A 72089-nucleotide genomic window follows, 5' to 3' on the forward strand; every position below is an offset into this window, starting at 1 on the left:
TAGGGACACCAAGATGAATGAGATGATGGCTTTGCCTGAAAAGAGTATACACAGAATTCAGCAGTTTCAACAATGAGTCCTAAAACAATTTTTAATGAGTCCTTCGACTCTACAACAGATAGGAATCTCCAGACAGGAAAGCCCTTTACTGGACCACATTCTTTTCATACTGCCAGATGCTTCATGCCTCCTCACCTCCATACCAAGAGCTCCAAAGACCAAACATGACTTGCCACATCTTTCCTTCAGGTGCAGTCTTCATTTGTTCTAGCTCAACTTTCAGTAGCGAAATTGCATCCATCTTTGCCATTTAGTGCTCTGCCAGCATTGTGCTAACTGACCACTCTCTCCCAAAGGAAGAAATTGCCTCTGCTTTCTTAGAAAATAGAGACCAGCAAGGCATGCTCTAAGTCATCTTAGGATGATTTGACTAATGAAAGCAATGCAACTTAAGAAATTGCTGTTTGCTATTTCTGGTGAAGCCAGCCCCTGGTGGTAAGCACCAGGGTGGATGCAGACAGGAATTTCCCATGAAGCTCATGAGGCTTAAGCTTCAGGATCCCTCACCTGCCTGGCCTTGGGAGGAGTCCTAGCAATGTCCCATGGTCACTGTATTTTTCTCTGCGAGAAGGACTACCCAAATTGAGTATGCTTCTGCTCCCACAAACCTATGTCTTTATTTAGGTATATTTAAAAACAAATCAATAAGAGAGAGTCTCTGTCCTCTGAGATTCATGTTAGCAAGTGAAAAAGATAGCATAAGTGCAACAAAATAAGCAGACCCCAAATATAAAGCAGCCCTCCTATTTTCCCACTGATAATTTTTTTGGTGAATTTTAACCTATACATGCTTAGAGATGTAGTTGGAATAATCAGTATTTACTTTCTTAACTTACTTACAACAGATATTTAAATTCATGTTACCTAATATAGTGATCCAGAAATATTACTTTTTCTACACTCAAATTTCATGGAACAATTTGATTGAAACTTTTCACATGCAACTTTGACGTCAATGTCTTAATCATCCCTAGAGCCCCTTTTTGAATCATCTAGCAAAGTTTTCTTGCATACCATATTCACTGCTGACTAAGTTGTTTCAACTACAACACCGTTTGATTCTGTGCATAAATCTGTCACTGGGAATTTTGTCCTATGCCACTAGAACCCATAATGGAAGAAAGTGCTTTTCATTTGTCCTATAGATGTGTATTTGACATTCCTGCAACTTATGACCATGTATCTTTTTAATGACATTAAAGATAATATTTTTATAATGATACCTGCCGTTTGCAATTGTGAAGACTTTCTCCTGAGGAATACTCATTAGCCCTGTTTTGAATCCCTGCTTCTGCCGACGACCTTTATAGATATCAAACACTAGTGCTAAGGTTATTTCCGGTTATCAGTGATTCTCAGACCTAGCTGTACATAAGAATCACCTGGAGAGCATTTAAAAAACACAAATGCCTGCATCCACTTCCAGAGATTCTGATTTAATGGTCTGGGATGCAGCCTGCATGCTGAAATTTTTTAGAAGTTCTCTAGGCAAATGTGTGGCCAAAGTTGAGCTCCACTATGTTCCCCAAGCAATTCCTTATTATTCAAAATAAAATAATTGGGAGAAGGACAGATCTTAACATAGAGACTTCATAAGGACTCAAATATGAAGTGACTACTTTTTTTCTAAATGATAATTTAAAGAAATATAAATGTCACTTATATAGACATATGTATAATATAGACATAAAATCTCACACAAGCAAAAAGGAACTACATTTTTAATATGGCGAATATTTCCTCTTTTAAAAGTTATACTTGTGGGGTGCCTGGGTGGCTCATTCGGTTAAGTGTCCGCCTTTGGCTCAGATCATGATCCCAGGGTCCTGGGATTGAGCCCCTCATAGGGCTCTCTGCTCAGCAGGGAGCTTGCTTCTCTCTCTCCCTCTGCCTGCCGCTCCCCCTGCTTGTGCTCTCTCTCTCTCTCTCTCTGTCAAATAGATAAATAAAATCTTTAAAAAAATAAAAGTTATACTTGCTAATTAAATAAAATTTAGAAAAGGTCAGACTATCTGTCTCATTTGAGGATTCAAAGAAGGAAGACACTCGGGTATGACATCAGTTGGGAGAAACTGACATCAGAGGATTTGCCTGGACAAAGAGTGAGGAATCATTTAAGTACAGAGATTAAAAGGAAAGGCAGGTGTAACAAGCAAAGGAAATGAAAATATAATACTCAAAGTCCCAAAAATATAGTGCCTTTGAGGTGGCAATTAGAATTTCTTTTTAAAAACAAAGACAAATGTTTGCTTGATGAACAAAGGTATGTGTCTGGCTTCTAGAGATAACCAGCACGTCAGGAGTATTTGTTTGGTAGCTCTTGTCACGGAAGTATAGACTAACATCTAGAAATGATTGTCCAGTCATCGACAGTGTTATTTACTACTTTACCCAGGACACAAATTCAATTTTCTACCTGGACACTTGTGGGTTAATGGGTAATGTTTTCCTTTGGCCACTGGGTATTTGGTATTCTTCTTTCCTGCCCCTTGTTTGGGTTTGTAAGACCAGTCAACAGCAAATGATCCAAAAAGCAAAAGCTGATCACCCTAAATATCTAAATTGAGAACGTCATATTAAGCTTAGTCACTACTCCTAATATGACAGATGTTTCTGGCTGAAATTCACTTAGAAAGAAGAAAAAATAGAAAACAAATGCTCTGTAAGACCTGTGTATTGATTTTCTTTGTAAAAGAGATAGGAAAAGTATAAGGATGAAAGTGGGCGTGGTACATGAAGAAACCTCAGTTGGCTTCGTCAGCAAAGAAAAGAGGTAAAGAGCAGACAGAATTCAATCTCTGAAGACATGAAAGCCTGAAACACAAAGTCATGTACATTTTTTAAGCACTTTACATTTTTCAAAGTCTTTATGTAATCCTGTATGATATTCTTATTAGTTTATGAGATGATCAGACAAGTATGGTTATTCCCATTTCCAGGAAGAAATATAGGTCAGAGAAGTTGAGTGACTTTTCCAAGGTCACAGAACAGGAGGAGACCCAAATCTCTCAACTCTCAGTGCTGTTTTTTTCTACCACCCATAAGAGATCCCTACAATTCATGTTTTACTTCTACCAGTAGCACTAATTTAATGGAGTCCCAGAAAGGTCACCATAGGAATGGATTATTTTAAACAAACTAAGCAGTTTTTCTTTATTTTTAAAAGTGTATATACTTATTAAAGAAATTTTAGAAAATGCAGAAGACAAACACAAATAGTTCACTATCATCTATTAATATTATTTTCACTTAATATTTTTTGTATATTCTTCAGTCTTATTTTTTCTATTTACAATTGCTATTTTTAATATGAAATGCTACATGATTTCACTTTTAAGATAGCATAAACATTTCTCCTTGCTTTTATGCAGACTTTATGAATATTTAATGACTCTATATTAGTAGTTCTCATTTATGAGATGTTCGCCATATTCCAAGCATGATGCCAGTCTTAGATATCGCAATGACCCTATTAGGCAAGAGTTTTTATAACTACTTTCCAAACAAAGAAACATAAGCAGGAGAACAACCTATAGGTTGTAAACTAGAAGGGGTAATTACAGAATTTACCCACCAGGGGTCTGTTAACCCTACTCTGCTACACAATGTATAATCAAATAGATGTTCTGTGGTTTATTCAAACATTCCCAGCGAGATGAACATTTAGATTGTTTCTAATATTGCCAATTATAAATAATACTGAGATAAATGTTTTAGGGCCAGTAATACTATCTCAGTGTTATTTATACTAATAGTAGGCAAATACTAATACTAACCAAATATTTCCTTACGATAAATTATAGAAATGGAATTCCTAGATCAAAGAACATAAACCTTTGAATGTGGTTTAATTGTCACCCCCCAAACACATTATTTTCTTACAAGAGAAAATAATACCCATTTATGTTCCCAGCTGAGAGTTCCATCTTTCAGTGCTTTTGCCTACATCAAAGTTTAGGTTAATATCCCCTTACTTTCCCCCCCCCCGTTAAATTACATGTGAAACATATTAACTAATTTTTTATAGCTGCATTGAGATATAACTGATATACAAAAAACTGTATATATCTAATGTATACAATTTGATGAGTTTGGACATACGCATACACCCATGATACCATCACCACAATAAAGGAAGTAAACATATCCATCACCTCCAAAAGTTTTCTTATGTACCTTTGCTTTTTGTATGTGTATAGTAAGAACACTTACCATGAGATCTACTCTCTTAAATTTTTAAGTGCACAACACCGTATCGCTCACTACAGGCACAATGTTGTACAACAGATCTGTAGAACTTATTCATCTTGTATCACTTTATACTCATTGACTAACAATTCTTCATTTCCCACTCCCTCCATTCCCAGGTAACCCACCATTCTATTTTCTGCTTCTGTGAGTTTGACTATTTTATATACCTCTCATAAGTGGAATCTTGCCGCATTTGTCTTTATGTGACAAATTTAACTTAGCATAATCTCTCCCAGGTCTATCCATATGGTCACAATGATAGGATTTCCTTCTTTTTTAAGGCTAAATAATATTTTATTGTAACTATATACCACATTTTCTTTGTCTATTCATCTGCCGATGGACATTTGGTTTCCATATCTTGGCTATTGTGAATAATGCTGCAATGGAATTTGGAGTGCAGATATCTCTTCAAAATCCTGATTTTGGTTCTTTTGGATATCTACCCAGAAGAAGATAATCCCACGCAAAAGGATGAAATTAGACCCTCATCTTACACCATACCCAAAAATCAACCAGAAATGGATTAAAGAATTTAAACATAAGATCCCAAACTATAAAATTCCTGGAAGAAAACAGGGCAAGCTTCCTGCCATTGATCTTGACAATTATTTCACAGATATGACAACAAAAGTACAGGTGACAAAAGCAAAAATAGACAAGCGGGACTACATCAAACTAAAAGCCTTCTGCGCAGCAAAGGAAACAATCAACAGAGTAAAAAAGCAACCTATGGAATGGGAGAAAATGTCTATAAACCACATATCTGATAAGGAGTTGATTTGAAAATATGTAAGGAACTCCTACAACTACATAGCAAAAATAAATAAATTAATTAACTAACTCAATTTAAAAGCAGGCAAAGGACTGAAATAGACATTTATCCAGAGAAGCCACACAAATGGTCAACGGCTATGTGAAAAGATGCTCAACATCACTAATTATTAGGGAAATACAGATCAAAACCATAATGAGAGATCACCTCATAATTGCTAGGATGGCTATTGTTGGGGAGAGGGAAAAAAATCACTTTTTATTTTACCCTTTTAAATTTTCAACTGGGACCCCTGTAACAAAGGACAGATTAACAAGAGAAAAGCAAACAAATTATTTAATATGCATTTTACATGAAACAGGAAGCTTCATAAGGAAATGAAGACCCAAAGAAATGGTTAAACCTGAGTTTCTATACTAGGTTTGATGAAGAGTTGTGGAAATAGGACAAAAGCAAGCTAAGTATAGTAAACTGAAGGGAATTTAACAAGGCCTGTTCATTCAGATTCCTCTCTGTCCTTTTGCCCTTGACAGAGATAAGGATGCTTCCTTTCTCTAGGATTAGGGAGGGCACCTCTCACAAGAGGCTTTTATGAACTGCTTCAGGGGAAGGTCCGAGAAAGTCCTTCCTACACATACCATTTCTCAAATTCTATCAGGCTGAAATCCTCAATATGCCAAGGTACCCTATTTAGGGGTAGTGTGTCTTCAAGCTCCCTATTATTATTATTATTATAAGGATAAGTGTTGGTGAGTTTGTGGAGAAGATAAATTGGTGCAGCCACTGTGGAAAACAGCATGAGGATCCCTTAAAAAATTAAAAATAGACCTACCATATGATCCAGCCATCCCACTTCTGGGTATTAGCTATTTATTTTAAAAGAAAATATTCTGGTACATTTTGGAAGACCTACGTTGTCAGCATCAGCACTTGCCTCTTCCTCCCACGTATACTTTTATCTTTTACTTAAGATTTTTCTACTTTTCTTATCGCTATGAACAAAAATTGTTCACTAGTCCACTATGTGTAAGGCTTTATGTCTGATGATATTCGGGGACAATTAGGTATATAGTGCAGCCACCCGTGTGGAAGAGCTTAACCTTTAGTTAACACATAGGAAGAAAATTGACAAAATACTTGCCTAAAGGACTCCTAGTGTTGGGAGGAGGGAGAGATCAAAGGTTCCTCAGCTCCTCCCTTCTGCGCTCCCTCTGACAAGTGCAAATTTTCTCCCCTCCCCCCATCTCCTACCAAACTGCTGAGTCACGTTGCTGAATAATCATGAGGCAGATACCCAAATTCCAGCCTATGTATTTATTTTAATTTGGCAGGGGCTGAGTATGGGAAGGGTGGTTGGGAGTCCTGCTTATGCATATGTATTTATTTTAATTTGGCAGGGGCTGAGTGTGGGAAGGGTGGTTGGGCGTTCTGCTTATCATGTAAGTAAAGATTCCGGAAAACTCCTTAGTATAATAGACACTATGCACTATAAGTGGTTATTAGAACAAACTCAGAAACTTTCTCTAGTGAAGAGTAGCCCCTAAGAAGTGCAGATTATGACAAATTCAATTGCAAATTAGGAAGTGTCTATCACAACAGGAGAGAAAAAGGGCTGCTGGGGGAGGGCTTTCCTGACTGTGGCATTACTGAAAGCAAGGACAGTAAGTGGGGCTATTATGATGATTTGGCATCTCAGAACAGCCTCAGGAAGATAAATATCCTTGCTTTTACAAGGGCAGGTTTGGTACACAAGAATCTGCAGCTGGAAAGGGAATTACCTAAACCTGGAGTGATGTCAGTTATCTTGCCATCATTTGGGTGGTGACAGGGTGAAGGAGGAGGAGCAAGTGGCTGAGAGTAGAATGGGGAGACTCAAGACAGGGTCTGTCGCTGTACCGGATGGGTGACAGAGCACGCGTGGAGCTGGCTCAGGAGTCAGGGATGGTGGCCAGAGGCCAAAGGGAGAGGACACGCAGCATTCTAGCCAGAGTGGGGAAGAGGAGACAGGAGGGCAAACCCTTGTAAGGGCAGGGACCCCAGGTGCCCAGCACAGTACCTGGCACAGGGCACGCCTGCCGTAATTCCTCTACCCCTCATCCTTTGGTTTACAAAGTTTTACTCACCTTTCAAGCATCTGGTTGCATGTCTTAAGTCTGTCTTCCTCAAAGAAGCCTTTCTTGACACCGTGGAATACAGATTTGCTACCCTTCCTAAGCCCTTCTAGGATGCTGTATGTCCAGTACATCACAGCACATATCACAATATTGTCACGTTTTCATTGTCTTTCATCCTCTCCGCATTATAAGCTCATGATGGCATGAGCGTCTTGTATACGGCTATATCCCCAGGACTTAGCATAATGCCTGACACATAAAGGCTTAAGAAATATTTGTTAAGGGGCGCCTGGGTGGCTCAGTCAGTTGGGCGTCTGCCTTTAGCTAGGGTCGTGATCCCGGGCTCCTGGAATCGAGTCCCGTGTCCGTCTCCCTAATCAGCAGGGAGTCTGCTTGTCCCTCTCCCTCTGCTGCTCCCCTGCCTGTGCTTTCTCTCACTCTCTCTCCCACTCTCTGTCAAATAAATTAATTTAAAAAAAAAGAAAAATATTTGTTGAATAAGGAGTGGGAACTAGGAGGTGGCCCACCAAGGTGAGATGTTTTAGAACAGACATCCATATAAAAATGCCTTTGCCTTCAGCTAAGTTTCACCATGACTGATTTTTTTCACAACTGTTCTGTTTTCCAGGGAAAATGTAATGTTGAGCAAAAATGGTTTTGTAAGAGTGTCCATTCTGGCTTATTTGATTATATAATTAAAAGCCAATTATTTTCCATTGTTTATGGCTAAAGGCTAGATTCTAGTCAGTGATATGAGCAATATTATATAGAGAGCTCGGGATAATGTAAAACTTTGGTGAAAAGCTAATTATGGGCCAATAAATTCACATCACTGAAGAGTTGAAATTTTCAGGACTTTATTTAAAGACATCGAGTCCCACATCGGGCTCCCTGCTCAGCAGGGAGTCTGCTTCTCCCTCTGACCCTCTTCCCTCTCGTGCTCTCTATCTCTCATTCTCTCTCTCAAATAAATAAATAAAATCTTAAAAAAAAAACAATAAGAAGGGCTCTCCTATATCTTCACAAAATTTAATGAATCAGGCTTGAGTTAATGATCTACATATTAGCCAAGGTCTGAACGTGAGATGCAACATCTTTTATCCCTTAAGGTAATTGTATACTCAAGAAATGTCCCTAATCAGCTAATGGACTGGTCTCTGGCATTGACATTTCCAAGGATAAATTCTAAAAGGGAAATAAGAAGTTTGCTGGGAAGGAGGAATGTGCAGTTATACGATATAAGAAAAATATCTAGGTCAAGCTCTTTGTAAGCCTAAAATGTAATCTTGTATGTTTGGATTTTTGTTTTAGTTTTTATTTAATTTATTATTGTTAATCACACAATTAAGTCATACATTCTTCTTTTTTAAGATTTTATTTATTTATTTGAGAGAGAGAGAGAGAGAGCCCAAGCGGGAGGAGGGGCAGAGGGAGAAGCAGGCTCCCCACTGAGCAGGAAGCCTGACACGGGGCTGGATCCCAGGACCCTGAGACCATGATCTGAGCTGAAGGCAGACGCTTAACTGACTGAGCCACCCAGGTGACCCCAATTCATACATTCTTATAAAAATTCAAACAAATAATTCTATCAAAAGATCCCCTTTGCCACACCAAACTCACAGCCTTCTTCAGATATAATTTTATACAGTTTGGTGTATATACGTCCAGATCTTATTATGTACATTTACATGTATTTATGTTCATATTTAGAATTATATGTTTTTGTTTTGTTTGCTTGTTTTTACATTGTGTATTATCTTACAAATTGCTTTTATTTCAGGTGACAGTATGTCTTAGAGATCTGTAACAGGACATATAAATCTACCCCATTCTTTTTCATTGCTGCATGATATTCCATAGAGTAGATGAAATACTTCATTTAACTGTACCCCGATGGACAGTCAGTCATGTTCAGTTTGTCACTGTAATAAACAACATTGTGATGTGTATGTTGCATTGTAGACACATGGGAATATTTTTCTAGGAAAATACTACTTTAAAATGGGTTGTCAAATAAGAGGATATAAATACTAAATCTTGATAAACATTGTGAAATTTTTCTCCAGAAGAGGCTGTATCAGTCAATGTCAGTACCAACCGCAAGATGTAAAAGTCCTCATTATTTTCTTCGGCCCCACAGCCTTTCACTACTTCTTCCTCCTTGTCTTCCAAGTTTATGGGAGCAAAACTGATATTCCATTGATGTTTCATTTGTATTTCTCTGATTGTAAGTGAAGTTTCATATCTCTTCGTGTAGTTCTAGCTATTTGAATTTCTTTTTCTGTGAATTGCCCGCTTGTATTTTTGCCTTTTTCTTACTTATTAATAGAAAGTCCTTATATATTTAAAAAATATTTACCTGCTGGGCTGAAAGAAAATATTTGCAACATAAATGTTATTATATTTCAACTTAATGTGCTTTGTTAGATCATTTGTGCCCAGGCCAGGCTCGTCTCTGAGGAGCCCTCTCCTGTCCACTGCACAGACCCCAGGCCTGGGGACTGCCAGGCTGAGCCTTCACTGTAGAACCAGAGACTAGGGGAGACCATGTAAGGAGGTCCAGGGTGGTAGGAGGAGTGATAGGCAGCACAGCCAGGCTGCCTGGGGTAGGAAGGTGTCTGAGTGGCCAGCCCCTCACCAGGGGCCTGCAAAAGACACCCTCCTACATTGCCCACAGCCACCACTCAGAAAGCCCCAGCCACTGGAAGGACCTGGCTGCATAGGCCAGGCCAGCAAGGAGGCCACAGAGAAGCTGTAGGAAGGGTGGCTCAGCGCTGAGCCACGGTATCTAGTCAGCAGCCATGATGATGGTGCCCCTGGGGCTGTCTAGGCTGGTAACCCGGCCCCACCAGCACGGCCAGGTGCACAGGCACGGGGCTGCAGCCACCAGCTGCACTGGGCCCGCAGAGGCCTGCGAGCTGGACAGCTATTAGCCCAACAGCTAGGGTGAGCAGGGCGGAGGTGTGCAGGAACTGCACAGTGCCCAGGTGGGCCTCCTGCAGCAGGCTCAGGAGCAGGCCAGGTAGGGCCATGGATCAGCAGTCAGTGTGCCTGCCAAGGGTCCAACAGCGGCTCCGGGGCCAGCACAAGATTGGGGCCAGCCCCCACCAGCCACAGGCTGCTCAGCAGTGGCATCAGGAAGGAGGAGGTTAGAGGCAGCGCCAGGGACCGCAGAGCATGCCCCACACCCCCCTGAATGCCAGGTGAAGGGGGGGGGGCGGCGAACTTTTTTTTTTAGGTTCCACCCTTATCCATTTATTTTAGTTTGGAAAGATGACACTTTGCATGAATCATACCTTAAACAATGTTATGTTTTTGTAATTTTAATAAGAATTCTTATCTTTAAATATGGAAGTTTAAATTTAACTCAGTAGTAGTCATATTAAAAGTGTCATAATACCTTTAAATGCTTCCTCTAATTTCATCTGGCAAATCCTGGGAGAAATTTCTCTGCAGAATTGCTATGCCCTGATAAATGTTTCTGTTTTCCAATATTAGTAAGAATTATGAAGCAAAAATTGGCTAACATTGACTCAGAATTAAAAAATCATTTTTTCAAAAGATTTTTTTTAAGGACTGTTGGGCAGAATATTCTAAGAAATAGCCATCTCCCCAGCTGATTAATTCACTAGAGAGATGTATTCAGGTTTATGAACCAAAAGTTAAGAATTCCTATAAAAATAGCCCACCAGATCCCTGGTGAGGCTGGAGAGCCCAGAGCCCACTTGGCTTGCACAGGCACATGACCCCAGCAGACCAGAAGGTGAGACATACCCTCCCCGGCCACCCACTGATTACTCTGCAGGTGATATAGACCCAGGTCCCTTCCCCTAGAGTTAATTTTGTATATGTTTTCGATAAGGATCTAATTTTCTTTTTCCTCAGATAGCTAGCCAATTGTCCCAAGTTCTTTCCTTCGTTATATGAAGTGCTTTCTCTAGAATATATTTACCTCTGGATTCTGTTGAGCCCCACTGATCCCTTTTTACCTACTTCCGTTCCAATATGATGTCCTGTTCGTTACTACAGCTTTACAGGGTATTTTGGTGTCTCAGAAGCCATATCTCCATCACTGTTTTCTTTTTCTTAAAAAAACTGACTTACTCTTGTACATTTTCTACTACACAAGGATTTTAGAATTAATTTGTCAAATTCCAGAGAAATTTGACTGGGAATGCAACTAAATTTTTAGATTAATTTATGAAGAATTTATTGAGTTTTCCTAAACACAAACATGGAATATTTCTATTTTTATCATGTCTTCTTTTCTGTCTCTCAGTAAGCTTTATACTTTTCTTTATGTTTGTATCAGAAAATGATATTTTATAACTATCACTGGTGTACAGAAATAGATGATAGAGAGATGAAATCCATCAAACTTGCTGAATTTTCTTGAGTGCTAATAGAAAATTCAAAGATTACCTGACAAACTACTTAGATTTTTGGATAAATCCCAAGTACTATCAGCTGTATTTCGTTCTGTCTAGTGGCTATTACTTATTTTCCATGTCTTAGTGCACTGTCTAGTATCTTCATTAAAATGTTGACTAGTACTGATCATAACAGCCATACTTCTCTTGTTCCTGATTTTAGTAAGAATGCTTCTAATATTTCAACATTAAGTGATATGTGTGTTTGAGGTACATAAGTTTTCATGTAATTTGTACCCCACAAGTAAAAGCAAACGTGTGTGTGTGTGTGGGTGGGTGGGTGTGTGTGCGCATGCGCGCAGGCTTTAGTCTCACAGAAAGTATTGGAAAATAATTAATTTTATAAAGTTTCCTATCCTGCAGTCACATCATTTTAAGGAGCTGCCAAAAGCATTTTCTGAAGAGTGTCCTAGTTACGTCTCAAATTGTTTTCTCATCAACCAATAGATGAATAAAAATTATTCCCCTTTGAGGGGAGCCTGGGTGGCTCAGTCGTTAAGTGTCTGCCTTTGGCTCAGGTCATGATCCCAGGGTTTGAGCCCCACATCGGGCTCCCTGCTCTGCGGGAAGCCTGCTTCTCCCTCTCCCACTCCCCCTGCTTGTGTTCCCTCTCTCGCTGTCTCTCTCTCTGTCAAACAAATAATAATAAAAAAAAATTCTCCTTTGATTAAAATCACCACAATGGACTTTATTTGTGTCATTTCTTTCTGTTTCAATTCTGTAACCACTTCAGCTCTATGCATGAGCCCCTCCAAGCACCATTCCCAATCCCCCAAGAATCCCTCACCACCACGGTAATGACTCTTAAATTTTTCAAGAACTCTCCTGTGTTCTATCCACATGGGCCTGATGGTTATCTCCCTGACCCTGGAGAACCTCTCCTTTCCACATCTCCCCATTCTAAGCAGCTACTTTGATGTGTATGTGACCTGTATTTGCAGAAGTTGTCTATCAAGGTGATTCATTCTGTACCCATGTAGTATCACTTACTGTATGCCTGGCACTATACTAGAATATTTAGTGGGTAACGAAGGCATAAAAGACACTGCCTTTTTTCTACAATTTTCCCACAATTGCTTGTATCCTAATTGCATAAGAACTGTAAGCAAGGGTCAAGGGGTGCCTGGATGGCTCAGTCAGTTGAGTGCCCAAATCTTGGTTTCAGCTCAAATAGTGATCTGGTGGCTTGTGTGACCTAGCCCCAGGTCTGGCTCCTTGCTCAGCAGGGAGTCGGTTTGCTGGATTCTCTCCCTCTGCCCCTCTCCTCACTTGTTCTCTCTCTTTCTCTAAAAATAAATAAATAAATCCTTATTAAAAAAAAAAAAAAGAACTGTAAGCAAGACTTGTTTCTGTAGCTAGGAAATTCTTGGAGGAGGGGCATTCTTGAATTAGGTCCTAAAAGGCCTAATAGACATAGGTCAGTATAGAAGGTTTAAATCGTGTTTATTTTTTAACTAATTTATCTTCATTTAGCGGCAATCTGGATTGGGACACCCATTGCCACATGTCTCCCCGTATTGAAGCCCTCTCTGTAAATCACTCGTATTCTGACAGGTGCCAATCTGCCTAGGGCATCTCCATAGAGTGTTCATTACTATAATCACATTTGTCCTCACCTGGAATACCCCAGTCCTCATCTAAGTGGCCTCCGCATCTTCAGTTTCTCATCTCTCCCGTCTTCCGCATACACAGCTACCATCTCAAGCTTAGAGAAAAACTTCAAGGATGCCAATCCATTTCTCAGGATTAATGACTTTCCATTTTCACACTGCATTTAAAATCCTGGGTGACCTTTTCTACCTCTTTACCAAGAGCTGGTTTTCTGTAATGCAACCACATGTAAATGTTCAATGAAGTCTTTACTTCTGCTCACACTGTTATATCTGCCGGAATATCTTCCTCTCTTTTTATTTCCCAAGGCCTAGCTCAAATACCGAAAAAAAATTCTGCATTATTTCCATCTCTCATTAACTCTGCCTTTCACTGGGTTTTACACCCATTAAGTTATGTGTGGCAGTTATATTATAGTGCTGTGTTTTATTTGTGTGTAGCCCTATTTCTTATCCTTCTTACCTAGATTGTAAACTCTGAGGAAGGCATTGTTACCTCTATCATTGCTATATTTTCTTAGGGTGCTCACAACGCCTATAATACAGGAGGGCCTTTGTAAATTCCTTTTGGACTGAATTGATCATGCTAGATAATAAACTGAGATGATCAGAGATTATAAATCTACCTTGGATTGGGGTAACTTCCATTTATAATATTTTGCATTCATGGTCCAGAAGACTATGTATTAGCTAGTTTTAGGCACTGAGCAAATCACAATAGGAATTATCTGCTTTTCCAACAGGTATGCCTGGACCTATCCTTGTTTGTTTCTTTCTTTCTTTCTCTTTCCTAGAATAAACTACAACATTGTCCTTCCCTTTTCTTATCTTTAGACAGTGTCCCAGCTTCTTTCATTAGCATCTAATTTTAATTAAAACAAAACCCACCTATTCCTTTGGAGAATCAGTTACATTTCTTTTCTTTTCAAATTTTAGTAATACTCCATATGAGTTCCCAGAACAAGATAAACATCCTAAGCCTACAAGGACTCAGAGAGAGCAGTTTGCACCTATTTGAATGTTATTCTGAGTGTTATTCAGAGATGCTTCACAGAGGATGGACAGTCCCAGACCATTACATGGCTTTTACTCTCATCCCAGCTGTGCTTCAATCCCAGAGAATCCCACAACCACAAATTTGTGCTGTGAAACACCAGTGAAAGGGAAATGGTTAAAAGGAATTTCTGAGTTCATTTCTTTTCTTCAAGTATTTATGAACAAAAAGTTGGAAAGAAATTCACAGCATAAGTACATTTAGAAGAAGGCTAAGAGCAGCAGAAAACCAGATGACACATTCTGGAATGTGAGTAATCAAGGTTCTATTCAATCCATTCCCCCTACCCCCCGTGCATCAGAATAGTTTCCCCTTTGAAACTTCTTGCACAGTTGCACAGGTGTATTGAATTCACACTGATCCACAAAAAAAAAAGGCAAAAAAATTGTTCACATGTCAACAGCTCTAGAAATTTCAGCAAATTCCTTAAGATGCAAAGATTAAAAATAATCCACTGAGGATTATTTCCTACTATCAAGACAATGGCAATGCTTTTCAGCTGTGAAGAGTCTCTTGATCTGACCACAGAGTATTTGTTGAGGAAAAAAAAAAAATGTGTCTCTGTCTATGCCACATACTAAGAAGTTATATGGCTAGGCCAGGATTCAGAAAACTTATTGTAAAAGGCTAGGCAGTACAGGCTTGGCGAGGTATACCATCTCTGTTGCAACTACTCAACTCTGTCTTGTAGCTGGAAAGCAGACATAGACACTACATTAACAAATCAGCATGTCTGTGTTCCAATAAAACTTTATTAACAAAACAGATAGCCTGCAGCCATAGTTTGCTCTGGGTTGGACTATATGTTCTTTGACTACAGTGATCATATCTTTCTTAGCAACTATTGTATCTCCAGGGTCCAGACTGTGTCTGACACATAATAGGTGCCAAATAAACACTGGTAAATACAAAAAAAAAAAAATCATTACTTAATATTTTAAAAACATATTTCTTGTCCTCAGCTCATCATCTAGTTTTCTGTGGAAGACCAAAACAGGAAAATGTAGAGTAAGAACAAAAAGGTCATGGATTGTGGATTCTGGGTTAGTTTCTTGACTCAACATCAACTCTTTCTACCAACTTTAGTAAGAGTTTATATCTCCATATCTCAAGAACTCAGTTTTCCTAATTATTGAGATAGGGTTTAGGCTTAGGGTTAGGTTATAAAGTCACTGTATTTAATGGCTTTCCAGGTTGTTTTTGTGAAGCCAAAATCATGTCAGAAAACCAAAAGAAGCCCCATGAAGTTCACAAGATAAAAGAGACGGCATTTGGCCAGATGACCAACACCCCCCCCCCCCCGCCCTCTATTCACCTTTACCGGTCACTTCTGACACTGCACATCTCCCATGTCATGGAAGATGAATCATAGCCCCTTTGCTACAATCAGCAAAATTCTGGCTGGGTTCCTAAAAGGGGCTACATAAGGGGGATATAGCAAAAATAGAGGCACATTCTCAAAGTTAAGTGTTATTTGATATGGAATTTTCTCCCTAGCCAACACCAGGGGGAACTGTTGCTGGATCTTGATTTGGGACAATGTGAGCCTAGTATATCAGTTAGAGTCTCAAAATAAAGCAGATGGCACACTCGGGATAATTCAAGGATAGTTCTTTTACAAAGAGATTATTTACAAAGATGTGGACAGGGCATAGGAAAACCACAAAGGATGCTACAACACCCTAAGGTTAATAAGGGAAGAGAGTCACCACCCCTAAGCCCAAAGAGGCCAAAGGAAGGAAGAGTTATGTGAATCTCGCAGGGAAGAGTCATCTAGAACTGGTCACTGTGTGAGGAACAGTGACCTTGTATTGCATAACTTAGCTAGATGGAGGTGACCCAACAGAAAGATGAGAAGGGAAATAATTCACTATCTTCATTTCCCTTCCTCTCTGATTTCCTACTGGAGCTCCTGATTGGCTGCACTGAACCCATAAGGGTTACCCCAAAGGGCAAGGGTGCTTGTTGGTGTGGTCCACACAGGTCAGCCTCCAGAGGCAGTGAACAGGGTGAAGACAGTGGAGAGCACATCTGGAGGGACAAACAGAAAATGTCCAGCACAGATGGAGCCCAAAGGTACTGAAAGCTTATTACACTGAGGCTGTCCTCTGTGAGGGTTGTTAGGTATACCAGTGCGGCATCAGATTGATTATCCACACACTCCCATTTTTCTCCTGAATGAGATTTTCACTGTCTACAAGGAAATGAATTGAGCAATTTTCTGTTCCCTGCAGTGTAAGGAGAATCTGTTGCCAACTACTGTCGCTTAGCAGATGGTAGGTGTTACTGTGAGGCCTATTTGGCTCCTTCGAAGGCAAATGTCCAGGTTAAAGAGCACTGGAGTCAGGAGTCCAGTTCCCAGATCTGATTTTGCTCCTAAGTAACTAAGTGACTGTGGGAAAGTCACTTCTCTTGGGGCTTAGCCTCATTTTCCTAATCAAAGAGAAATACCCATTGGATCTGATAATCTGTGATCAGGATCCTTAATTTAGAGTCCTCTTAAAATTCTTTAAAACCTTTAAAAGTTTGCATGTGCGCACATCAGCATTTTCTATCAGAATAATAATGGTTCCCTCTAATGAAACACTTAACTACCAACAAGGCACTTAAGTACTGTGCTTAGTCTGTTCTCTGTCTCTTGTCTCTCTTCCCTTCTCTCTAGAAAATCTCATTGAATCACCACAACACCCTTGAAGCTCATGAGTCTTTTTCTATTTTATCCTTGAGTGACTTGCCCAAGACACATGGTTAGGAAGCAGCAGAACCAGAATTCTCACCACCCTCTGTAACCCCCAAGATCATGGTCCATCTACCCGCATGTTCCCTTGATCCCAGCGTCAGACGCACAGGACTCAGGATGCCAAATATGCATTAACTCTTCCAAAGAAGAGGCCTCAGGGCAACATGGGGGGCTACTTCCTGGAGGCGCAAGGTGTGAGAGTTTGAGTGTTAGGATCCTCTCTGATGGCCATAGTGTGGGAGAGGTTAAGGAAGGATGATTCTGGACTAAGGGAATCAAGTCCCACTGAGCTGAGCCCTGGAGGTAAAGGAGACACCTCATAGAGCAAACCCAAAGGCCAGGGAGATCTTAAAGCTGAACAGGAGTGCTTCCTCTCATTGAAGATGATTTTTCCTGTTAACCTTCTATAAATTTTGTTGGCCCATCTGATGAAGGAAGTATTGCCCCATTCTATAGTATGGGCTCTGGAGAAGAAGTTTCTCCATCCTAAAGGGAGAATCCATCTATACTTTCCAGAGAGCAGAGGCAACAGAAGGTTGGGGTTCTTGGGGCTATGTGATCTGGCACATTCAAGCTGCTTGAGCCACCAGAGCTTCCTGCTGGGATTGCTGCTGGCTGCCCTGCCACCATCTGGAGAGCCTCTCCACCAGGCCTTGGCTGCCCTTTGAAAGCTAGCCTGTTCTGTTGCTTATAACAAACAGGGCAAGTGCCTAATGAGCATCTGTGAAGCCAAGATATCCCATCTGTGAAGCTCCTAAGACACTGAGTCCACGAAGGACTTTTCTGACCCATCCTCTGAGCTCCAAAGAGGGACAAGTCCCTTTGAGCCAACATGCAGCTTTTTTACAGCCTGGTCAGTGTATGTCATCTACTGTGACATACCAGGGACACAATTCCCCGGAGGAAATCCCATTTGGGGGAGGAAATGATTTGCTGGCCTCTCTGCAAGGGCACTGGGGACTTCAGAGTTCATCAGCTCAAGATGGGAGATTCTAGCGGGTGCAGGCAGCCAGCCAGCCAGGTTTATCTCCTTTGTGCTGGCACAGCCTTAGCAACAGCAAATCTTGGCAGCCCTGCTGTTTGACCTGGATCACGAATGTGAAATGCTCTGCACGGCCTGGCGAGTCCTCTCGATTCCACTTTGTTCTGCCAGAGCCCTTCTCTGCACACTCCATCAATCCCTGTAATCCCCTCCTTATTGCCTGGCTGCACGGATGGCTTAACTTGCCTCCCAGCTGCCGGGAGGCTGCAAGTCGGCTACCACTGCTGGTGCTAGAAACTCCAGTCTAGCACCCAGGGCAGGAGGGACTCTGAAGCTCCCCATCTGGGCACCAGGATGGAAGGGGATACCTGGCCTTGCTGCTCTTGACCAGAGAAATATGAAGAGCTTTTTGAATAGCCCAATGGTAAGGAATCAGTTGATGGAGTATATCACCTGCTCCTGATTTGGCCTGAGAGCCCATGCTGACATGTCAGCAAGAGATACTACTTGGTTTGCTGAATCCCACACCTTCCTACCAACAACAGTGACTTTGAGATACCTGGGAACTTCATTTCCTCTCTAAACTTTGGCACCTGACTACCTGAATTGCTTTCATGGGTGGGATTTCACAGATAAAGGAACTGAGACACAGAGGGGTGAAGTAATCCATTCAAGGTCACAGAGCTAGTCAGTGGCAGAGCTGGAAAGCCAAGGACTAGACAAGACTGGACCCAGCACTTACTCTATGGTGAGTGACATGGGACTAGGCAAGTTGTGCACATTCCCTTCAATTCCTACTCACACTGGATACTAACATCATCCGCCCTCATTACTGCTCTCGCTTCTGACAACATATGATTCTGGCCTTTAAGAAGTTTGCAGTCTTTAGTTCTTTCATAATATCACACCGACTTCTGTTTCTTCAACCTATTTTGAAGACCTGCCTCTTTCATATCCCCTTCTTCTGAAAGCCTCCTTCTGATTCAGGAAATGAAGTCTATGGATGATTTATCTTGTGTTTCACTTCTTCCTATAAAGGCCAAATTCCACCAGAAACTCATGAAATTCAACATTAACCAGTCTCCTTCCAATTTGTCCCTTAAACCAGCTTTGACTATCCACTCTGTGAGAGGTAACAATAAGCACCCAACAGAGGAGGGCCTACCCTCTAAAATTTATCAAATGATCCAGAAACTTACCTTTTGCAGGAACTCTTGGAATGGGAACTAGGAGCCAGTTTCAAGAATGGTCAATGAAGCATGATAACAATTATTTCAAGTGAAATAACCCAAATATATATCAATCATAGAATGTACACATAAAGTGTGGGAAAGTAATACTATCCAGCAGTGACATCTGAGTGAGCTATAACTCTAGGTGTCAATGAAGATAAACCCTAAAACATAATATAGAGTAGAAGAAGTAAGGCACAGAAAAATGTAGGTAATACATTTATTTACACGACATTGAAATATAAAAAAAAAAAACAAATAAAATAGTATTGAGTGTTCATTATGTAAAGGGGCAAAACTACAAGGCAAGGGTACATACAATCTGCTAGCCAGGATGATCGGTTCCTTTGGGCTCTGGGGGAATGGAGAAGGATGTGTCTGAGAAGGGACACACAGGGTCCTTCTAGAGGCAAATGTTCTGTATCTTCACTTGAGAGGCAGGTACCAAATGGTCTGTCTTATTCTTTAAACTGTATACCTATTTTTTGTAGACATTTTTATATGTGTGTAACTATCTCATTCTCTAGAGTGTAAGCTCCATGAAGGCAAGGATTTACCTGTTTATTGCCAAATCATCAACATCTAGAAGGGTGCATAAATAGCCAATATGCTATACATATTTTTGAGTAAATGAATGAATTCATTACTTAATGAATATTTTCATAATATAAATTTTAGAAAGTGATGTTTGATATAATAAAACCCATAGACAAGAGCGCTTTGGAAATAAGGTCCACAAGTGCTGAGGAGAGACCTGAACAGATGGAGTGAAGTGAAGGGAGGGGGTGTTCGCTGTGACCAATGTCATCCGGGGAGGACACAGTCAGACGCTGAGGAGAAGAGAGGAGAGGGGAAGGGGACTCTAGGCCAAAGGACCAACACAATAATTACTACTGTTCACTGAATTTTTTACACTGTGCCAAGATCTTATTTGATTTTCACTACAAGCCATTAAGATAAATACCATTATTACCTCCATTTCACAGACGAACTCATGGCTTTCATTGAGCACTTAGTAAGTGGACCTGTGGCCCGGTCTGTCTGACTCTAGTACATAAACGAGCAGTAGAAGGAATATACAGACAATCTTCAGTGAGGGGGGGCGGGGCGGGCATGTTGGGCTGGGCTCACCAAGTTCAGCTCTGACCCCACTGAGCTCACTTTCCAACCAGGCCCCATTGCTCTGTGCTTGGAGCCAACTATTTGCAGGGAGCACAGTTCCTCTGCAGTGGAAGTAGTGAGTCACCTGCTTCTCATTCCGTGGTGGCAGTGAAGGCACCATTATCTCAACAGAGATCCTCCTCCTGCCAGGTGCAGGCTGAGGAGCTGGAGTCCTGCAGCTCAGGTTTCCATCTGATGCACTCACACCACCTGAGGTCAATGCGATTGCAAACCAAGTCCCAATTTAGACCTAGCCATTGAGACTTCTGCTTGTCAAAGAGAAAGACTCTTGTGTTTTCCAGGGGAAATTAATATTGATAATCAACATTATTATCGTTGAATAATGGCAGCATCTACCCAGTACCAGCTGTATGCTAAGTGCTTTATATGAACTATTGAATTTTCATAAGGGCAGTGTGAGGCATTTAATATCTCCATCTTACCGATCAGAGATTTTCGATGACTTGATCAAGGTGATACAAACTATAATCCATGTACGTAAAACTCAAATGTATGTTGGTGAGCTACAGAACCTATGTTCTTAACCCCCTCACTCTACTGCCTCTTAGGCATAGCGATGCATTGAAAGGGTCAGGAAATACGTGGGAACGTGTCAAGAAAGGGCAGGATGGAATCATCCATCATGCTGAGGACTCTGGAAACAGACCTAGTTGGGCATCCTTGGGTCACTTCACCAAGATCTCTCTACGGTCATCCCCTCCACCAGCTCCCAGACCTCAAGAAGATCGGAGCTTCTCTGAAAGTTCATCAGATTAGCCGCACAAGCCTTAAGGCTATGCCTCTCCTTGCAAGATTAACAAGGATGTGTGTCAAAATCTCCCCAGAGCTCACTGGGTTTCCCTTTCGCATTACCTTAAAATTTAGGCACATTTTCATCTTCATTTCACCTTGAGCTTCTATTGGCAGTGGCCCCTACTGCCTCAGGTTTCAGTTTCCCTATTCTTTCCTTCATACCATCCTAATTCCTGTAAGACTGGAACAAGGACTTAATGTTCTGAAACAGATCTGCAAGGCACCCAGGAGAGTTCTCAGCTTTAAAAAGTTAGAATAAAATTTAGAATGAAATGAAGAAGCAAATCAACACTTTCTGATTTTATCTTATTTATAACTTTGGGTTTTCTTAAATCATGAGTCTTTCTAAAGTAGAATGAATTCGAGTTAGGAGAAAAATGTGATTGGAAAAAGAAATCCCGTAATTAGAGAAACAGGACATTCAAGGTTCATAATGCAAAAATCCTAGCCCCTTTCCTGCCTATATCTTTTAAACCTGAAATGCTAAATTCCATTAAATTGCTTCCGATTTATATATTGGAAACAGAGCCCAGACAGACTCAACTATAGTCCTTTCCAAATTAGGATTCATCTAGTCTCCACCCTGGGCTCAAACCAAATTGGGCCCCCAAGCCCTGCCTCCCTCGTGCACACAGCAATCACACCATTTCTGCGGTGGGCCTCACAGATGTGGCCGGCTGGTTCTGGGCACTGACAGCTGTCCCCCATTCTGGCTATCATCTTCGCATGGTTTACCCTGTGCCCTGTCACTGCTGGGACATGGAACACAGGTGAGAAGAAAACAGACTGGCTTGCCCTCACCCTGCCTCTCTCCAGTGCCACAGAAGCCTTACAGGAGGTTCTTGGTATCACGTGGCAGGAAAATTGCCAAGAAGAGACCTTCGGCAGTCGCTGGGAGACTTAACACTGTGATCGGCGGAAAGCTATAAAAATGAAAGAAGAAAATCAAAAGAGAAGGTCAGACAGGACAAACAGAGAGTCTCAAGAGAGTGTTAGATGAAGATGTAAAATATTTGAAGATGGATGGTCCAAAAAAAAGGAACGATTTTAAAGAACAGACAAAACTGCAAATAGGTACCATGAGGTATAGCACAAAGAGAATTTTTCGAGTATCTAAATGCTTACAATACTTTGACAAGTGCAGGATTTTGTAATGAAGTTTCCACTTTTCCCCACTTTTCCCTGTACACCACCTTCCCATACAGATAGGAAACAAAAAGAGAAAGATTTGACCTCACTGACTAAGATTTACACCTTCCTTTTGCTGTGTCTCAGGTTTCCATTTTAGTCTGTTGATTCTCAGATACTTAGCCGTGTACAATCAGGAGTTAGATGATACCATACTAATAATAATAACAATAGCAGCTAAGATTGAGTGCTTACTGTGTATGAGGCACTGTTGCAAGCACTCGGTGAGTATGAACCCATTAATCCTCACAGGATTAAATTTCCACTTTAGATACAAAGAAGCTGGAGCATAAATAGTCTAGACTACCTGCCCAAGGTCACACAGCTCGTAAGTGATAGCGTGCTGGAGAAGTTGGCGGGAAGATCAGACGACGGAGGCAACGAGGCTCAGTCCACCCACCAGTAGTCCTGCGGGTGGTAAGGGAGGAAGACAGAGAAAAGCCAAATGGGCTGGGAATCGAGAAATATTCCAGAGACGCCAGAACAACAGTAGGTAGGAAAGAATTAAGGAGAGAAGAACTGCTTTTCAGAAACATTGCTGTAGATTATGAATTGGATCACGTTTAATGCTCTTCAAGGGACACAAGTAAAAGTTGAGCTTCCCATTATAATCTGTGCTTTGGACCGGGTTCTCAGATTACAGCTCTACAGAGACTGAGACATTTAAGGACCCAGCTTTTATGATGGTTACACATCTAAAGTGCTTAATGATTTCACGTATGTGATCTCACCAGTTAAGCACAATCTTGTGAGGATAAAACATAGTGATGATGGCATTTGCCGGGAGAGAGCAGGGAGGAGCGAGGTGGCTCCAAATAGCTCAGAAACAAGATGGCTCCTCTGGCAGTTAAACTATGAAATCAATAAGCAATGGATTTGTTTAAGAAATATTTACAGAGCACCGACTAATATGGCAGGAACTGTTTTTACACAATGGGAATAGCAGTGAACAAAAGAAACATTTTCTGGAGCTTACATCCTAGTACGGAAAGAATGAAAATAAGCAAATAAATGTGTAAATATTTACCGTAAGGTCAGTTAGGAGCTGACCCACTGGTTCTCAGCAAAGACAGGCAAAGTCATCCTAAGAAGAATGGATATCTCCCAGCTCTACAAGCTCCCACTTTCACCTCCACGATTGAAGGTGTCATCCACCCAGAGGGGAGGGGGTTGGGAAGATATAGAAGAATGGAAAAGGGAGAGTTTCAAGAGCCCAATATCAGCAGAGCCCATAAAAAAATACTGTAGGAGAGACATATTTCAAATCAAGCTCTACTCCTTCCTAGCTGTGTGACTTTGGGTCAGTTACTTACCCTCCCTGTACCTTGGTTTCCTCAACTATAGTAATACTGCCTACATCTTAGGTTTGGGGTATACATTTAAAAAAGGCAATATCTATATCTTCCATAGTAGCTGTTGCTTACTGTTAAAATTATGCAGCATCCCTACTGATAAAGCTGTTGGTTGTGGAGAACCAGAGAAACTCATCAAGTTAACTGCAAAGACTGACTGATATGTATGACAAGAATCCAACTTGGTGACAGTGGTCCTTACTGTTGATCACAAGCCCCAAACACTTAGGTTGAGGGCTGGTGCAGAGCTCAGCATAGACAGAAAGTGCCACCCAGAGATACCAGAATCAGGTTGTCAGTAGATTTCTCTGTATTCAAAATACTTATTTAATTTTCTTATTAGCAAAAAGAGGCATCAGTAGTCATTACCAAGCACTCACTGGGTGCCAGCACTAAGCCCATGCTCTGGAGAAAAGAAGAGCAAAAATGAACAAAAGGCCAAACTTAGTTTCCCTCCTTAAGAAGCACACTGCCAACTGCAAGATCTACACGAACTCTTGGGTCAACAATCTCAAAGCAGGGGCACCCAGGTAGCTCAGTCGGTTAAGCGTCTGCCTTCGGCTCGGCTCCTGATCTCAGGGTCCTGGAATCGAGTCCTGTGTTGGGCTCCCTGCTCAGCGGGGAGTCTGCTTCTCCCTCTGCCTGCCACTCCCCTTGCTTGTACTCTCTCTCTCAAATAAATAGAATCTTTTTAAAAAACATCTCAAAGCAGCACAAGGGCAAGACTTGGGCTTCCCCCTAAGCACCACAGAGGAGAGCAAGAAAGATGTTCCCTTGAGAGAAGGCTGAGTTGTAGGAGATGAAGGGGGCACACTTTTGTGGCGTGCCTCCTGTGTATCAGCCACCACAACACACATTCTCATTTATTCCTCCCATGCCCCACTGGGAGAGATGCTTAAGCCCATTTTACAGATGAGAACACTCAGCTTCAGAGCAGTTGAATGATTTGTTAAAAGTCATCCAGTTATTCAGAGTCCACCCCACGATACGAGTTGTGTCTGACCTGGAACCCTCTGTTATTTTCCCTGTCACAAGGAGGCAACAGGGGCTAAAGATCAAGAATGTGGTAAGGTCTGGGGACAGAGCTGGGATTTGAACTCCTCTAACTGTGTGATTTAGGCAAATTATTTCATCTCCTTGTGCCTGTTCTCTCAGATACAAACTATTTTTTCATGACAATATCTCTCATACAACATTGTTGGGAATTCAATGACATAATGCTTGCCTGGTGCCTCGGTGGTCTCAGTGCATGTTGTCTGTGACATCAAATAAGATGACACCCTCTCTCAGTCCCTCTTCCCACTGGGACTTATAATGACAGCTTTTTGGCTTCTAAATATAACTTATTACCCAAACACCCAGTTTGCTTGTAACAGGGACTGGAACTGAATCAGTGTCACCAGCCAGATTACCAGTTTTTCACAAATGTCTCATTCTCCACTGCCCCAGCCCCCCCACCACCCTGACCTACTGCTCAGCATGGGGCCCCCACACCCTGGGTTACCCCGATGCGCTTCTCAGGGGAGGACCGGAGAAAGCCATCAATGTCTATATTATTTCCAAACTAAGGAGTGTTTGAGCTGAGGATTTAGGGGAAAAAAAAATAAAGCAGATTTCCTGAATCAGCGAAGATTTATGCTAAATAATCCTTGGACAAAACAACCCACTGAGAAAGGAGAGCTTCACTGTAGCAGTTTGAGGGATATCTTGGGGGAAGAATCAAGTTGTATTCTGTCTCATTATCTGATTCTAAGGACTTAGGGAAGTATCTATGCTGCCAACTAGACTTATAGCATAGTGCAAAACAGTTCTTTGTAAAGGTCTATCAGATATCATTGATCCACTTAGAAAATATCTATTGAGGACCTACTGTGTGCCTTAATAGGCATCCAGGTAATGAGGTATGCAGGTAATGAGGATAGAGTAATGAAAATAAGGAAACAACAACAAAAACCCCATCGTCTCTGCCCTCCTGAAGCTTACATTCTGTATTATCTATTGCTCCATAACAAATGGTACCAAAGTTATTGGCTTAGAGCAATAACCATTTGCTCTACATTCTGTAGGTTAGCAGTTCGGGCTGGGCTCAGCTGGGCTGTTCTTTTTGTCTCACCTGGGGTCACTCATGTAACTGCAGTCATTTGGTGCCTCAACTGGGGCAGCGTGTTCAGAGATGGCCTGGCCTGCAGCAGGCAGGTGGTGCTAGTTCTCAGCTGTTTGGTCTAAGGGCCCTCCCCTGGGACAGCTTACGTCTGCCGCACATAGCCCTTCTTCCTCCAGTTAGACTAGCCTCAGAAGTTCTGCAATGTCATGTCCATGATACTCAATTGGTTAAAGCCGGTCACAAGGCCATTCCAGTGTAAGGGGTACTCCATCTCCTGATGGGAGACACTTCAAAGATACATTGCAAATTGCATGTATACAGTTTGGGAAGAAATTTGTTGCCCCCTCTTTTTTTTTGCAATTTACTGTATTTGTCAGCAGTTGAGACAACAGCAAATATATAACAATACTTAGGCAAAAGTTGTTGTGTTTTTTTAAAGATTTTATTTATTTGATAGAGATAGACAGCACAAGTAGGCAGAGTGGCAGGCAGAGGGAGAGGGAGAAGCAGGCTCCCCGCTGAGCAGAGCGCCCCACGAAGGAACCCTGGGATCATGACCTGAGCCAAAGGCAGACGCTTAACCTACTGAGCCACCCAGTCGCCCCGAGGCAGAAGTTCTCAATCCCGGCTCCACCTAAGAATTCTCTGGAGGGCTTCTTTAAAAAAAAATAGCAGATCCTCCACTGCAGACCAATTAAACCAGGGATTGGAACTTGGGAATCCACGTGACTGACCAGCTCTCCAGGTGATTCTAATTTGCTGCTAATTTTGAGAATCACTGATTAAAGTGCGCTGAAGGAAACATAGGTGGGATGGGGGATTCTAGAACAATGAGAGAGTTGTGTAAGATTTGGAGGCAAGGGAAGACTTTCTAAAGAGGAAATGTTTGAGCTAAGATCTAAATGAAGCCAGAGAGCCTTGGTGCCATCGGAATGTGAGAGGAAAGAGCGAGGCCAGAGGTGAAGAACAGGCTGGGGCAGCAAGTATAGATTTGGTAGAAATGTTGGAAGAAAGGTCCCACGCCACGGAGGCTGTGCCTCAGAGGAATGTTCTACTCACTTTCCTAGAGTCAAGTCCTTACAGTATGATCATGTCACTTGGTTTTTGTAAAGAGGTGAAGCAATAAATAATTAACTGAAGAACAGACTGCGGAAAAACACAACTTTTAAAAAGGTTTTTTTTTTTTTTAAAGAACTCACTAGTTCAATAGCAGTCTCTGGGATATGGGAAACAAAGCTGGAGGGGAGGAGAATGTGCAATAGGGGAAAACAAACAACAAGGAAAAGCATTGCTTCAGAGGAGACAAGTGTAGGAAAAAAAATTACTCCACTCTGAGAGTTCACCTGTGGTAGGTTCTCTGTTTGGCAGGAGCAAAAGGAAGCCCTGAGAACAAAAGCTGTGTCCCACGGCTAATTAGGAGCTGAGAGAGGATAGGGATGCAGGGACTCCCGCTCCTGCTTCACTTCCCTGTCTTCCCTCCTCCCGCTGTCACTTGCCAGCCCCTCTCCCTGCTCAGTCCGTCCTTGTCAGTGCACTATTGTGAACTGCCCAGGCTATCGCTTCTCTGGAAGTTACCTCCCTCCCCAGCAGCGCGCATCCCCTGGTGGGGTTCCCGGAGAAGGTAATGAGACAGTGCTCTGGCCCACTTCCCGGTGACGGTGCCCCAGCAAGAAGGAATCCCGTTGGAGAAGAAGAAACTAAGGCCCAAACAAGGAATTCCACCCCCACCAAGAGCTGGCCCGCAGATGAAAAATGGTCAGTGTCCCCCTCCCTGAAACTATATGTATGCATGGAGATTCCATGAGCCTCTTTTCTGCTCACGGTGGGACCCAAGTCCTCCACAGAGCTTTCAACTGCACTGACAGCTGCCAGCCCACAGCCTCCCCGTCCAGGCCCCTGCCGAAGGGCCCTGAGGCCGGCACCAGCAGTAAGCCTGAAGAGGGTGTCTGCTAAATAGGCAGAGCCCCAGGGCCCTCTCCAAACCCACTGAATCAGAGTCTTTGGGGTGGGGACCTTAGACTGCTCATTTTAAACCAGCTCCCCAGGTAATGCTGTGCCAAGTTAGAAATCAGAAACTTCAATGAAAACTTAAATGTAATTCTCAATCCCCCAGAGAGTTTCTCTCTCAACAGCCTGTTAGGAAATCCCAGACCCCAAACCCTTCTCCAGAACATATCACTAAACACGAAGCCCCAGAACAAGACTGTGAGCCCCAACTCTGGCAGAAAGAGGATATTTTCCCAAGGAAGTACTTTTAATAAGCTTGGAACACAATTTCCTCTGCAGCCTGCACAGCCTGCAGCAGCCTCCTAGTTCCCCATGGATGGGAAGGATCTTACTAAACTTGAAAGAGGAGACCCTCCACGACCAGGGTCTTAGCTGGCTTGAGCCTACTCCCCAGATATGGGCCTTGACATCGTTGATGGAAATCCCAGAACACAGTTCTGGGAGAGGAGAGAAGCAAGACCCTGGCAAGAAAGCAAGACATTTCATAGGTGAAGAGGTTTTGCTCCAGCCAGTTCTGTTGGACAGGCAGACTTTAATGAGGTGGGGTGTGCTGATGCTGGTGAGAAATGAAGAAGAGACAGAAGGCCAGAGAGATAGGCAGGGCCTCAGGGAAGCCCTGCTCCACCTCCAGGGCATCCAAGTTCTTTTTTTTATTTTTTTCCCACTTGCCTAGTTTCTCTCTCCCCTGTCTCCTTTCCCTTGGCTCTCTTCCTCTGGAATTCCCTCTCCTTGTGTCTCTCTTCCCCTCCCACTTTCTCTTCCTCGCTCTTTCTCTCTGTTTCCTCTTTTCTTCTTTTTCTCCTTCCCTCCCCCTCACCTTTCTCTTCATTTTGCCACAAACATTGGGCAGGTGTCCACTCTGGGCCCAGCCCCGTGGATAGCACTGAAGAAAGAGAAACACACTATCAGTGGCCTCTTGGAGGTCCCAAATCATGGGGGAAGATCCCAAGAACAGGCAACTGCAATTCAGTTATAAGCAGGAAAGTGCAGACACCTAAAATAGGCATCTAATCCAGACTGCAGTTCAAGGAAGTGATGTCTAAGCAGACGCCTAAGAGGTGAAGGTGCAGTAAACCAGCAAAGGGCCTGAAGAGGTGTAGGGAGTGCCCCAGCCTGGTACAAATTCCTAAGAGAAAACATCGTACCTCTGAGGGACTGTGAGGGTCCAGGGCTGCCATGCCTAGTTGTGTAGGTTGTGTCTTGCACAAGGGCACTGGGCCAAGGAGCAAGGGCTGACGGCTGCCGTGGGGCATGAGTCTGCCTTTCACACAATGAGTCTCCCATGTTTGGCTCCATATTGACAAGACTATCAAGCCAGTTTCTTCTATTGTTACTCTTCTTCATGGTATATCAGCAAAAGATTGGGACAAAAGCAATAATGCAGGGGCTTCCCTAGAAGCATTTTCTCTGTTGGCTTGTTCGGGGATGTTGCATGATATTCTCAGCCTCTGCCTGGTTTGAGGCTCACCAGATCTAACCAAATCTTGAATTTCCTCCCCAAGACTTTGCATCCTGACTGGGTGCATTTGGCATCCCTGCCTTCAGATTAGCCTCTCTTCCCTGAAGTCATCCATGACCTTGGGTTGGACTGCATGGAAATATTTTGTTTTCCAATATTTCCAGCCAACATTTACCTAGTGATGCCTCATTACCATTTAGAGAACAACCTTTACAACGTATATTGGGAATCATTACTTATTCTCCCCCTCAGAAAGAGGAGGCGTTTTGATACATTGCATTCTTTTTCAGAGTTTGGCTCCAAGTCTGATCTAAAGGCACTTTAAACAGTTAGAAGTGTTTAAGAGACATTTGCATACTTTCCTACTAATTTCACTGGTCAGGGAGATGATTCTCAGCTGTGACAAAGATGGCCTCAAGGCACCAGCAATACTATTCTTCCTTCACCTTCAGAACCAATAACCACAGGGAAAACTAACGGTTGCCTCTCAACATCTTTTTCTTCTACAGCTGAACCCAAAGATGGACGTTGCTCTGACTGAAATAGTATTGACTCAGCCTTGCCCACCAGGGCTCTTTGAAGGAAGGGTTACTTGGCAGCAGAAATGGGATTCTGAAATATTTAGGGAAATTACGATACATTGTTATCTTTGAGAAAGATGTTTTGAAATGTTTGGACTGCCTCTTCTTTGATAGAAGAACCTATTTATTTGCAATTAGAATAAATGAGGAAAGATATTTGTAAACTTAAAAATGTGCACTATCCTCCAAAAAGGTGGAAAGGTGTTTTTGCCCTCCAGCAGGGATGCCCGGTGAAAGGGATGCATTACTACTGCAGTAGCCTGTCCCCAGCTATGGAGATGGGGCTGGAAGACATCCTAGTCCCCAAACATGGCTGAATACCATAGACACAGAGACTAAGAGACCTAGAGAATTATCCTTCCTGCTCAACCTCTGATTCTAGAGATGAGAAAATGGCGGCTTAGGGGAGGTAAGTGACTTTTCCAAGTCACATGGCAAATCAGCGGTGCTGCTGAGATGTGTCCCCAGGATAACCTAATCTTCTACAAAGACCTTTCTTCAACACCAGAATGATCCCCGATTTACTGTCTTTTATTTCATTAATTCATAAGTGCTCAGTGCTATGTGGATCCAGAGAAAGTAAATGATGTAGTCCCCCCACACAAAGAGCTTTTGATTCTTCTAATCACCCTATGAAATACTATCATCACTCTTTTTGAGTTAGGCCCACTGAGGAGAACCCCTTAGATGGTATTTAACGCAACACCTTCCTTTTCAACAAAGAAAGAAGCTTAATTCTCAGCTACTATTTTCCTTAGCATTTACTGGGATCAGTGGGAAATAATGGTTTTAGGTATGGAGAACAGAAGCTGACAGAGAAGGGAGGTACTTTCTTCTCTCTATAACAAACCAGAAATAGGAGGCAGTAAACTGTGTGTGCATCCATTGCATGAGTGGCGTGGTATGGAGTGTGTGTGTTGGGGGGGGGTGTAGTTTTAGGCTGAAATGGCATGTATCTAACACATGCATGGTTTTTCATATTAGACAGATTGGGTTCAAATATCAACTCTGACAGCAGCTACCATGTGACCTTAGCCACCTTCCTTAGCGTCGGTTTCCTCTTGCCTGAAGTGAGAATCACAACCTCACAGTCACAGACATGGAGCCTTGGTGCGAAGACTGAGCGAGGCAGAGAATGGGAAGTCCCTGCATCCAGTGGGTAAAGGAGAGGTCGGCTTCTCTTTTAGGGGAGTGGAGAAAGGAGCTCTATACTTCCTATTTTCCCATATTCTTTAAATTCCTAGTATTGAGATGTTTTCCATTGTGAAACAGAAGAGAGGAGAGAGACTTTATTAAGGATGAAAAATGGCTACAATTTTGAAAGCAGCCTTGTTGACAGAATGTGAGTATGTTTTCAGAATAATTAACAGGAAAGCCAGGACTGAGGAAATTAATTACTATTGGTACAACTGCTTTCCAAATGGCAACCTCGAAGCTGATGCACAGTGAGGCCTCAGTTTCTCAGTGGGGTCAGGGAAGGCCTCTGTTGATCAGCTTCTTGCTGCCCTGGGAGACTGAGGAAGTGATTCTGTCCATCATAATAATATCTTCCAAAGGTGGGAATGAGTATTTTTTAAGCCCCTGCCATGTGCTTGCCTATACCAGCTGCTTTTGCATGTACAAATTTAAGTATCTTATCGATCTTATAAATTAGGTATAATTAACTCTGTTTTACAGATGAGGACATTCGGGGCTGAGCACTTAACTTGCCTGAGGACACACATTTGGAAATTGACAGTCATTTATAACCCAAGCCTGCCTAACTCCAAAGCTTATGCCCTAACCTCTCTACAAGACCACCTTCCACAAAGCATGTAGTGAATGTGCAGGAGGTTGGCTTAGGACACTCAGGGCCAGGGTCTCACTTTATTGATGATTGTTCCATTTGTCCTAGGTTTGAGAACCACCATTTAGTAGCTGAGTGAATTTGGCAAGTTACTTAACCTATCTGATTTCCTCCTCAATTTCTGCATCTGTAACCATTTTGTGCTTTTGAAAAGATTGCCACCATCCTAGAGGGATACTTAGAGGTTTAGAATCTATACATCACCTACCCTCACTCAGAATGTGGCCAGAGCCTACCTTCATTGAGTAAAGAATGGGTGGAGATGCATACAGGAAAGTGCATGTGTCTCCGGATAGAGAATATAAAACTCAAGTTCCATATTATTTCCTTGCCTCAGAGTCAATGAGGTCCTTACCCACTCACATGGGGTTAAGCAAACCTTTCACGTTTGCAACCTTCTTTGTCTAAGTTTTCGAGAGGATCCTATCCATAGGAAGCCAGGAGAACTAAAAAAAAAAAAAAAATGGCTGAGAGCCTGGAAACCCTCCAGATCCAAGATTTAATGAACAGTAGTGAACTTGAGAAAAGGTAAAAATAAACCTGAATTCAGTCCCAAAGAGCAAAGCCCCAAATATCAAAGGAACTGCCAATTATAACCAGCAGTTGAGAACGTATAGCAACTATGGTAGGATGGAAATAGCATGAACTTTGGAGACCATAGGCTTGAATCTCAACTCCAAAATGAATGGCTGAGTGACCTTAGGCAAGGACTCTTCTAAAGGGCAACCTTGCTCAGGGAGTCCTCATTGGTCTGGCCAAATATTCCTCAGAACTGCATGGTCTGGGGGTGCCTGGGTGGCTCAGTCGTTAGACGTCTGCCTTCGGCTCAGGTCATGATGCCAGGGTCCTGGGATTGAGCCCCGCGTCAGGCTCCCTGCTCATCGGGAAGCCTGCTTCTCCCTCTCCCACTCCCCCTGCTTGTGTTCCCACTCTTGCTGTCTCTCTCTCTCTCTGTCAAATAAATAAATAAAATCTTAAAAAAAAAAAAAAAAAAAGAACTGCATGGTCTGTTGTCCTTTGTCTAAGTCCTCCCCTTCTTCCCTATCCCTTCTTAGATGTCAGCCACAAAGGTTTTTCGGGTCCTCCGCTGCCTCTTCCCTCTTTATCCTTCATAGGTTTTCCTCCCTCAAATCTCTTGCACATCTGATCCTATCTTAGTATCTGCTTCTCAGAAGACCTGAATGGATCCCGGGTATTGGAAGTGGTCTGAGAAAGCTTGAGGATGAGCACATTCACTACCTAGCTGGTCATGAGTGGGACATGAGACATGAATAGTTTCAGCCACAAGGTGGTGGCCCAATAGCTAAGAATCACTGAAGCAACCTGAGAAGACATGTTAATGGAGGGAAACATCCCTACCAGTACGATCATTCAGGTACTTTGAAGATAATGGAGAAACTAAGCCTACAAGGAGAGCAGAGTTGGCTGGACACTGGTAAGTTGCACGGATGCTCCACAGAGGGATAAAGAGAAACTAAAAATGGTCGACAAACAGCTAAAGGCTGAGTGTAAGAGCCAGAGGATCTATTTGGCAGCTTAAAGGAGGTTCTTATCTCCTGCAAAGAAGCATAGATAATGACATTCACTTACAGTTTTGCCCTAGGCCTGTATTAATTCTTTTTCCCTCTATAATAATATAGCCCAATTACAGTCCTTTAAGATCTAGAGATCTAGACCTTGTGGATATCTTACAGAATGTCTTATTGATCCATTACACTGATGCCATTGATTGAGCAGTATAAACAAGAAGTGGCACCTTGGCAAGATACATTGCTAAAGAGGATTGGAGAGAAACCCTTTGAATTTCACGGATCTTTCATTTCAGAAAGGTTTCTAGGGCTCTCGTGGTCAGGGTACTAGGATATCCCCCCGAAGCAAAAGACAAATGGCTGCATCTTGCATCCCCTACCCCAAAGAAGCACAGTATCTGGTAGACCTCTTTGAGTTACAGAGGAAGCACATCATCCCCAGCATTAAGTGTTACAACATTATGCCAAGCACTGAGCTACTTAATTATAGTATTACAAAGGCAAGTTTGTCTTGGCCATCAGGAAAATTATACTCTTGACAAACATTACATATTTCAAGAAAGATTTTAGTTGTTGGTAGGTAGCTAGAGTAGGGGCATAATACCTCACTCCAATGAGGAGATTCACTTTTTTGAGGCTCAGTTTTAGACATCATAAAGTTTGTCTAGCTTCGATTCAATGCTACTTACTTTTATTTTGTAGTTCTTGAAGGGTCCTACATGAAGGCCTTGAGTAATTTCCAGGATCCTTCATCCTTTGAGGTACTGAACTTCAATTTTTTTTTAAATCTCATTGGTAGCATGAGGCTGCTGGAAGTGCCACTTCACTTTTCAGCTACATTCGGCTCTGTTTCTCTGTAGCTGTCTCTCTCCAGCTTAAAAAAAAAAAAAAAAAAAAGCAAATGCCTCAAGAGATTAACTATGTCAGACTCACATTATTGCATCTGGGCCCCTCAAGTTCTGGTAGACTTAGGATCTCCCCTGTGCTTTCAAATATATTTTCAAATTTCACCCAACTTTCCCGACCATTCTTGGTGAGAATATTGATCTGCTATAAGCCATCTAAATACCCATCATACTTATTTTTTATGATCTAAAATCTTCAGTAAAAAATCCACACCAACATAAACAGGAAGACTGAAAAGATTCCACAACCAAGCAGAAGGATACTTTGGTCCCTGCTCCATACTGGGAGCGCACAGCCTCTTATGGATGGGTCTTTGCTCTAGAGCTCCAAAGAAGAACTCTACACTGAGCCACAGCAGGCCTGGGAGAAACCCAGCAGCATATCTGATATTAAAAAAGAACTTCAAGGTGCCCAACAAAGAACAGATGACATAAGATCAAAAGCTCCCTGTAGTTACTATATGATACACACACATACACACACTCACTATATACAGAGGCTGCTCATCCTGAAGGAATGGGAACAGCAGATGCTTAGGATACATAATTAATGGGATGTATAATATCTTTCTTGAAATATGTAATGTCTGTCAAGAGTATAATTTTCCTGATGGCCAAGACAAACTTGCCTTTGTAATACTATAATCTAATTAAGTAGCTCAGTGCTTGGCATATAGTATGCATTCAGTAAATCTTTATATTTTGCAAAGAACAAAGGAAAGAACAAGAAGAGGCAACTTTAAGGGAAAGTGCCCCTTAGAGAAACAATCGTATAAAAACAAACCTCAGTGGGCGCCTGGGTGGCTCAGTTGGTTGGGCGACTGCCTTCAGCTCGGGTCATGATCCTGGAGTCCCAGGATCGAGTCCCACATCAGGCTCCCTGCTCAGTGGGGAGTCTGCTTCTCTCTCTGACCCTCTTCCCTCTCGTGCTCTCTATCTCTCATTCTCTCTCTCTCAAATAAATAAAAATCTTAAAAAAAAAAAAAAAACCTCAGTGATCAAAGATTCCTGAAGCTGAATGTGCCTGCACTGTGTATAATCGTCAGTCTGCCCTCAAGTAGAAATCAAGCATTTCTGAAACTTAGCAGTTTGTTCATTTTCCATTCTTCACTTTTTGTATTCCTCTATCCCGGTGGAAAGGGGGAATGTAAATCTTCTCATATTAGCAGCTCCTGGTCTCATTGGGTTTCATGTGGTATTGAGTGGATTGTCAAAATAAAAATCCAAAGAGGGACTAGAGTATTGGTTTATGTAAAGTAACTGTAATGTTCAAATGAAAGCTACAAATCAGCTATGTAAATGAGCCTGTACCCAGGGCAGAATTGCAATCAAACAGCCTGCAGAAGGAAACTTAATAAGCCCTGCCTCTCCTTCTATTATCTTGTGAGTAAGCTTCTGAGAGTCCGGGTCTTGTGAGGGCACTGAGTGAGCGTACCTTCAGGCATTCCACAGGCTGTCACAGAACTGCACTGGGACCTGGCAGCACTCTGAAGTTCCAGGAAGGGTTCAGCAGTTCGCATCTGTGTCTCCATCAAAAGGCATTAAATATGCATTTGATCAAGATAGTAGTTAGGAATATGAAGCACCTATAGGGGAAATTTGCTTGAAATTACAGCCATATGTACATCCTTTGCCTCTGAAATGGCTTTGGGACTCACATGGTTAAAAGAATGGGAAATCACCTGATTTCTGTCGGCTGTCAACAGTTTTGGGGAGGGAGTAGACCAAAAGTCAGGGTTAATGACCAAAGCCGGGATGCAGTCCTACCCATGGAATTTAATTTTACCATTTGTTGGTGGCTACAGAATCATAGAAGCCCAGCAACAGTACCTCCTGGTTTGCCCACGATAGTTCTGTTTTAAACCTATTGTTCCGATAATTGTTACTAGCACCAGCTTTCATTCTTACACATGTCCTGGTTAGGATGATCAACTATACGGCCATCCTCAAAGTAAAGATCTTCAAAACCATTCACCTTTCAGGTAAGTCAAACCCTAAATCTAGTAGCATAGGGACTGTTACCTCTCATAGCCCAGCTCTATGTCCATTCATGATGAGGTGGTAAGTTTCCTGTCTCTGGAATGATTCCGGCAAAAGCTAGATAAGGAGATGAGGTAAAGGAGATACAGCCAGCAAACAGGGACCAACCTAAGACAATGACTTTATGGGGTTCCTTCTTTCCCCAAGATTCTGCAAGAATCAGAGATTCAGCAAGAAACAGACCCAGAGTGGAAACAGTTGCTCAAGTTTCTGCAAGAACATACCAGCTGAGGAAGAGTCCTGAGTGCAAGTTTCCTCCCCTTCTTTACTAGATACTGATCAGGAGCAAGGAAATGAGAGAGAGGAAAAAAGTGAGAGTGTTTACAAGTACTATATTCCCACCTCAACTACAACCTTGACCCAGGCTCTAGCGTGGACTCCAAGAACAGCAAATTCTTGCGAGGTGCAAGAGTTCAAGTATGTGTCAACATCTAGGAGTTCATTTTAGCTGGATAGGGGCAGGCTTTGCTGGAGTATTAAACAAAATTTCAGTGGCTTAAAACAAGTTGATTTTCCTCTCTGCCACACTTTCCAGTGTGTGCTGGCTGGCCACTCTTGCTCATGTTCTACTTACTCAGGAACTCCATATTTTCATGGTTATTGAAATAGGAAGAGGGGAATGTGGTGACTTACCCACTAGGTCTGAAAGCTTCTGCCAGCCATGGCACGCATCACCTCTACATTTCCCTGGCCACAGGAAGTCACATGCACGTGGATATGTCTAATTTCTCACGGAAGTCAGGGAACAGGAAATACGTGGAGGATGGCACCAACTATAGGTCTATGGGAGAGAGTATACAGATGGCGTGCCAAAGTGCCTGGTATGCAGCAGGAGCCAAGCGCGTGCCACCTCCCTCCAGAGAAATGTCCCCATCCTTTGGAGTCCTGTCCTCCCAGCACCTTCTTTTTAAAGGAGACTACAATATGAAGATTATTTAGCCTGGAGACTCAGAAGGGCGGAATCCTGCACAGTATCCCCAGACAGATGAAGAATTCTGCCATGCACCACATAGGCCAGGACTTCCTTGTCCTACTCTGGCCTGAGCACATCTACAGCCCCAGCAGCAAGGCTAGGATTTACTTACGGGGCACTTATCATGTGCCAAGCCCTGTTTTAAGTGTTTCACTATGCATTTAATTCTTCACAACACCTTCTTGAGATAGTAAAAAGATATCCTCTTTTTACAGATGAGAAAACTCAGGCAGAAGAGGTACAGTAACATCTCTGAGTCAGTGGTTATTAAGAGTCCAACCTGGAATACAAACCCCAGGCCTTTTGCTCCAGAGTCCATGTCCTATTACCTGTGCACCAGACAGACTGGTTGGGGATTCAAGACACACCTGTCTTGATGCCATTAGATGCTATCGGCTAACAATAGATACTATCGTGTAACAATAGTATCTGATGGCATAGCATGTGCTAGAATGTTGTTTCCCAGGGAATGGAATTCCTGGAGGCTTTGGAAATGATTGTATTGATTCCTTAAGATCATTAAATAGCACTGAATCCCATGGTGATATGTGCATTTGTTTTTCATGGCTTTCTTCTCTTTGTTTCCCAATTCTTCTGATTATGTCAGAAAGAAAGCTTGGATGTCAAGGCCATCCTGGAACTAACCAGCACTTGTTAATCTCACTTTGAAGGAAGAAAAAGGCCTCAGGCACAGAGCCTTCTGCAGGCAACAGCGTCCACTTAGAATTAAAGGACATAATTTTGCTTGCATTGTATTTATTTTTATTGCTATTTTCTATTATTGGAAGGTGATGCTAGATTTCCACTTATGGCAGTGATATGGTTTCATCTGAAAACATTTGTTTAAGTAAAAAAAAGAAAAGTGAGCTGATATAGAAAGTGGAAATCAAATAGCATGGGTGGTATTCAGACATGTGCAAAATGGTGCAAGCAGTGGGTCCAAGACTTGACTTTGGGAAACAATATTCTGGACAGATGGGTTCACAGAGCAGCCAGCTGGATTTAGGGTAGATGATAAAAAATTCTTTTCCTTTTCTTAGCTGCTACTCGGTGGTCAATAAACAAAACATTAAGAATCTCCTCTTTCCCACCTATGACATATTTTCAAGTGTCCCCGAGCCCTCCAGATTTAAGAAAAAAATGAACCTAAAAGGAAGCAGTGCAATGAAACAAAGAGAGTATTGCATCAGGCAGGAAGAGGAGTAGACTTAAATCAGTACCTAGTCACGGTGTGACCATGAGCGAATTTCCTACTGATTCAGAGCCTCAGAGTCATCATCTCCAAACTGGGAGAAATAAAATCTATGTCCCGGGGTTCTTGAGATTATTAAGTCAGATCATGAGGAAAATATTATCTGGCTCACTTCGCTGGCTGTTGTGCAGATTAAGCATTCATCACACACTTTTTAAGGCACCTACCACGTGCTGGGCAGTCAGAAGACAGCGTCCACTTTTGCCCCTGCAGAGTTGGGTCAGTGGGAATTTACGCTGACAGCAGCCATAAAAGAAACAAAACCGTGGGACTGCCGATTATGGAGGATTCCCCAGAGGCCAGGTGAGGAGCCAAGTGTCCTACATGCAGAATCCTATTTCATCATAACAATAGCTTCTAGAAGGTAATTATCATTCCCATTTTATAGATGAGAATCAGAGACTTGAGAGATAAGAAACTTACATAAGGGGGGCGGAGCAAAATGGCAGAGGAGTAGGAGACCTGGATTTCCTCTGGTCTCAAGAATTCAGCTGGATAGGGATCAAATCATTCTGAACACCTACGAACTCAACAGGAGATCGAAGAAAAGAATAGCAACAACTCTCTGAACAGAAAAGGGACCACTTTCTGGAAGGTAGGATGTGCGGAGAAGTGAATCTGAGGCAATAGTTGGGAGGATAGATGGCGGGGGGAGGGGGCCTCCGTCAGCCGCTTCTGGCAAGTGATAGAGCAGCGGAGCACAAAATTGGAACTTTTAGAAGTTGGCTCCACTGAGGGACATCGCTCCAGTGGCTAAGCTGCGGGTGGAAACCTCGCAGGACAGTGTGGTCCCAGGACCCTCGGGGTCACAGAAAGACCGGGGGTGCCTGAGTGTGGCAGAGCTCCCAGGTATCAGAGCAGGGAAGCCGGCTGCAGAGACAGAGCCGAAGCGCAGGCTCTCAGCTCGGGGTTGCCATAAACTGTGATTGGTGACAGCTGGGCCACTGCTCCTCCAGCAGGGACCCAGCAAGCAGCAGAGCCGGGGAGACTCCCCTTCCTCCCCGGGGAGGAGCGCCGCAGGAGCACACCGCAGGGATCTGCTAGGTTTGTAGACTCCACACGGGGTCGATTGCCAGAGATAAAAATGCTCGGTCACAGGCCAGGTGAGCACGGAGTGTGGCCAGAGACCAGGGAGACGGGAGTGAATGCTTTTCTCTGAGGGCGCACTGAGGAGCGGGGCCCCAAGTTCTTGGCTCCTCCAGGGCGGAGATTGGGAGGCCGCCATTTTCACTCTCGTCCTCCAAAGCTGTACGGAAAGTTTGCAGGGAACAAAAGCTCCTGAGAGCAAACCCGAGCAGATTGCTTAGCCGGACCGACAAGGGCAGAGCAGTTCCACCTCGGCAAAGACATTTGGGAACCACGGCAACAGGTCCCTCCCCCAGAAGATCAGCACGAACAGCCAGCCAAGACCAAGTTTACCGATCAATGAGAACAGCAGAACTCCAGCGCTAGGGGAATACTGCACAAAGAATTCATGGCTTTTTTACCATGATTCATTAGTCTTTCAAACTTAATTTTTTTAACTGTGTTTTTTTTATTTTTTCTTTTTCCCTTTTTCAACCAACATCTTATCAATCCCTTTTTTAAAAAAAAATTGTTATTTTTCATTTTTAGAGTCACATTCTATCCCTTCATAGTAGTTACCCTTATTTTTGGCAGATATATATATAAGTTGTTCCCTCCTTAAAATGTTGAGATAGTTTCTTCTAACTCATCAAAATATACCCTAAATCTCTAGCGTATGGCTTTGTTCTAGCCTCCTGCCTGATCACATTCTCCCCCTCCTTTTTTTTTCTTTCTTTCCTTCCTATTTTTAATCCTCTTCTTTCTTTTTTCAAACATCTTCTTATCAATTTCTTTTTTAAAATTTTAATAATTTTCATCTTTACAGTCATATTCCATCACTTCATCGTATCAACCCTTATTTTGTACATATATAAGTCTTTCTTTCTTTAAAATTTTAGGAGGCACTTTCTTCTAACAGACCAAAATACACCCAAAATGTAGTGTATGGCACTGATCTATGCACCAGCCTGATCATATTTGATCACATTGTGTTTATTTTGTTTTGTTCTGTTTTTGTTTGTTTCTATCTTTCTCTTTTTCTTTTTTTTTCTCTTTCTTTTTTCTTTCTCTCCCTTTCTTTTCCCCTGGTTTCAGGTCTTTTCTGATTTGATTAGAGTATATTTTCTGGGGACGTTGTTACCCCGTTAGCATTTTGTTCTCTCATTCATCTATTCTCCTCTGGACAAAATGACAAGATGGAAAAAATCACCTCAACAAGAAGAACAAGAGGTAGTACCATCTGCCAGGGACCTACTCAATACAGACATTAGTGCAATGTCGGACCTAGAGTTCAGAATCATGACTTTAAAGACACTAGCTGGGCTTGAAAAAAGCATGGAAGTTATTAGAGAAATCCTTCCTGGAGAAATAAAAGAACTAAAATCTAACCAAGTCAAAATCAAAAAGGCTATTAATGAGGTGCAATAAAAAATGGAGACACTAACTGCTAGGATAAATGAGGCAGAAGAGAGAATCAGCGATATAGAAGACCAAATGATGGAAAATACAGAGGCTGAGAAAAAGAGAGATAAACAACTACTGGATCACGAAGGCAGAATTCCAGAGATAAGCGATACCATAAGATGGAACAACACTAGAATAACTGGGATCCCAGAAGAAGAAGAAAGGGAGAGAGGGGCAGAAGGTATATTGGAGCAAATTATAGCAGAGAACTTCCCTAATGTGGGAAAGCAAACAGGCATCAAAATCCAGGAGGCACAGAGAACCCCTCTCAAAATCAATAAAAATAGGTCAACACCCCGACATCTAATAGTAAAACTTACGAGTCTCAGAGACAAAGAGAAAATCCTAAAAGCAGCTCGGGAGAAGAGATATGTAAACTATAATGGTAGAGACATTAGATTGGCAACAGACCTCTCCACAGAGACCTGGCAGGCCAGAAAGGACTGGCATAATATATTCAGAGCACTAAACGAGAAAAATATGCAGCCAAGAATACTATATCCAGCTAAGCTGTCATTGAAAATAGAAGGAGAGATAAAAAGCTTACAGGACAAACAAAAACTAAAGGAATTTGCAAACATGAAACCAGCCCTCTGAGAAATATTGAAAGGGGTCCTCTAAGGAAACAGAGAGCCTAAAAGCAGTATGGACCAGAAAGGAATACAGACAATATACAGTAACAGTCACTTTACACGCAATACAATGGCACTAAATTCATATCTTTCAATAGTTACCCTGAATGTAAATGGGGTAAATGCCCCAATCAAAAGACACAGGCTATCAGATTGGATTAAAAAACAAGACCCATCGATATACTGTCTGCAAGAGACTCATTTTAGACCCAAAGACAACCCCACATTCAAAGTGAAGGGGTGGAAAAGCATTTACCATGCTAATGGACACCAAAAGAAAGCTGGGGTGGCAATCCTTATATCAGACAAACTAGATTTTAAAAAAAAGACTGTAAAAAGAGATGAGGAAGGACACTATATCCTACTTAAAGAGTCTATCCAACAAGAAGATCTAACAATTGTAAATATCTATGCCCCTAACATGGGAGCAGCCAATTATATAAGGCAATTAATAACAAAAGCAAAGAAACACATTGACAACAATACAATAATACTGGGGGACTTTAACACCCCCCTGATTGAAATGAACAGATCATCTAAGCAAAAGATCAACAAGGAAATAAAGACCTTAAATGACACACTGGACCAAATGGACTTCACAGACATATTCAGAACATTCCATCCCAAAGCAATGGAATACACATTCTTCTCTAGTGCCCATGGAACATTCTCCAGAATAGATCACATCCTAGGTCACAAATCAGGTCTCAACCGGTACCAACAGATTGGGATCATTCCCTGCATATTTTCAGACCACAGTGCATTGAAACTAGAACTCAATCACAAGAGGAAAGTCGGAAAGAACTCAAATACATGGAGGCTAAAGAGCATCCTACTAAGGAATGAATGGGTCAACCAGGAAATTAAAGAAGAATTTTAAAAATTCCTGGAAACCAATGAAAATGAAAACACAACTGTTCAAAATCTTTGGGATGCAGCAAAGGCAGTCCTGAGAGGAAAGTATATAGCAATACAAGCCTTTCTCAAGAAACGAGAAAGGTCTCAAATACACAACCTAACCCTACACCTAAAGGAGCTAGAGAAAAAAACAGCAAATAAAGCCTAAACCCAGCAGGAGAAGAGAAATAATAAAGATCAGAGCAGAAATCAATGAAATAGAAACCAAAAGAACAGTAGAATGGATCAACGAAACTAGGAGCTGGTTCTTTGAAAGAATTAACAAGATTGATAAACCCCTGGCCAGACTGATCAAAAAGAAAAGAGAAATGACCCAAATCAACAAAATCATGAATGAAAGGGAGAGATCACAACCAACACCAAAGAAATACAAACAATTATAAGAACATATTATGAGCAATTCTATGCCAGCAAATTAGATAACCCGGAAGAAAGGGATGCATTCCTAGAGATGTATCAACTACCAAAATTGAACCAGGAAGAAATAGAAAACCTGAACAGACCTATAACCACTAAGGAAATTGAAGCAGTCATCAAAAATCTCCCAACAAACAAAAGCCCAGGGCCAGATGGCTTCCCAGGGGAATTCCACCAAACATTTCAAGAAGAATTAATACCTATTCTCCTGAAACTGTTCCAAAAACCAGAAATGGAAGGAAAACTTCCAAACTCATTTTATGAGGCCACCATTACCTTGATCCCAAAACCAGACAAAGACCTCATCAAAAAGGAGCATTACAGACCAATATCCTTGATGAACATGGATGCAAAAATTCTCACCAAAATACTAGCCAATAGGATCCAACAGTACATTAAAAGGATTATTCACCATGACCAAGTGGGATTTATCCCTGGGCTGCAAGGTTGGCTCAATATCCACAAATAAATCAATGTGATACAATATATTAACAAAAGAAAGAACAAGAATCCTATGATCCTCTCAACAGATGCAGAAAAGCATTTGACAAAGTACAGCATCCTTTCTTGATCAAAACTCTTCAGAGTCTCGGGATAGAGTGTACATACCTCAATATCATAAAAGCCATCTATGAAAAACCTACAGCGAATATCATTCTCAATGTGGAAAAACTGAGAGCTTTCCCCCTAAGGTCAGGAACGCGGCAGGGATGTCCACTCTCACCACTGCTATTCAACATAGTAGTAGAAGTCCTAGCCACAGCAATCAGACAACAAAAAGAAATCAAAGGCATCCAAATCGGCAAGGAGAAAGTCAAACTCTCACTCTTTGCAAATGATATGATACTTTATGTGGAAAATCCAGAAGACTCCACCCCAAAACTGCTAGAACTCATAGAGGAATTCAGTAAATTGGCAGGATATAAAATCAATGCACAGAAATTAGTGGCATTCCTATACACCAACAACAAGACAGAAGAGAGAGAAATTAAGGAGTCGATCCCATTTACAATTGCACCCCAAACCATAAGATACTTAGGAATAAATCTAAGCAAAGAGGCAAAGGATCTGTACTCAGAAAAGTATAAAATACTCATGAAAGAAATTGAGGAAGACACAAAGAAATAGAAAAACGTTCCATGCTCATGGATTGGAAGAACAAACATTGTGAAGATGTCAATGCTACCTAGAGCAATCTACACATTCAGTGCAATCCCCATCAAAATACCATCCACTTTTTTCAAAGAAATAGAACAAATAATCCTAAAATTTGTATGGAACCAGAAGAGACCCTGAATAGCCAGAGGAATGTTGAAAAAGAAAAGCAAAGCTGGCGGCATCACAATTCCGGACTTCCAGCTCTATTACAAAGCTGTCATCATCAAGACAGTATGGTACTGGCACAAAAACAGACACATAGTTTAATGGAACAGAATCGAGAGCCCAGAAATGGACCCTCAACTCTATGGTCAACTTGTCTTTGACAAAGCAGGAAAGAATGTCCAATGGCAAAAAGACAGTCTCTTCCACAAATGGTGTTGGGAACATTGGACAGCCACATGCAGAAGAATGAAACTGGACCATTTCCTTACACCACACACAAAAATAGACTCCAAATGGTTGAAAGACCTAAACGTGAGACAGGAGTCCATCAAAATCCTAAAGGAGAACATAGGCAGCAACCTCTTCGACCTCACCCACAGCAACTTCTTCCTAGAAACATCGCCAAAGCAAAGGGAAGAAAGGGCAAAAATGAACTATTGGGAGTTCATCAAGATTAAAAGCTTTTGCACAGCAAAAGAAACAGTCCACAAAACCAAAAGACAACCGACAGAATGGGAGAAAATATTTGCAAATGACATATCAGATAAAGGGCTAGTATCCAAAATCTATAAAGAACTTATCAAACTCAACACCCAAAGAACAAATAAGCCAATCAAGAAATGGGCAGAAGACATGAACAGACATTTTTCCAAGGAAGACATCCCAATGGCCAACAGACACATGAAAAAGTGTTCAACATCGCTCGGCATCAGGGAAATCCAAATCAAAACCTCCATGAGATACCACCTCACACCCATCAGAATGGCTAAAATTAACAAGTCAGGGAACGACAGATGTTGGCGGGGATGTGGAGAAAGGGGAACCCTCCTACACTGTTGGTGGAAATGCAAGCTGGTGCAACCACTCTGGAAAACAGTATGGAGGTTCCTCAAACAGTTGAAAATAGAGCTACCATACGATCCAGCAATTGCACTACTGGGTATTTACCCCAAAGATACAAAGGTAGTGATCCGAAGGGATACGTGCACCCCAATGTTTATAGCAGCAACGTCCACAATAGCCAAAGTGTGGAAAGAGCCAAGATGTCCATCGACAGATGAATGGATAATGAAGGTGTGGTATATATACACAATGGAATATTATGCAGCCATCAAAAGAATGAGATCTTGCCATTTGCAACGACGTGGATGGAACTGGAGGGTGTTACGCTGAGTGAAATAAGTCAATCAGAGAAAGATATGTATCATATGACCTCACTGATATGAGGCATTCTTAATCTCAGGAAACAAACTGAGGGTTGCTGCAGTGGTGGGGGGTGGGAGGGATTGGGTGGCTGGGTGATAGACATTGGGGAGGGTATGTGCTATGGTGAGCACTGTGAATTGTACAAGACTGATGAATCACGGATCTGTACTTCTGAAACAAATAATGCAATATATGTTAAGGAAAAAAAAAGAAGAAGAAGATAGCAGGAGGGGAAGAATGAAGGGGAGTAAGTCGGACGGGGAGACGAACCATGAGAGACGGTGGACTCTGAGAAACAAACTGAGGGTTCTAGAGGGGAGGGAGGTGGGGGGATGGGTTAGCCTGGTGATGGGTATTAAGGAGGGCACGTTCTGCGTGGAGCACTGGGTGTTATGCACAAACAATGAATCATGGAACACTACATCAAAAACTAATGATGTAAAGTATGGTGATTAACATAACAATAAAAAATTATTTTAAAAAAAGATAAAAAGCTTTTGCACAGCAAAAGAAACAGTCCACAAAACCAAAAGACAACTGACAGAATGGGAGAAAATATTTGCAAATGACATATCAGATAAAGAGCTAGTATCCAAAATCTATAAAGAACTTATCAAAATCAACACCCAAAGAACAAATGATCCAATCAAGAAATGGGCAGAAGACATGAACAGACATTTTTCCAAAGAAGACATCCAAATGGCCAACAGACATATGAAAAAGAGCTCAACATCGCTTGGCATCAGAGAAATCCAAATCAAAACCTCAATGAGATACCACCTCACACCCGTCAGAATGGCTAAAATTAACAAGTCAGGGAACGACAGATGTTGGCGGGGATGTGGAGAAAGGGGAACCCTCCTACACTGTTGGTGGGAATGCAAGCTGGTGCAACCACTCTGGAAAACAGTATGGAGGTTCCTCAAACAGTTGAAAATAGAGCTACCGTTCGATCCAGCAATTGCACTACTGAGTATTTACCACAAAGATACAAATGTAGGGACCCGAAGGGGTACGTGTACCCGAATGTTTATAGCAGCAATGTCCACAATAGCCAAACTGTGGAAAGAGCCAAGATGCCCATCGACAGATGAATGGATAAAGAAGGGGTGGTATGTATACACAATGGAATATTATGCAGCCATCAAAAGGTTTGAGATCTTGCCATTGGCAACGACGTGGATGGAACTGGAGGGTGTTATGCTGAGTGAAATAAGTCAATCAGAGAAAGACATGTATCACATGACCTCACTGATATGAGGAATTCTTAATCTCAGGAAACAAACTGAGGGTTGCTGCAGTGGTGGGGGGTGGGAGGGATGGGGTGGCTGGGTGATAGACACTGGGGAGGGTATGTGCTATGGTGAGCGCTGTGAATTGTGCAAGACTGTTGAATCACAGATCTGTACCTCTGAAACAAATAATGCAATATATGTTAAGAAAAAAAAAAGAAGATAGCAGGAGGGGAAGAATGAAGGGGGGGAAAACGGAGGGGGAGACGAACCATGAGAGACGATGGACTCTGAAAAACAAACTGAGGGTTCTAGAGGGGAGGGGGGTGGGGGGATGGGTTAGCCTGGTATTGGGTATTAAAGAGGGCACGTTCTGCGTGGAGCACTGGGTATTATGCACAAACAATGAATCATGGAACACTACATCAAAAACTAATGATGTAATGTATGGTGATTAACATAACTAAAAAATTAAAAAAAAAACTTACATAAGGTTATGGCTTGGGGGCATGGCAGAGCCAGCACTCACCCTCACAACTGTTTTCTTCTTAAAACAGATGTCATCCAGGAAAGTAGAGGTTGGATGGATTTTAGCAAAGAGGACAGAGTGTATTGAAAGCACTTAGAGAGTCAGCCCTGCATCCACCCAAGCGCTTGGTGGATTGTGAAACATTAATAGGGGAAACTTGTCGGTATTCATTATTCCTAATGCATTATTCTTAGAGTCACATCTTCCCCATGGGGTATTTGAAGTTCTCCAAGCACCCATGTGGGCATGGGGGCGAATTCCACTATGAAAGCAATGTACCTTGCTGCTTCCTAAGCTCTCACGCATGCAGGAATTACCCCCGGAGATCTTGATAGAGCACAAATTCTAAGTCTGGAGTGAGACCTGAGAGTCTGCATTTCTCATAAGCCCTCGTGGTCTAGTCTACTGGTTCAATGCCACGATTTGAATAGCAAGGCATTAAAGTCCTCAGACTCCATGGAGTAAGAGATCTTTTCCCAACTTTTCCGATGCAGAGAGCCCTACTCAGCTCTAAATCAAGGTGTAATGTGTGAGGCTGGTGCGCGGTCTCCCTGCCTCGGTGGAAAATGAGCAGAACCAAGAAGGCCTGGGATCACTGCAGAAGCTTCAGCTCTGAGGGGGAGGGGCAGGTGGGGAGGCTGCTGGCTCATAAATTCCCACCAGCAATTAGCCGGAAGGAAGCTGGTCTGAGGAGTCATTAACATTTACAAGTCGCCCCAATAGTCCTCCCCACACTCACTGGAGGGCACCACAAAGTACATGTTATTGAGCCTAATGAAAAAGCCTATAAAATGTGCAGTTAAATTGCACTTCCTTGGGGAGTGGTAGCTTATTTGGGGATGGGAGTCTACCTCCGCTTGGTGGTGGCCTTTTTGCTTAGTTATTTGGTTGTTCTCCTGGCTCTGGCCACCGAGGTGCTGGGCTAGTACCTATTGAGCAGGTAAGGGGCATCAGGCTCTCCGTGGGGTCATCTCATTTTATCCTCGTTCCTTCCCAGACTCCCAGAGAAGAATGCTGAACCTCAGACGAGGAGTTGATGACTCAGATTCAACCCCAGGTTTCCAGACTCCAATTCCCAGGCTGAACATGGACTGTGAGGGGTGGCAGAGGGATATCTGTGTACTGAAATTGTATACCAAGTTGTAGGTGCATGGGTGCATGCGAATAGGCTTTCGTGTGTGAAGAGAACAACTATATAGTTCATCAGATTCTCAAAGGCACCTGTGATTCCCTCAAAAGGTAAGTGCTCTCTAGCTGGATGGTACAACTGGAGAAGCATCATCCTGAGCAGTGGTTCTCAGTCTTTCTTCGTGAGAGGTCCAGCCTTTTAATGCCAAATTTTCCAACCACTCCCTCAAAAGATAGTTGGGATTTCAGAGTGTATTCCTTGAGAAAACATATCATGAACTCAATTCAGGCCTTCTTTCAAGTGAATTTGCGCTTTAATCACGATAGAAGCATCTGCAGGCACTTGGTAAATAAGAGTACATGGATGTGGCAAATATTGTTTCTTTTCTTCTCCCTTTATTCTCAACTGGTATGTGGCAGGGCTGAGTCTAAGTGATGGAGATCCCGGTCCCTAATCAAAGCTCATGCCCTGCTATCATATGCTAACAACGAGCAGCTGCAGGACTTCTCTGTTAATCATGGAAGGTAGCTCATGACAGGGATAAAGAGCACCAGCTATGTGTGGAGCCAGACAGACCTGTGTGCAAAATACAGTTGTGTAACCATTGGCCAATCACCTCAGTTTACCAATCTATAAAATGGGGATAAGAATAGTACCTACTTCCTAAGGGGTCTTGTAAGGATTAAAGAGATGATGATGTGCACACAGCATGGCTCCCATAAATTGAGCACTGTCCAGGGGCTGGCCACATCCTATCATCTCCTTTCATCTTGAGGTTTTGAATGTTTATGTACCTTGTTCAACATCCCTTGTGGTTTGAATTGGGTCTGTCTAGAATCCAAAACCATGGCCGGGGAGTGGGGGTTGGTTCACTCTCTCAATGATCTCTTTATGTGTTCAATGCCACCATAGAGCCATGCACACATAGGTGTTTGATAGATATGTGTTCACTTAAATCAGTCTAAGTTCTAACCCAATATACATATTTGGAAATGAAACCTCATGAATCAGCTGGAGGCGCTCTCGGCACATTGGCTTGAGGTATACACCGGCACTACTGGGAAACAACGTGCTGTTGTCAAAACAAGGCTTGTTGACAGGCATGATAGAAAAGAATCTGAGGATGGCATCAGATAATGCAGACCCTTGTTTTGACTGATAACATGGCCATGATTTCACCTCTCTGAGCTCAGCTATAAAGTAAGTGTCCATAGCTACCTCGTCTACCTTTCAGAGTTGGCCATAAGGAGTGAGTGAGATCACTTCAATGAAACTGTCTGCCATTGTGGGTACAGTTTTCCCATCACTGGTATTACAGATATAGTGACAGGCGGAAAAATTCCAAGGGAACTCCAAAACAATTGTTTTGGAGGAAAGTTGCATTTAAAAAGACAGGACAAGAAGGAACCAGGACTGGGCGCCTGGGTGGCTCAGTCGTTAAGCGTCTGCCTTCGGCTCAGGTCATGATCCCAGGGTCCTGGGATCGAGTCCCACATCGGGCTCCCTGCTCGGCGGGAGGCCTCCTTCTCCCTCTCCCACTCCCCCTGCTTGTGTTCCTGCTCTCGCTGTCTCTCTCTGTCAAATAAATAAATAAAATCTTTAAAAAAAAAAAAAAAGAAGGAACCAGGACTATGGAAAGAGTCATTGTCTTCAGTGGAAATCTAAAATTAACATTCCTGGTCTTAAGGAGGGGGAAAAAAAGAGGGTAGCTAAAATTCATGACCTCCCCAAATCTATCTTGTAGAAAGAGTTAAAAGTGATTTCAATAAGATATTTACCAACATTTAAACTTTACTCCCTAAACTGACCCCGTTTTCCTGAGAACATCTGTGGCCTAGTAGCACGGGACAGGAGGAGTCCCAATACATAGACAACCTGTCTAAAAGGACCTGTAAAACTCGGAAGGCCCCATCAGAAGCCCATTCAAAAAGCTCTGAATCAGATTTGTGCAGCTCAAGAGGTGGCAGAGATCAGTAAATGATTTCCGACAGAAAAAGAGCAAAATCTGCGAGTCTGCCTTTTCAAGCTGCCCGAGCAAAACCACCAGCAGTGCTCATCACAGCTGGAGAACTGTTTCCAGAAAGGAGTAGGGAGGTGAACTCAAGCCAGGGTCAGCCTCTCGGCACACCCACTGCCATCCCCAAAGCTGGCCAGGCCACCAGCTTTAGTCACCAGGCTGCAAAGATTGCAAGTGGCCCTTTCCTCGGGAAACTTCTCAAGCGCTAACAAAACAATGCCCTGTCTGGAGCTCATGGAATAAGCCACTGGCTTTCCGGGTAATCCGTGTTCTAAGCCGTGTGAGGGATCACAGCAAGCAGATCTGTACCCCACCCATTCCTCTGTTTTCCGAGCAGAGCTCTCCTTGGAATTAAAAAAGCTATAATTAACGTGCCTTATTTAGGCATGCCATAATTAGTCACCAATTCAGCGTGCCATCAAATGTAATCCAAATATAAACACCAAGGCTGCAGGTGCCAATCCCCTGGTGAGCTCTGGGAGCTAGTGAGCCCTACCTGTCTTTCTCATAGAACCTCCTCACTGTCACCACCCAGTGACTCACTGGTGAGGCACAGATGGTTCCAGCCATCGAGAGTGAGCCCCAGGGCAGTCTTTCTCCCCAGACATTTCGAAGCCTCAGGAGGTAGACTTCCAGGGAGCAGATTTTGTCCCATCACCACATAAAGAAACTTGAGGTGAAAGCAGCTTCTTTAGTCAACACTTCAAGGGGAATAGTTTGACTTCATGATTAAATACAAGCTTTGGAGCCACTTTTAATCCATTCGACAAATGTTTACGAAGCTCCCGCTGCGTGCAGGACAGTGGGGATTCATAAGGAATAAAACAGGATAATCTGCTAGAAGCTCCATGAGAGAGAAACTGGGCACTCATGCTGTGTGATCTTGGGTAGACGAGGTGACCTCTCTGAGTCTGTTTGTTTATCAATAAAATGGGGATAATCACATTCATCTCACAGTGTTGTGGTGAAGACTGAACATGAGAAATGATGTCAACATCTAGTACTTTGCCCAGCACGAAGCAGAGCTGGGACTGGAGAGTCATTCTCTCTAGATTAGTCCAGCCCTCTGTTTACAATCTGTCCCCACTGGCGATTCTGCTGCACTTCAAAGCAGGCTTGGATAAGAGGGGGACCTGGAACTGTGGGTCAGGGTCACGTGACTGCTCTCTCCCTGTTTGGAGCTCAAGAGTTTTTCTATAGCCACAGACTGGAGTTGGCCATGTTTGTGCAGGGATTGTCTGCTTTGCAGAAGGAATACCACCATCTGACATTACTTACATGCATGGCTATTTCCTGCTGGACCCTTAGCTCTAGAAGCCTCCTCCCCTCTCCTGCTTCCCACTGATCAGGGCATTTCCTAATTCTCCACAGAATTTCACCCAATCAGGATGCCTGGCTGGCTCAGTCAGAAAAGCAGGTGACTCTTGATCTCTGGGTCACAAATTCGAGCCCCACATTGTGCATTGAGATTACCTAAGTTAATTAATTAATTGGCTAATTCATTAAGTAAATGAAAGAATTTCGCCCAATGTCCAGTACATAAGGGAATCAAGTCTGGCTACAGTAATTCATTCAGTCAGCTCCAGGAGGCATCTCAACATTTATTCTCGTGGCTCCTGGGCAGTCTTTTCCTCGAGTATGTATAGTCTCCTTCCTGTGCCCAGTATGTAGCTGCTTAGCCAGTGCATTCCCCTGAAGACTTACTGAGGCACCTACTACATTAGACACTCTCAGGACTCCTTTACACACTGTACTTTATGTCCTCCTCAACACACGGCACCAGCAACGCCCAACTCAGATTCCATCCTTGGTTTCTCTGCCCACAATCATCACATCTAATCCATCAGCATGACCTTCAAAATGGGATCCCAGATCCATCCATTTCTTTCCTTGTTCATGACCACATCTGTCCAAATCACCTCTTACTCAGCCTCCCTGTTTCTATTCCGTATGATCTGTTCTCTACAGAGTGGCCAGAGAGATCTTTTTAAAAACACAAATCAGATCAGTTTACAGCCCCAGTCAAGACTCTCCAATGGCTCCCATCACACTTAGAATCAAGTTCAAACCCCTTGCTCTAAACTCGTGCCCCAGCACCCTGCTCCTCCACCCCTCTCATGACTTCTGCAACTCCAGGGTCTTTGTCTTAGCTGCTGACTTGCCTAAGAACCTCCTCCACAGTTCTCCACATGGATGGAAACATCCTGAATGTTGACTCTCAGAGAGGCTTTCTCACCAGTCTCTTCCCAGCCATTCTGTACTACATCAGCCTTTTAAATTTTGTATCTCATTGACGTCTGATAATCTCCTGTTTATTTCTTTAGATTGTCTCTCTCCTGCCTAGAATAATCTCCTGTTTTTTTCTTTAGATTGTCTCTCTCCTGCCTAGAATGTAAGCTCCCTACAAAAGGTTATTTCTTTTTGTATCCTGTCTCATGGAGCAGAGTCTGGCTCATAGTAGACACTCTTTGTTAAGTGAATGAATCTTCATAACAGTTATCTGTAAAATGAGGATAAGCCCACCTGAGAGAGGTCAAGTGATTTGTGTGACACAGCCAGTGTGCCACAGAGCCTCGATTCATGCCTGAACCTTTGCTACTCTAAAGTTGGTGCTTTTCCACACTCACTGTCTTCTGTTTCATTCCTCTTTCCCTGCCTTTGCCCCCAGCAGCTAACAACATTTCAGATTTATGATAAATGCCTGAACATAGGCCTCTGCCTCTTTTTGGTTTATTTGCTGGCTTGTGGCTCACACCCAGATGTTTGTATTGTCAGCCCCAATGACTCTTCTGAATCAATAGAAAACACTCATTCAAGGAAGACCCTGCCAACATCCTTTACATTTTATCAAGAGATATCTACCACTCATCAAGCATCTGGCATTTCTGTCCATTATGCCTGTAGAAAAAAGGTGTCTACTACTCTGCAGATGAGAACATGGGTGGAAAGTTTCTCTCCTTGAGAAAGAATCAACCAAGATTGCTACCCTGGGGCTGGTTGGCCAAGCTTTCTGGAAAAGAAGCACCATGATACCTTCAAAATTCAAGATAGGACTATGAGCAATAAAGGGGCAAAGAGTTGGGGTGGGAGCATGGTGCCGTTTGCACAGAGAACTCATAAAGGGGGAAAGGGCATGCCTGGTGGAGTGCCCAGTAGCTCTGTGGAACAGGAGTGAGTGTGTGACTGGAGATATTTGGCACGTGTCTACATATGCATACTCACCTTTTAAAGTAGAAATGAACAGCACTGTACTGGGAGCCAGAACACTCACATTTTGAGCACTGTTTGATTTGCTTGCTGAAGGGCCTTGGGCAAGTCTCATAACTTCCTGTCTCAGAATCCTCCTCTCATATGATTGGGGGTCAGCACCCCAGCCCTGCTTACTCCAGACCTTTTGTGGAGACCATTCAGATCATCAGTGGAATAGGACATGTGCAAGGGAAAGTAATTATTATTGTGGTTCTTATACTAATGGATCCCATTCTGCAATTCAGCTTACAGGATATAATGATGGGGGCAGGGCAGACAGAGATGGGGACCTTCGAGTTTCCATCTCCATCTTTCCATCTATGCCTTTCATCATTCAGCTCACCCCCTCTACTCCTTAGTACTAAAAGCCCCCCATACCCCATGCTCTGCCCCACCCATTCTGCCAACTTCCCTCAAACTCTTCACTTATCCAAAATCCAGCTCTTGAAATCATACCCTATTGTATGATTTCCCCCTTGGGGAAAGAAGTCCAGCCCCTGCCTCATTCCAATATGGAAGCATTGAAAGAGGCTCTGCTGCTGAAGAGGGTTTACCCTAAAGGTGACACCAAATCAAATATATCTTCCTCAGTGATCACAAAACTAACCCATTCTACAAGACCAAGGCTGACATCTCTGGAGGCCAATAGGCAAGGGCCATGGGCATGACGATCTCATCACCATAGGAATTAGGCTTATGATGGACAGAAATCCAGCCTTACATTGGGTGATTTTCTTGGCACCATATTTCATGGCCCTAAAGTCATTTGGTTAAGAAAGGACAGAGGATTACGTTATTCACATTGATATGAAACTAATAACAGTACCATGCCTGCCCTGACTAACACAATTGAACTTCTATGGGAGGCCTGAGTGTTCATAGCTCTGGGCCATATGCATATGAGTTTGTGAAGCCATTTGAACAACTGGTCTTCGAGGGGACCAAAACCCTATTCAGGGGATATATTAAGCCTATCTGCAAATGGGATACCCCATAAAGGGCTGTGGAAGCACTGTTTTGTGTGGGTCTCAGCCTACCGATAGTGATGTTGTCAACTAGACATGCCTGGGGGCACTCACCTGAGCCCAAGGTGAGCCCCCACAGACATTTTCCCAACCAGAACCAGTGTTCTGGCTGGATGGCCCGTGTGGTTCTTACTATGATTGCAAGACATACCTCAGCAATAACCATCAGGGAACTTTGAAAAGATAGGTTTATTACTCATAAGGGCTAGAGGGTATACGCCACACCTGGGGCCACACAGCAAGGCTGAAGAGAGAAAGAGAGCTTGGACCAAGGGTTCTGCCTTTATTGGGGTCAAGGGAAGGTGCCTAGGGTTGCATGGTTTCACGTTTTACTAGTGACTTTAAAACAGAAGAGCAGGAATTAAAGCACTGGAAGGGAAAAGCAAGCCGTCCATGGGTTCATTATGTTGGCCACCCAGGCCCTTTTAAAAGGGGAACTTCATGGGTGGGGCAGCCTAGCTCTTTATCTACTTGAGTAGCTGGGGAAGTAATGGATGCTTTTGAAATGGATGCTTTGGCAATCAAAAGCTTGATGTCAGGCACTTACATTACAATCAAAAATGCTAATTGTCAGGCGCTAACACTACCAGCACACTGTACTCAGCTCAATTCAACACACATTTATTGAGCACCTGCTAGATGTGGCTAGATGCCAGGAGGATGTTCTTAGAGCTTTAAGGCCAAGTCTTGGTTCTGTTGTTTGTTACCGATCATGCAGGATCACGATCATGTGGGTGACTTCACTTCTGCAAGCCTCAGTTTCTTCATCTGTAAAATTAGGAAACCTAGTAAAATTTAACTTGTGGGGCTTAGATGGTGTTTCAATAAAAATGCCTATAAAAGTGACTGCAAATAAAGGTACTAGTAAACTGTGAAATAACCCCCTAGATGTCAGCATTGTGAGCAGGCTGTGTGTACTAGGAGGGGAGAAGAAAGATGGTGTCCTTCTCCACCAGTTGGAATGAGGACCCTGCATGTCTTGAGGAACCTCCTTGATTTCGGTAAAATGAAATGCTTGGGGGGCTATGTGACAGGCAGTAGTGAAGATAATCACAAACTCTGGGGCCACACTGGCTGATACTTCACCACGACTTGCTGGGTGACCCTGGGTGAGTCACTTACTCTGCCTGAGCCTGAGGTTTCTTACCTGTCCAACAGTGTTGGGAAGATGCAATAAGTTAATATATGTAAACTACCTAGAACAGTGCCTGCCACAGGCAAGGTCTGCATGTGTGGTTGCTATTTGTTATCACTTAGACATTTAAAAGGCAGGTTGCTCCCAACTTGGAAAGGTCTTGGAAGAGAGGCCTTCCCTACCGATTCTATTTGATGTTGTGCTGACTCACTACCCATTCCTTGGGTTGTGAGATAAAATACAGGATGCTCAGTGAAATCTGATTGCACACAAATAATGAATCATTTTTAGTACAAGTATATCCCATGCAATATTTGGGACATACATATCCTGAAAAAATTTATTCGTTGTCTTTCTGAAATTCAAATTTAACTGAGTGTCCTGTTTTTTCATTCACTCAGTCTAACAACCCTCCCAACTGTTACCCTGTTAGATAATTCCAGGCAGTGGAAAGTACTATGAAAGTGTCATTTTTATGGTACCTATCATCATGTCTTCCTCCCTAGAATGTACACTCCACGAGAACAGGATCTTGTCTGTGTTATTTCTATCTGTATTCCCAGGGATTGGCAGCGTACCTGGCCCGTGGCAGGAACTTAACACAAAGGTGTTTCTATGACTGAGCAAGAGGAAACTTGCAGGTCAAGGGAGAGACCCTTGGAAGAACCCAACTTCCTGCTCTTCTGGTCTTTCTCAAATGCAACTTTAACAAATCTTTCCAAGCGGCATTCCCAGCCTCATCCCTAGGTCTGAGCACTTTGTGTTTGCCCTCTGGGGACCCTAATCCTTCTCGGAGCTTAGACTTCGATCCAGGCTTCAGCATGGGGTTAGGAGACACGTTATATTTTTCCTCTGAACTGTGAGCAATCAATTCTCTGCATTCCAATTCTGTCACCGTCCTGGGCTCCACAGACTACAAGAAATGGACTTGCCTTATGCTAATGGCATTTCATTTATCATTATGGTGCCGAATGAAGGGAGACCATTAAGCTGAGTGTGATGTTTTATTAGTGTGTTTTTCTGAGGTCTGTGACTCCGCAGAACACAATGAACAAAAATGACCTAAATTTCGCTTCTTGAGACGTATTCAGGCTATACATGCTCGGCTGCCCAAGCCTGACGCTGCCTTTGATAAATAGCTTCAGACTTCAGGTCTTTCCTTCTAGAGCATTAGTGCAGGAGTGGCTTTGGTTTCATTTAATTTGAATTTTTTGCATTTAGTAATAACTCTGGTCTCTCATAAAATGAACATCACTCCGCTCTTCTTGACTTCTAGTTTGAGACAATTAGAGACTTTAGGGACTTTGGCACCAGCATGTCTACCCTATGCCTGAAATTGACAATGTTTGCCACAGTGTTAAAAATGGTGTTTCTGAGCGTAGTTGAAATTGTTCATAGCCCTTTCTGATTCAAAGTGTCATATTTGCTGTGTCTGATGTACTGCATTTAAACAGAAATGGCTCTCTCTTGGCTTTGGAATTGAGTTTTAAATTGAACGGGTAGTCAAGCGGCACTGTGATAGGTTGTAGGCAAACACTGGTGTGGAAGGCCTGATGGGGAGTGGAGGAAGGTCCCACTGCCTTGCTTCCTGCACTGGGCGTTAGGAGAACCTAACGATCTACATAAAACTGAGCTACTTTGGCCTCATGCTCCTGTAACATAATTTTTAAAAGAAGAAAAGGAAAGACAGGGGCGGTAACATAAATGGGCTTGCCCATGAGCCCCTGAACAGTTTTCATGGTCCCTTCAAAAGGGACAGCTTGTAAGAACTGTATCTCAGGCCTTCCTCTCTTGCTGGCAACAGGAGAGGATCTGCAGCTTTGCGCACAACCGTATTTTGATGATGTAAATACGGCTTTACAGATTCCAGCAGTTAGTTTCAAAATACGCAAAGGCTTTTTTCCCCCCCTTTACTAGTCAATAACTCATCAGGGGAAAAAAGCTATATGCATACAGTGTTAATTAACAACATTATCAATACTAGCAAGAAGAAATTGGAAGCAAGCTGTATGTGTAATGTGTAATGTGTAGCATTCTGGAAATTGCTAAGTAAATTATGGTGTGTGGACTCTGATGAAAGATAATGCATTCATTGAAATGATAATTAGAAAGACTTGGATACATGGAAAATGTTTCAGCTAAAGTATCAAATGAGAGAAAAATTACTGAATTATACAAACGTCGGGATTGCAACTATATCAGCCTAACTAGGTAGATGAATACAAACTGGAAGAGGAGGCAAAAATGAAAATAATAGTTGTATAGAATTAGTTGGATTAAAGATAATTAATTACTTTCATTTGAAATTGGTTTTTAAAGCCAAAAGTTCTTTTTAAAAGAATGGTTTTTTAAAAAGCGATGGCAGAAACGTGCTATCAGTTTAGATCTTTGAATCTAGAGTCTACTCCTTTGTTCATCCTGGAGCTCATTATGAAGGTAATATCCAGCTTGTAGAATCATTTAAATTCTCCAAATACTTATAAGGATGAAGCTGAAACTATTCAGAGAGACTTCCAAAAAGGAAAAAAAAAAAGTCATCCTCTTTTAGGATGAGAAGCTCTCAGATATCACCAAGGATATGCTCCTTGTATTACCAGTGGGAGAGCTCCAGCTCAGAAGGATTGGAGACTTGGTCAGGACCACACAGAGGGTAGCAGGGCTAAGACTAGACCGGGCAGCCCTGGGTACAGCACAGACCTAGTACGTGAGTCACAGAGACCTCCCTCTGGTGGGGGATTACAATAAAGTTCCTATAGCCCATGGACAGAGCCAGACAAGACTCAAGTTCAGCCCCTAATGCCTTCCCAGCCAGCAAACACACTAACTGGACCACTGTGCTCGGCCGCCCTGCCTGGGTAGGAGGACGGACAGTGTTCCCTTGCCTTTCCTATGTGTGTCCAGTGGTCCTTTCTCTTCCCTGTTCAAGTCAAGGTTGCCTGTCTGTCCCCTTTTCTTGGCTCTGCCCTTGACCCACGGCTGAGTCCTAAAGGTCAGCAGTCTGCTCAATCCCCAGGAAGCTTTCCCTCTTGTTTGACAAAGTGCTGTCCTCACAGCTACTGGACTCTAGCAGAATGGGCAGGGACTTCTCTTGGGGATAGCCACTCTTTACCATCAAGAAATTCTAGCTCAAGCCCTGGGGCCTCACGGGGTCTCTGGAGAACAGAGTGGTCCTGATGTCCTAGATGTCATTGCTGGCATCTGCTTCTAAGTCAAGGACTAGAACATCAGCGCTCAGAAGACCTGGTGCCCATTTGCCTTTCAGCCCAGCTCTGGATTAAAAATGTCCTTCCTGGCATGCTTCACGCTTTGTGCTCCGTGGCGCTCCTTATTCTGGAGTACAACGGAACTGCTCAACTAGATATGTAGAAAGCAGAAGTTCAGGTTTACCGAAAGCTTTTTATTACTGCTAACACGGGAAGAGGCAACACTGTTCCCCACCCGCTCTGGAACTTAGGACAACTTACCTAACCTCTAAATCTCAGTTTTCTTATCTGTAAAAAAATGAGGATAATGATGGGACCTCCCCCCCCCTCAACCAGTCACTAGGAGAATTTGATGAGAGAAGACATATAAAATTGTGGGACAGTGCCTGGCATATGGTCAACATTCACTGTGAGTTAGCTATTCTATATATCCTAATCTTGTCCACGAAACAGGAATTTTAACACCTGTCTTCACCACCACCTTTAATGGTTGTGACTGACAAATAACTTCTAGAGCTGAGCCTGTTTCATCAAGTGTGGAGCACTGTGCAATCCCAGGGACATGAGTGTCACAGTCTTGGGTCATAGGGGCTCTTAGCACCAAGCAGCTCCCCCACTAGGACCGCTACCCCACATCAGAGATGAGGACTCTGAGGCTAGTGGGCCAGTGTGTTGATGGGACACGCCCAAGATCACCAAGCTAATTAGTGACAGGACCCCTTTTATTTATTTATTTATTTATTATTTATTTATTTATTTTAGGACTTGTTTTAAAACCAGATTTGTCCAACTGTAAAGCCCATATTCTTAACCACTATTTCATAACACCTTTATGCCATCGGTCAAAAAATCAATTTTGCCATATATTACATGAAAAACATGTCAGTTATACTAAATGTCTATCAAATCCGGAGTATATAAGGCAAATTTTTTCTTTTTCTTTAATATGTGAAATTTTTGGTTTTTGTTTTGTCTTACTTGATTTGTCGCTGTTTGACCTCTTTATTCTGAAATAGAGCATGAGTGAAAAGATGAAGATGGTGTGGGGGGATCCTTCCAGATCACAGAAGGCCCTCGTTGCTTAGACCTTCTGTGCCTGATGAATACTGCCAACGCTTTAATCAGGATTCTAAGACCCAGAGAGGCTGTGGCTCCATATCTCCTTTGAGGAAGGGCTTGGTATTAAAGAATGCTTGTAGCCCATTTGACCGAGTTGTCTTGCCCTGGTGGGTCAGAAGCTACTCTATCTTAAACTCTTCTTCCCTTAGTCCTGTCAGAGTGAACTGCCATCTCTGTCTATTGCATTCAGAGCCAACCTGTCAGTCATTCTGGATTCAGACTTAAAGATCCTATTAATGAAAATGTTATTTTAAGAACTGGAACGAGGAGAATAACATATGCTTGCATTAATGGGAGAAAACAATAGCAATTGCTTCTGTATATTATGGTTGGGTCTCAGATTCAATGAACTCTGGAATGAGATGGAAAATATAATAAGCATGATTCTGAAAATTGAATAATCAGCATTCCATGTGGTTCCAACTGTAATGGATGGAAAAACATAAGCAAAATAGAAGGACTGTTTGCTCATAAGCTTTTCTGAGACTGTCACTCTGAAGGTGGACTTATCTCTTCGAACAATGGCCCATTGTACTGTGGGAGAGGCAACACAACTTCCATAGTTGAAGTCTCACATTTTAAGTTAAATTTTGAAAAAAAAAAAATCCAGACACTTTTAAATTTATAGAATTAATCTTCTGTCTTTCCTCCAATAACAAGTAAATTAAATCTGCAAAATTATGTTCAGTATATTATTTTCAACTGTGTATTTATTGTTTAAAGATACGTGTCTTCAGTTTCTTCTGTTCCCTTTTGAAACTCAAGTCCATTTCAAATCTTTTGTTAATAAGCCATTTAGTTCTCAGAGAATGGTTTCTTTGTGTTGGTAATTAAGTGTTTTATTTACATAAAGGAAACAGCGAAATACAATCTCTTCCAAAAAGAACATTCTAAAACATTCCACTGAATGCAAAAGCATGACCCTGCAGTGTCAGAATTTCTTCTGGTGATGCCAACAAAAATCCTTGAGCAATTTTACAAGGAACTAAAAAAAAAGCCTGATTCCTCTAAATGATATGGCCCTTTAGGTGTGATCGTCGAGGAAATATTGAAACAATTCAGTAGTAATTGTGTAGGTAAATATACAGGAACTATAAGTGTATTATTTGACACTTTAGCACTAGATCTTGTTACTATGGCATGAGTTTGCTTCCTTGGCTGCAAATACCTTCAGGGCAAGGGTTTTTCTCTGCACATTTGATAGAGTTACAGATGTGAACTTTTTCCTAAGGTGAAAAATGGACATTAGTTACTATTCCAACAAACATGTACGGGTTCCCCCTGACCATGTGACAGGCACTCTTTCAAGAGCTGCAGAAGTCTTCTAAGTCTGAGTAAGATGGAGCCCACCTTCACTGGTATCCAGTTTGGTCAGGGACGTATGGGCAATGGGGTGGCAGGAAATGCAAGGCTTGTTTAGGAAAGAAGTGAACTATATAAAATGATAATTATCATATTTATTATGTGCCAAGCATAGTGCTAAAAGTTTTATTTCCTATATGTCATATAGAGTGACCAACTCATCCCAGTTTGTGTGGGATTTTCCTGCTCTGGCACTAAAAATCCCACATACTAGGGTGCTTCTCAGTCCTGGACAAACTGGGACTTCTGGTCACCCTATATACATTCCTTACAATGACCTTATGAGATCCAGCCTATAATCACCCTCAGTTTGCAGGAATCGAAGGTCAGAAGGCAGGGGAACGTATCCAAGGTTGCATGTTTGCTAATACATGTGGGGCTGAGATATGAAACAGAGTGCTCTGAACTAGGGCAAGACACAAATCCTTAGCTAAAATGCAGCATTTTCACTGCACAGTTCCAGTTGATAAAAACAAAAAAAGGAGATTGGTAGAAAATTGTGGTGGGATCTAAATTCAAGGAGTTACCTGTGGATGCTGAAGAGTCACTGATGGTTTCCAAATAGTAGAACATGGTGGAAACTTTCCTGATTAACTTCATATTGATGACACCAAAGAAGTAGTTCAAACCAATAATTTGTCCATTCACTCTTCCTATCTCTAAAAATCTGCAGCCTCCCCCTCCCCCCCTTATGGCTACTTCTCCCAAACAATAAACAAAACGAAGAGGCATTTTGAAGATGGAAAAAAAATGTTCTTTTGTCCCAAATCCACTTCAGGATTTTTTTTCTTTACTTCTTAGAATTTTCCCCATGTTTCTCTCTATAGCAGAAACTAGAAATACTTGGAAGGCCATAAGCAGTTTCCTTAAACACACTTCTTTTATAGTTTATCATGCCTCAAATCTCATTTTCTTAGAGAAATAACAGGTAGAAGAAGTGCTGGATCTAGGCTTTCCTCTGAGAGATGAGAACAGACGCAGGCAAATAAATTGTCGTGTGGCATGATTTAGAGTCTTGTGGGTGTGCACGCATCTTTTGTCATTTTATCCATTTCCTGTGAGTCTGTTTATTCCCTTTCATTGTCTTTTATTCTAAACCACACTGTTATGTGGTTTATTTGAGAGGGGGAGTAAGTGGGATCTATGCACCCTATCTGTTGAGATGTATGCCACCTCAGATCAGCATAATTCCATGGTCTGGTGCAAGACAGCCAAGCAGAGAAGAGTCCATTCAAAGGGAAGGTGGCAATTTTCATGATGTGCCTCTCCCTGACTGATTTAAGGAGTTATATTAGGCAGAAACCTGAAACAGTGAGCCTTTGTGCCGGGAACATCCGTTTAACTGCATTCCATAAGGTTTCCTGCCAAGTCAACAGGTTCATACATTCTCAGGCTCTTGCTTGTTGGAAATTGAAATCATTCCCTTTACAGAAACAACCTATCCTTCTCTGTGAGGTCTTGTCCACTTGGTCAGAACTCCTTTTCTGGGGTTTATTTGATGATAAATTATATCAAGAAATTAAACAGAAACCCCATTAGTAATGTTGACAATATTCCCCTCACACACATGAAATATTTAATGAAAACCAGGAGCTGGGGAGTTGAATTTGCACACAAAGAATCTGGGTAAGATGGATGTTCTTTGAATGCAGTTGTGAGCTTTTTTCCTCCAAAGATCTTTGCAAATACCCAAGAGCTGTCCCTTATTTTGCTTTTGGTGACATGGAAACACCCATTTAGTAATTTCCTGCCTCAGTTGTTCCCACACAAAATGGAATATCCAGAGGGGATTTTAAAAGTTCTGGGACATATTAAATATGGAAGCAGAAGCGTAGAACCAGCCCAAATGGCTGGTACCATTTGCAAAAGATTTGCAAGTGTGAATGGCCAAAAGAATCCTTACATTTCAGTGGATGAGTGAGCTTGCTCACATTCAAAAGAAGGTGGTTTCTGCTAAATGCCAAGTACACGCCGCTGAAGGAATAGTTGAGGGTCCTTTTTGGATATATCTCACTCTCTCTCTTTAAGTCAGTTGGACCATGCCATAGAGATAAACAGGAACACTCTTCTACACTGATTCTTTACCCTGACTGTACATGAAAATCACCTGCAGACATTCAGAAAGCCCTGTTTCTGATCACAGCAGACCAAGTAATTAACATTTGGTTATGGGAGAATCCAGACATCTGCGTATTTTTTATGTGCCTTCAGTCAGGGTCTTGTCAGGATGAAAAACCAGAAACAAAGAATTTAATTAAAGTAATTTTTAACAAGTTAACTAGTCATTGAGGAATGCAGGAAGCAGCTTCTATCTGTAAGGGTGGGGCAAACAAAGGAATGAAATCAGTGGTATTAAAACAGAGTGTTGAGGGGGGCGCCGGCAGAGCAGAGACCCCAACCTCTGGGTGGGGGGGAGGGGTATGCAGCCAGCTGTTGCTGGGGCCTGAGCTCAGAAGAAGGATCCGATGGAGGTGGATGGGACCAGGCTTTGGAGGAGGAGACACTGGCCTGCTGGAGCTTGTATCTCAGACACAAATGGTTCTGGGATTGCCAAAAACCGGAAACTGAACCAGCTGTTGCTACTGGAACCAACTGCCAAGGCCAGGGTGACACTGGTAGGAACAGAGAGCAAACAGGAGGGAGCAGACTCCCTTCCCTGTATTCCATCCTCTCAGTCTCCTGTAGTGCCTCCTATTGGCAGATCTGCTTAAGGAGAAATGCCCTTGGCAGAATTCCAGCCCTTGCATCTCCAAGTGGAACACAGAAGGGTAGGTTTGAAGTAAGAAATAAGGAATGAAAAACCAACACGTTTTGGTCCCTTAGGTGATTCTATGGGGTGAGCAGGGTTGAGAACCACTGACTATGGAAAGTTATGACTTAGGACTCTGCTCAGGCATTCCTGGTTTGCTTTTGTTTTGCCCCAGTTCCCAGTTAGGTCAGCCTGCCCATAATCAGCCTGCTTCTTTGGTCTCCATGGGCACCTTTGGACTCTTGACTTTGGGTTCCCACAGTTATGGCTTAGATTTGGTCCATGTGTTCTCCCAGCTTTGAAAAACTCCAGCCCCAGGGGTACCTGGGTGGCTCAGTTGTTAAGCGTCTGCCTTTGGCTCAGGTCATGATCCCAGAGTCCTGGGATCAAGCCCCACATCAGGCTCCATGCTCAGCAGGAAGCCTGCTTCTCCCTCTCCCCCTTCTTGTCCTGCTCTCACTCTCTCTCTCTCTCTAATAAATAAATAAAATCTTTAAAAAATAAAAAAATAAAATGTGAATGGGGGGTGCCTGGGTAGCTCCAGTCATTAAGCATCTGCCTTCAGCTCAGGTCATGATCCCAGGGTCCTGGGATCAAGCCCCACATCGGGCTCCCTGCTCGGTGGGAAGCCTGCTTCTCCCTCTCCCACTCCCCCCTGCTTGTGTTCCCTCTCTCACTGCCTCTCTCTCTGTCAAATAAATAAATAAAATCTTGAAAAAGAAAAAAAGAAAAAAAAGAAAAACTCCAGCCCTCATTGGCCCTACAGGACCCAAGATAAGGCAATAAGAGCAGAGGGTTGGACTTTGATTTCCATGGAGTTTGTTTGGGCTCATGATTTCAGGGACCATATATCCCTGGAAGCAGCAGCTCTTTGTGCTTATGGCCAGTCCCAACAGCAGTGTGCTGCTGTGGGCTTTGGTGAGAACCTAAACAGGAAATAGCTATTATCCTGTGAGGTGTGGCTAAATGAAAATGACAGCTTTCATGCCTCTGCTTTTGTTCTCTGGTGAGCCTGATTGGGTTCTTTCTATTAAATTTGGGGTTCATCACTTACAAAATACCCAATAGTTTAGATCATAAAAGAAATAAAGCTAGTCCTTCTCAAATACTCATTCAAATCATTAGATTGAGCGTCAGCAGGCTTCAGTCATTTATTCAACAAATATATATTCAGCACCGACTGTGATCTAGGTATTGTTCTAGGCACTGGAGGTATCACAGTGAACAAAGCAAAGGTATTGTCCTCAGGAGGTCACATCCTGCTTGGGAAGAGAGACAATAAGTAAATAAATAAGTAAACCTCTAATGTACCAGATGGCATATTAGTAATGTATTACCGTGTAGCAAATTACTTCAAATTTTGGACCTTAAAACAACAAAGATTTATTACCTCACAGCCTCTGAGAGTCAGAAAGCTGGAAGCAGAGTAGTTGCACAGTTCTGGCTTAGGGTCTGTCTTGAGGTTGTGGTCAAGTCGTCAGGTGGGTTGTGGTCTCATCTGAAGATTTGCCTGACTCGGGAAGATCTGCTTCCTTACCTTCCTACCATGATCATCACCATGTGGACCTCTCCAGAGAGCTGCTTACAACTTGGGGGCTAGCTTCCCCAGAGTGAGTGATCCAAGAGAAAGAGAGAGTGGTTAAGATGGAAGCCATGGTATCTTTTATAATCTAATCTTGGAAGTGGCATGCCACTGTCATATTCTATTGTCCCTGACCTGACCCTGATAAAAAGTGGGAGGAGAATACACAAGGGCAAGAATACTGCAGATGCAGAGATATTCAGGGCTGTCTTGGAGGCTGGCTACCATGGATGGTAATAAATGCAATGGAGCAAGTGAAGCAGAGTAAAAGGATAGGAAAGGCTGGGGTTTGGGATGACTGTTAATTGCTCTTGATACAGATGGTCAGTGAGGACTTCACTGATACAGAGCAGAGATCTGAAGATGAAGAAGAAGCTTTATGGCTTGCTTTTTAAAGGTTTCCATTTAGGGGTCACATTTTCTGGGAAGACTTCCCTCAGCTCCTGCCCCACCTATCCTGTTCACTAAGAACCCCTACATACGCTCCCAGGGAACCCACACCTAATCTCTGAAAACTTTCATCACGCTGTGGGGCCTTCTTTCTACTTCTTCCACTAGAGGGGACATTTCTTAGTGCCACGGACAATGTTTTTGTCATCTCTGTAACCCAGTAAAAAGATCAGTAAATATTTGATGAATGAATGAAATAAACGAATGAATTTACTTTCTCAGCAGTCTTTTTTTAGAGATTTAGCCTAAACTCCTCTTTAACAGTACATGTTTAGTTATGTTTTGTTTTAATTAAGCATTGGTTATCTTTTGTCTAAAACAAAACAAAAAAAATCCTTGGACATGGATTGATATAGCTGCTTGAAACATAAATCTCCCCCTCTGCTGCTATGCCAACTGCATTGCCTACAGACACTGTTAGTTTATGAAGCACCATATGGAACACAAATATGTGGCAACTTATTGAATGGGAACATTTTGTGAGAAAAATATTTTTGTTCCCATGCAGTAACGTTTCTGTTAAATAGCTTCTAAATATGTAAAAAGATAAAAAAAAAAAAAGCTCCAAGTGGCAAGAGAATACCCTAAGGAATCTAGAAAGTATGCAAAACAGCAATATTATTTTATAATGAAAAACAGATACGAGTAATATTATTTCTTCCTACCCTCCTTTCTCTTGGCAATCATTTTCTTTCTAAATATATGCCCTTTGTCCACGAAATCACATGCTCTGATTCACCCAAGCCCTGGGCGGGAGGCAGCCACTTATACAAAGGACAATTGGTCACTCACAGAAATATGTCTCCCTTGTGTTTTGGAACTAAACTGCCACTCAAAACATCAGCTGTCTCTCTCCTTGTGGCTCTAGAGGTCTAATTTAGGATTGTCCCCAGATTTCAGCCCTGAGAACTCACGGTACCAGAGCCATAGAAACTGTAATATGCACAGGAATCACCTGGGTGTCTTGTTAACAGCAGCTTCTGGTTCAGAAGTTCCGGGATGGAGCCTAAGAGTCAGCGTTTCTAACACACTACTGGGTGACTGGGGGTGGGAGGTGGGGCTGGTCCTCATATCATGCTTTGAATAATAAGAAACTACAATAGGATTGGAGAGTCCAGAGTTTACCTGTCTGCCTACATCTGTAGATGATTTGGGATTTCTCTTTCCTTTCTTTTTTCTTTTTTTTTTTAAATCATCCTAATGAGGAAATCCCTAGTAATCAAGAAACAAATTTATTTCATTATTTTGTAAAATTGTTAAACCACATATTCTCCATAAGATAATTTATATTTTAGGGCTCTGTTCCTTAAAAAGCTTAGTTTGAAAAACAACATGTTTTGCCATACGTCGTCACTTGAACAAATAAATGCCAAGGAATCCACAATTTAGATTTCAAACCAAACTAAATCCTTACCCCTTATCTCCACATCAAACGTTCTGTGTTTCAAGCATTTCCAAAATGGAAGTGAGCAAAGAGAAATATAGTCATTAAAAATAAAATGATAAAGTTGCATTGATCATCACGTATAGAATTCCAGGTCAACACTTTTCTTCTGCACTCCAGTTGCATGGGAGGAATAGGGTATTTCACTCATGATTTATTTTACTTTTATTATTTTAGAAGTTATTATTTTTATATTTTAGATTTGTATTATTTTAAATAGCATTTTATTTTGAAATGATAAAAATATATTTATGTGACATTGATCTAGTTCTCAAAGTAGTACACAAAGTGTGCAGGTTTATGACTAGACTTTGGCCTAGGTATATTCAAATTATCTTATGAAGATATGCAAATATAACATCATATTGACTGGAGGTTGTTAGCTTGTGTTTATTTCTTAAAGATTTATCGAAGTGCAAAAGTGTATCAGAATGAATAGGACATCCCCTGGCTGGTATTGCTCAAGCAGCTCACCCTATGCCCCCTCCCTATTCCCACCCCTAGAGCTCTCACCCCAATCTAAGTAGGAAAGTAGCACCTGTGCCCAGGAGGTTTGGCGATCACTGACCAGGTCCCTGGAGCAGGTAAGCTGGTCTCAGCATTCTCGCATCAACAGGCCACCAGCTGTGAGTCATTATGGTCCCCAACTCAACCTGTCTCACAGTTCGAGAAGCACCTAACTTTCACGGACAACAATTCACAGGTGAAGTTAGATATTCATTATACTTTAGGAGTTCAGGGTAATCACAGATTTATCATCTCACTTCCACTGTGAGCCTCATTGCCCCCTCAAAGAGGTTGGAAGTAGTCCTGACTTCTGAATATCTGAAAAGACAATAGTAATGGAAACCCAGCAGATTCCTTCCTTTGGTCAGTGACAGAATCTTTATACCTGCTATCCTCCTCCATCTGTTTTTGCTTGCTTTTCACTATTTTCCAAATTGTCTTTGAATCACGCAAACTAAAGGCCAACTAGATCAGTACCTAGCACACAGATGTACATAATTGTTTAAGTAGGTAGATGAATGAAAGGTGGAATCTGCAAATATCTTCAACTCAGCCATTTCAAAGGACAGAAGTGGCCATGACAGTACAAGTAACACCTCCATGTGAATAATTAACATTTTACAAAACTTCCACCTATGTCATCTTGAACCTTCTCTGTGGCTCCGTGAAGCGGAGAAGAATAAGTACATTTCATCAATGAGAAAACTGAGACTCAGAGATAAAGGGATATGTCAAGGGCACCTATCAAATAAATGGCAGAGCCATGATTTGCCCTTAGGTCTTTCAATTCCAAATCTCATACCTCTCACACTATGCCGCCTCAACTCAAGTAAGGCTGGGAGACAGACTTTTGAACCAAGAACTGCTGACATGGTCCAAAGACATTTCCAATACACCACAATTCTTAGTCTTGAGACATTTTTCTTGGCCCAAACATCCAGACTCTAAAATCAGAAAATATATCATCAGAATCTAATCTGAGTCAGTGTTTGCTGTGGGGGTGGGTTTCGGGAGTTACCACAGGAAGTAAAGGGGAAGCTGAATATGAGGAGCTCCCAGTTTCCACTCTTTCCAAGTCACTTCTACCTTGTTTCTGTTTTATATGTTGGGGTGCAATTTTTAAATACACCCACTCTTACAGCATAAAGTGGGCCAAAAATCAAGAGACATAAACCTATGTTTAGCACTAGCTTAGTCCCTATCTATGTCCAGTTAGCCTGGGACACTGCTCCATTACCTCTCCATGACTCAGTTTCCTCATTTGGGAAAATGGAGCGGCAGAGATCTTGTGAGAGCAAGTGAAGTAATACAGTTCTACTTGGGATAGTAAATGCAAAGCATTCTCACACGCATGCCCTTGCTGAGGTAGGGGGCATGAGGGGGTGCCGGGGTAGTGGTTGGCATGAGAGGAAACCATCAAGAATTCTCTACAGCCCAGAGCAGGGTAGAACCTGCAGGGAAATTCCCATAACTTTTCCAAGGTTCAGCCTGCCCTGGGAAAGAGTTTGAATGGTCCTGTGAAGAAACTGGACCCTTTCCCTGTTCCCCATTAGGAAAATTGGCATCATCAAAAGAAGTGGAATCTTTGGGAAAAGGAAGAGTGTTTGCTGTGTTAACATTCAGTTCTTTCCCAGCAGGGACGATGAGGAGACCATCTTAGACTACACCTCATGGGAATATACCAGGAAATGTTTCCTGAACTCATGGGCTGGGAGCAAGCAGGACATCAAAAGCTGGCTTAAGTGAATTCGTAACTCATTGTAACTGGAGTCATGTAATATGATTAGCATACTTTTTTTTTCTTTTTGTGAACATAATTTCAACCTGAAGAGGCAGGGTGGAAGAACAGAAATACAACAAGGAGCCTGGGTTGAATCTCTGGGTATAGACTCTGGTTTAATCCCTGCTCTGTCATTTACAAATGGAATGAATTCAATTTCCTCATATGTATAAAATGGGCATATGTTGGGATTTGAACAGGTCAATAAATAAGGCTTTTCTTCTCTTCCAAATAAGAATCTGAATAAAATAGAAATAGACGTGAGTCGAATTGAGGGGTCAACATGAGTTTAATAACTGGCATGTCGGGATTTGAGAATGCAGCCTGGATTCACAGCCAGTAATTCCTAAGATTTCTAATATTTCACCCTTTCCAAAAACTGAACCAAATTCGGGCAAAACCACCACATAGTCATAACCATTTACCTTCCCCAAAGGTGACTCTTGGCAACAAAGAAGAGGACAATGGGCATCAGACAGAAGATAAGGTCACCTCCAAAACAAGAAGAGGATCAGGGACCCTATGACCTTAAGTCACCTGGGAAGGAATAGGGGGCCAAAGGCTGTGCAGACCCTTTGCAGCCCACCAACTGGAAAAAGGAAGAAGCTTCCTCTAGCGGTAAGAGTGTAAAAGAGAGGCTGGAAGGGTCTGTGATTGAAGCCTGGAAACATGAGGACAGAGGAAAGAGTCCCCCATAAGCTGTCTTTCTCTCCCCCACCTGCCTGTGGGGTTGGTGAAATAAGTAAGATCAAGAAAATGGAGCACCAGAGAGCCAGTGAGCGAGCTTGGTGGTTCTTCTTTCTTCTTTTTTCTCTCCCCACCAACCTGCTTTAGAAAATGAGAAAGGCCAAGTTCCAAAGCAGCTTCCTGAGACACTTTCCTGAGGGCCACACAGTCTACCTCAGTCTTTGATGTCAGGCTGGGACCAGCACACACCTTGGCTTCCCCAGGCATGATGGGCTTACCACCCTGGTCCCCGGTCCTGTCCGGTTGAGCGTTTGCTGGACAACAGAGTCCTAGCTGGGCGATACTTATCCAGCCACCCACTTTCCCACACGAAGTTTTTTAGGCAGAGAAGCAACAAATCCTCCTCCCTTTGTTGCTGCTTTTTCTTGCCCCTTTTCTCTTCCTGGTCTCCTTTGTTGAGTTCTTTTTAATAAAGGTCAGCATTTCCCAGATGTGCTTCTTTCTCTTTCTTTTCTTCCTCTTGTCATCTCTGAATGATCCCCCCACTCCACATCCTCAACCACACAAACTGCATTTGAGCCGAATTCCAAATCCGTCTCCTGCCCTAACCCCCTGGCTCACGTCTCCTGCTGCCGAGCCTCCACTTGGATTCTCTTCCAACACCACTAAGGTAACTCACGCTCTTACCTTCCATCCCTCACACTGCTTCTCCTTCTTGTATTTTCCAGCTCTAGTTTTCCACTCACTTTCCCTAAATAAAAATTTTAAAAGTATCCTCAGTTACCAATTCTCTCTTACTCCCTGCATTTAACAGATACTCAGCTGTGTCAGGGTCTCTTACATCTGGCTGCTTCCCGCCATGCTGGCCATCACTGGCTTAACACTAGATCTTGGTCTTGCACCTGCTGCTTTGCAATCGCCTCATAAATGATCTCCCAGCTATAAGTATCAACCTCTCCAGTATATTACCCTCCCTCTTCTACAGTTAAGGTTATCTACAAAAAACTCTCTCTCTCTCTCTCTCTCTCTCTCTCTCACACACACACACACACACACACACACACACACACCATAACTTGCAAAATACTCTTGAATCTCTTCACCTCATGCTCCAAGTCCAGGCTTCTCAGAATGACCCACAAGCCATCTCGCATCCAGTCCCCCTGCCTTGTCTCCCATTTATCCACCCTCCAAGTCTTGGGACCCAATGGCACTGAATTTATGTCACCATTCCCAGAAGAGCCCATGTCCTTTAACACTTCTCTGTTTATGACCTTCTTGTGCCTTCCACTTTGAGTGTTCCTGCCTAACACACATACCTCCTCGTTGGCTTGTAAACCTATTTTTCCTTTAAGGATGATCTCAGGTGTCCCTGCCCTGGGAAAGCCTTCCTTGACTTCCCCACTT

At 42.6% G+C, this 72089-nt stretch overlaps 1 pseudogene; it reads right to left on the minus strand.

The window, feature by feature from the left end:
• Positions 1 to 9623: 9623 nt before the first annotated feature.
• On the minus strand, positions 9624 to 35713 carry LOC114200049 (rhomboid domain-containing protein 3-like; annotated as a pseudogene).
• Between the last annotated feature and the right edge of the window lie 36376 nt (positions 35714 to 72089).

This window comes from Eumetopias jubatus, unplaced genomic scaffold (genome assembly GCF_037043125.1).
Source record: "Eumetopias jubatus isolate StellerSeaLion01/CBP00866 unplaced genomic scaffold, mEumJub1_p1.0 scaffold_17, whole genome shotgun sequence".
NCBI lineage: Eukaryota > Metazoa > Chordata > Mammalia > Carnivora > Otariidae > Eumetopias > Eumetopias jubatus.